The sequence below is a fragment of the Erigeron canadensis genome, chromosome 1, assembly GCF_010389155.1.
Source record: "Erigeron canadensis isolate Cc75 chromosome 1, C_canadensis_v1, whole genome shotgun sequence".
Classification (NCBI taxonomy): Eukaryota; Viridiplantae; Streptophyta; class Magnoliopsida; order Asterales; family Asteraceae; genus Erigeron; species Erigeron canadensis.
In genome coordinates this window covers 403,484-475,572 of record NC_057761.1, presented here as the reverse complement: position 1 = coordinate 475,572, position 72,089 = coordinate 403,484, and the positions used below count along the sequence as shown (strand labels likewise).

At 33.1% G+C, this 72,089-nt stretch overlaps 6 protein-coding genes and 1 pseudogene across 11 annotated transcripts; 3 read left to right on the top strand and 4 right to left on the bottom strand.

Moving 5' to 3' along the window:
- Positions 1–6,854: 6,854 nt before the first annotated feature.
- On the top strand, positions 6,855–7,797 carry LOC122600806. 3 transcript variants are annotated; one of them, XM_043773589.1, is made up of 3 exons: positions 6,855–7,023; positions 7,185–7,309; positions 7,427–7,797. In XM_043773589.1, the coding sequence occupies exons 1-3, from the start codon at positions 6,855–6,857 to the stop codon at positions 7,544–7,546; spliced, it is 414 nt and encodes a 137-aa protein (XP_043629524.1). In that variant the 3' UTR covers positions 7,547–7,797. The 3 variants fall into 3 exon arrangements, with proteins under 3 accessions (XP_043629524.1, XP_043629516.1, XP_043629510.1); XM_043773581.1 differs by having other exon boundaries at positions 6,855–7,047; XM_043773575.1 differs by having other exon boundaries at positions 6,855–7,113.
- LOC122600784 (zinc finger transcription factor YY1) lies at positions 7,665–11,985 on the bottom strand. 3 transcript variants are annotated; one of them, XM_043773555.1, is made up of 7 exons: positions 11,564–11,985; positions 10,271–10,329; positions 9,946–10,148; positions 9,698–9,787; positions 9,445–9,588; positions 8,761–9,352; positions 7,665–7,880 (listed from the first exon to the last, which is right to left on the bottom strand). In XM_043773555.1, the coding sequence occupies exons 1-6, from the start codon at positions 11,719–11,721 to the stop codon at positions 8,783–8,785; spliced, it is 1,224 nt and encodes a 407-aa protein (XP_043629490.1). In that variant the 5' UTR covers positions 11,722–11,985; the 3' UTR covers positions 7,665–7,880; positions 8,761–8,782. The 3 variants fall into 3 exon arrangements, with proteins under 3 accessions (XP_043629490.1, XP_043629482.1, XP_043629498.1); XM_043773547.1 differs by lacking the exon at positions 7,665–7,880 and having other exon boundaries at positions 8,630–9,352; positions 11,564–11,984; XM_043773563.1 differs by lacking the exon at positions 7,665–7,880 and having other exon boundaries at positions 8,630–9,349; positions 11,564–11,983.
- Positions 11,986–13,493: 1,508 nt separating this feature from the next.
- LOC122584855 lies at positions 13,494–16,071 on the top strand. 2 transcript variants are annotated; one of them, XM_043756925.1, is made up of 8 exons: positions 13,494–13,988; positions 14,417–14,575; positions 14,671–14,736; positions 14,871–14,963; positions 15,036–15,179; positions 15,302–15,409; positions 15,558–15,609; positions 15,834–16,071. In XM_043756925.1, exons 1-8 carry the CDS (start codon positions 13,566–13,568, stop codon positions 15,911–15,913), a joined length of 1,125 nt encoding a protein of 374 aa, XP_043612860.1. In that variant the 5' UTR covers positions 13,494–13,565; the 3' UTR covers positions 15,914–16,071. The 2 variants fall into 2 exon arrangements, with proteins under 2 accessions (XP_043612860.1, XP_043612861.1); XM_043756926.1 differs by lacking the exon at positions 15,558–15,609.
- A 3,043-nt stretch (positions 16,072–19,114) lies between these two features.
- On the top strand, positions 19,115–21,295 carry LOC122579401 (annotated as a pseudogene).
- A 13,551-nt stretch (positions 21,296–34,846) lies between these two features.
- LOC122610289 (IAA-amino acid hydrolase ILR1-like 4) lies at positions 34,847–38,647 on the bottom strand. Its single transcript, XM_043783287.1, has 5 exons — positions 38,152–38,647; positions 36,449–36,574; positions 36,051–36,365; positions 35,669–35,797; positions 34,847–35,346 (listed from the first exon to the last, which is right to left on the bottom strand). The coding sequence occupies exons 1-5, from the start codon at positions 38,545–38,547 to the stop codon at positions 34,957–34,959; spliced, it is 1,356 nt and encodes a 451-aa protein (XP_043639222.1). The 5' UTR covers positions 38,548–38,647; the 3' UTR covers positions 34,847–34,956.
- Positions 38,648–47,485: 8,838 nt separating this feature from the next.
- LOC122605585 (chaperone protein dnaJ 16-like) lies at positions 47,486–51,374 on the bottom strand. The gene is made up of 11 exons (XM_043778548.1): positions 50,881–51,374; positions 50,046–50,169; positions 49,866–49,948; positions 49,652–49,763; positions 49,456–49,560; positions 49,091–49,141; positions 48,835–48,924; positions 48,635–48,740; positions 48,373–48,521; positions 48,229–48,282; positions 47,486–48,069 (listed from the first exon to the last, which is right to left on the bottom strand). Exons 1-11 carry the CDS (start codon positions 51,066–51,068, stop codon positions 47,875–47,877), a joined length of 1,257 nt encoding a protein of 418 aa, XP_043634483.1. The 5' UTR covers positions 51,069–51,374; the 3' UTR covers positions 47,486–47,874.
- Positions 51,375–56,002: 4,628 nt separating this feature from the next.
- Positions 56,003–56,963, bottom strand: LOC122585941. Its single transcript, XM_043758055.1, has one exon. The coding sequence runs from the start codon at positions 56,874–56,876 to the stop codon at positions 56,124–56,126; it is 753 nt and encodes a 250-aa protein (XP_043613990.1). The 5' UTR covers positions 56,877–56,963; the 3' UTR covers positions 56,003–56,123.
- Positions 56,964–72,089: the final 15,126 nt, after the last annotated feature.

Sequence of the window (72,089 nt, the reverse complement as noted above, 5' to 3'; positions counted from 1 at the left end):
GACCAAGTTTGAGGTTTTTTCTATTATTAATTCATTTAAAGGCAATAACTGAAAACCAACTTAAAAGATCAAAAATATAATCTGATAATGGAAAAGGTTATGAAGTTGACTTCTTTGCCTTCTTGAAGGTGGTTGGGCATAATGTAATTTTCTCTAAAGACAAATATAAGTCAGATTTTGTAGCTTGTAGAACATAAACACACAATCTTTCAATTTGATTGGCCTTGGGGGGAAAATGTGGAGATGGCAACAAAGTCTTCTTTTATTGATGTACAAATTTATGGTCATTTTAAAAAGAATATGTTGTTACATGCCTGGTCCTATCACTCTACAAGCATGTTAAATTATTAAAATTGGTCGTAGCCTAGAGCTTTTAAAGGTTGGAACTTTTATACATTGTCACATTAACAATACTAGACGGGTATTCCCGCAATACGATAGTGATAGTAGCGAAAGGTGACAGTAGCGGTAACGGTGTGGTTGTAAGCAATTTTATTAAAGCTATTATATATATATAATATATATATAGGGTAAAAGTATTTTGAGAACCTTTTTTTGCGAGAACCTTTGAGAACTTTTCAAATCAAGCCCAACTGATGATTGTTCTTTACATAAATTTGTTTTTTGATTGTTTTCTGAATAACTTATGTGTAATCTTAAAGTTTATAATTGTGTGAAGCATGAATTATCATCCGTTATACAATTATGTGGAGATTTTGATTTTTGATCACATGTGCACGAATATTGGTATGATCACATGTATACAAGTTGATCACATGTAATCATAGCAATATTCGTGCACATGTGATCAAGAATCCAAATCTCCACATAATTGTATAATGGATGATAATCCATGCCTCCATACAATTATAAACTTCAAAATCACACATAAGTTATTCAGAAAACAATCAAAAAACAATTTTCATGTAAAGAATAATCATCAATTGTGCTTTATTTGAAAAGTTCTCAAAGGTTCTCGGAAAAAAAAAAGTTCTCAAAATTAAATAACTTTTCACTATATATATATATATATATACAATCAAATAAGAACAGTTTTAAAATAAGAACGGTGAGAACACCTTAAAATAATTATTTTGATGCATTAAAAATCCATAAAACTGACATAATGCATAACTAATTATCATTATTTAAGTGTTTAACAACACATTGATTTATATTGATTTATCAAAATCAAAAAATTTACGTTTTTTGTTGGATGCATCATTTTGATGAATATGCATCCAAGATGGATGCACAAAACAAAAAACATGATTATTTCGATTTTGACGGATGGATGTGTTGTTAATCACTTAAATATATATATATATATATATATAACAAAGTCCGGTGAGAACACTCTTAAAACTAACATAGTGCATAAAATAAGAACGGTGAGAACACCTTAAAAACATCATTGTGATGCATTAAAAGTCCATAAAACTAACATAGTGCATAACTAATTAAGTGTTTAACAACACATTCATCCGTCAAAATTGAAATAATCATGTTTTTTGTTTTGTGCATCCATCTTGGTTGCATATTCATCAAAATTATGCATCTAACAAAAACGTGATTTTTTCGATTTTGATAAATCAATGTGTTGTTAAACACTTAAATAATTATAATTAATTATGCACTGTGCCAGTTTTATGGACTTTTAATGCATCAAAATGATGATTTTAAAGTGTTCGCATCGTTCTTATTTTAAAACGGTTCTTATTTGATTGCCCTATGTATATATATATATATATATATTATATATATATATAACAAATGACATCCAATATCGTATTCGTTGGGTTATAAGTCCCAATACCGTCTTGTAAAGTGTTAACCATCTAATCTAAGCCTTATTTAAACAATTTTTTTTCTAATTAATGAGGTAGTTAGCGATCGGGTATCCACATTAACATCCAAACGGATATTATGTAATTTTCGTTTCACAATACACGTAATCACGTTCCTTCGTTACCACTTCAAAGAAAGTAAGAAACCCTTAGGAATGCCACTATAAAGGGACTACTACCCTTTAAGAAAAATTCGAACTCGTGAACTCTCCAAGAGAAACACCCATACACCGTAACACATAGATAACCAAAAGCAATATTTAAGTACATGTTTCATAATAAACAAAAACATGTACAAACACGTAAACAAAATCCCATATGAGAAATCAAAACGTTCATTTTGAGATAAGGATCCAACTTTAAAAGTCTAAGTTTAACGATCTTTTACTTTTTGATTCAAATCAAAAGTTAAAATTTAATTTAATTTTTAAATTTTGATCCTTTATTCAATCAAAATGTTAAGAATGCTCCAACCTTAGAATATTCTATCCTTCATTTTGGTAGATTTCTTATTCGAAAACTCAAACTGTGTTGAATATTATGTATAAAGTTTAATCTTTTGAAATTAAACCATTTCAAAATAAAAAATGTTATGTTTTCATATCACGAGTATATTCTATTGATTAGAGTTTTGTAAACTAGTTTTTTTTAAAAAAAATTCGGTATGTTTCCAAGCTTTGGCAAAAAAATTATAGTTTACGATTTAAGAGTTTATATTTTTCTCAAACTATTAATCAATTAAGAGCTTCTTACTTGATTAATCCATTTTGATTCTTGTCCCTACAGCACAATTGAAGTCCCCTAAAGAGGTTCTCTTTGAACGACAATGGGTCCTTTTCCAAAATCAATATGTGAACCCAACATGGCACATGGGCTTTATAACACTTTACTTAAATCAACAAACTTCTAGGTAACAATTTGAGTTCATATAGCTAGCGTGAAGCTGATCAGAGTCTCATTTACTAAGCTTTGGTTATGACTTTATGATGTGTCAAATTGTATATATTCCCACATCATTTTAAAGTAATTTTATACTTAATCTTGAGAAAACTGCATGTATATTTGATGCTTTTATGGTTTTTCTATCGATTCAAGGTTTATGACATGCAAACCAGATGGAAATGGCTTTAAACAACTCAATGATGGTTCAAGCAAGCTTATCGATGAGTACGTGAAGTGATTAGATGAAAAAAACGTGAGAATTCGGCAAAAAGAAGAAAGTTGTGACGCACCACCTTAAAGTTGCGCCAGAACCATCTGATCAGAAAAATGGGACAAATTCATTGTTGCGACGCAACTTTATGTCGGCTCAGTGAGACCTTTTGGAAATTCTATATCAAACCTCACCTTTTGAATATCTTTCAATGCTAGTCGGATTTAGGGTTCTTAGGAGGCTTTTCAAGCATTTTCAATCTTTTAAGATCATAGGATTGCTTGGGAGATTCAAGGCATTCATATATATATATATATATATATATAGTAAAAAGATAAAATGAGAACTAAAAAAATGTCGAGAACTACGAGAACCATTTTTGTCCTTTAGATTAGTTAAATCAAGGGTTGAGATTATTAATGGTATTTATGTAATTATTTTAAACAATAGTTAATCTATAATTAATAAAAGGGCATAAAAGGAATAAATAAAGATTAAAAATTTACGGAACGTAACAATATGCTTGAATCGTGGAAAGCTAAATTTCATATCACTAGTGGAATCTTATTTTCTTTTTTAACCTCAAAACACTTATATATGAAGTTTGGATAATTTATTTATTTACCAAACTATAAGATAATATGTGGATAATATGTGTGCACACATGTAAACACATCTAATTTTCTTCGCCTAGTTTTTCACAATCTTTAACATGTATTATCAATTTTATACACATATAAACTCTTATGATTTAATGATGTACACATGTGATGACACTATTAAATTTTATGTACACATATGTGTACCTCAAAAATGTAATAAAGTCGTCACATGTGTACATGATAAAGTTATAAATTTATATGTGAACAAAAACAATTGATAATTACCTATTCAAAAAAACATGTATGCATGTAAAATGATTGAATAGTAAAAATGAAAATAAAAAACAGATTAAAAATGTAATATAAAGGGAACATTCAATTTGATGTGATAAAATAATAAAATAATAAATAAAGTAAAATTATTATTAGAACTAAATATAAGATACAATATAAAAGGACGGTAAGTACGACTAATGAGCAAGTAATAAAGGAATGATATGGTTGTGTCAATCTTTGATCCGTATTATTTTTCTCTTTAATATTATGATATTGAACGGTTATGCATGTGATTGATGATATTTTTATGGGATTTTACTAATTAATTAGATTTAATTTGAATTACAAATACCAATATTACAACACTACCCTCATATAAAAAAGTTCTCATAGTTCTCGACATTTTGCTGGTTCTCACAATAACTCAACTCTATATAGTAGCTTTTTAGTTGATTGCTACACATTGGTACATTATGTTTCTACGTACCTTTACTCTTTGCAATGGCGGAACCAGAACCGGAAGTGACCGGTAGCACAATTTTTTTTCCACTAGCATTGTATCGGCATAAAGTAACGATAACATCTAAATTGTTACGATTTTTAGCATTTTTTAACAGATTTTTGGCTATTTTTAATGAATTTTTTAGAATTTTTGGCATTTTTAGTAGTTTTTCTTTATTATTTAGTTGTACAGATACATCATTATAAGTGTTATTGATAAAAAAATGTTTCAAAAGTTTAAAGTTGGTTACAAGAACGGTATCCCATATTTATTTGACCCGTAACACTAATAAAAAATATATCATTTTTTGAAAAAATTTAACTACATGAATTTAGCGGATCCGTAGCCCGGGCTACCCCTTGTGTCAATGTAGTTCCGCCGCTGAATCTTTGTGTTTTGTTTATAGTTATGAGTAGCTAACTACTTCATAATCTACTGAAATGAAGTGATACGATGTATATTGGTTGCATGATTTTATGACATAAGTTGATTTGTTTAACGTTTTGTCGTAATTTTAGAATATTTATTCTTTATCACTTATGTTTGATTAGTTAGTAATATATACATGATATTAGTGGTAGCCAAATTTGTGTGTATGTTATTTCAACTAGTTTGGTAGAATTAATTGGCTCTATGTTATGGTAGTGAATAGAGAACAATAAGTATAAAAGGAGAATAAACATATTAAACAGATTGATAGAATCAATAGGCATAATTGTTAAACACGACCAAACAAATTAATTAGTTAATGATATTGTAATAGATGTGACATGGTGCCCACCTTTATAATTGAAAGAATTGATTAAGAAATTTAATTGGGGTGTAAGCTTTCTGCAACAAGTGAGTTCTTTGTTTAGCTCCAGTTAAATCAACATAATTGGACTAAGTTTTCGCTTATATGCAATCGAAATTTGTTGTCATAAATTTGAAGTGGATAACTTTTTAAATTACCATTTACAAAATTTCTCAACTCGATTTTTCGGAATCCTTGCTATTTATACAGTCAATTAGTATTTAGTTTACTCCCAAATATAAAAGTGATGCCAGGTCCTTAAACCAAAACCTTTAAAATTACATAAAAGTCACTTACTTATTGCTAAACAGTCTTTGTGGATTTGATATGGAATTACCTTTAAGCTATAGTTCAAATGAACGGGTATACTGCCCGATAGTGTATAATAATCAGTTAATTGATATTTCTTGTTAGTGTATAATAGTCGGTTAATCGATAATTCTTGTTTTTAATTTTAAACTCGATTTTACACATCAATTTACATTTATATATATATAGATTAAAAAAAAAAAAAAAAACTCAACATTTCTGTTAATTCATATAGTACTTGCATAATGCGATTGAATATTAAGTCCTCGGCAATTTATCAATTTTAACTCCATCCGTTGCTTATTTTCACTGAATGATTTAGTAAATACTCTAATATCACGCATAGTGCAAAAAGTACGATTGTATTGTACTTAAAAAGAAAACCTCAACTCTAAAAAACCTTTAAATAGCTAAGTGGAATGTCAAACCAAAATCCATGTTCTATTTTTAACCGAGCCCCAACCTATGTCGAATAGTAGTATATTTTTTAAAGACCGTGTTGCATTTCATTTCATGGCTAAATAGAAATCGAAATTCTATATATGTTTTCCAATTTCATTCCAATTTTGTAGAAAGGAAAACACAAAATTTAAGAACACGGCTTAATCTAATTAAATCTAAATATTTCTGCAAATTCTAAGTTTTTATCTAAAATAATTTATTTACTAATTATATGTCCCTGTATTATTAAGCAAAGATTTAGAGTTAGTAGAATCCTGTTTGTCATTTGTAGAACATAGTAAACTCATTTAAAATTTATCCGAAGCTAAGAGCCACTCCGAAGATGCATAAGTCTTTCAAATGATGAGTTATAATCCCTCCAATAAGCTAAATCTGGTTATAAAATACTACTGTAGTATGCTAACCAATAAATAACGTATAAGAGGGAATGAGTAATAATGTTTATACAATTATCCATTCCGGCCAATGGTTTAATACATTAATTAACATCTGACTTATTAACATCAAATTTGGCAAATTAAATCTATATTTGGGGTATTGGCATTATTTTATGTTATTAGCACATATCATAAATTCATAAAGTATATATATAATTTACGCACGTTTCTGATATTTGATATGAATTACAAAACACATAAATGGATTAGATCATATGATTAATAAGTTATATGTTTTCCAACTTACAAACTAAGGCAGTATGAATTGTATTTGACATGAGTGTAAAATATGGAAGTATAGATAAGGGAGGGGTGGTGAAGAGCACTATAGAGAGAATATACCATTGCTTACTTCATCTTAAAACTTTCCACTTCCCTCCTATAGTTTCTATCTATCATATATCTATATCTATTTGGAAGAAACACAAAATTAAGTTTTATAGAGAGAGAAATAAGAAAAAAGAAAAATAAAAATGGGAAACTGTCAAGCAGTGGATGCAGCAGCATTAGTGATACAACATCCAAGTGGAAAGATAGAAAGAATGTATTGGTCAATAAGTGCTAGTGAGGTGATGAAGATGAATCCTGGACACTATGTCTCCATCATTATCCCCTTGCCTCCTACGGACGGTGAAGAAGATGGTAAAACCGTTCGGTTTACACGAGTTAAGCTTCTTCGGCCTACTGACACCCTTGTCCTTGGCCGAGCTTATCGTCTTGTTACTTCTCATGGTTAGTTTGCATTCATTACTTGTTCAATTTCATTCTAAATGTTGATTATTTTGGTGGTCTTCTTTCTGCAGAGGTTATGAAGGTTGTGAGAGCAAAAAGACATGCAAAGACAAAGACCAACAACCTGCAGGCCGAACCAACCGAAACTTCATCCAGTGGCGCTGATCAAGAGACACTGGTGGATAATACAAACCAGGTAAATTAATAAAATCCCTTTCAAGATCAAACAAAAGCAAAAGAAAGATATAATCATTACTATATATAAGTAAAAGATTATAAGATGTTCCTGCAATTGTACATGTCTCATATTTAGGTGGAAGGACATGAAAGAATGTTCAGGCAAAGGTCTGGATCATCATCATCGATAATGGCTGCTTCTCGATCAAAATCATGGCGGCCTGCTTTGCAAAGCATCTCAGAAGCTACAAGTTGAAGGACGGCAGGTTTTATGTTGATACATCGAGTAATATATATATACTTTTAAGAAACTCAGTTTTTTTGGTCTCTGGGTGGAAGAAAGAGAAGAACGGAAGAAGAGTGGATCATCGATATCAAATAAATAATTATGTGTATATATTCAAAACAAGAAAAGAAACAATAGCACTAACACTTTGATGATCCATGACATGTATATATTCATCTTGACAGAGCAAGTTAATATTGAGTTCAAAGTTGCCTTTGTTTTGTGTGTGTCCTCAACTTTGATTATTGCCTTTGTAAATTGGCCAGAATTCTTGTGAAATTGCAAGGTTAATAACCATTTTCGCCTGGGAAAAAAAAAAGGCAAGAAACTCGGTTATTTCTGCATTAGTGTATCTTAATCTGCTAAAAGGTTGCTAGCATCTACTGTCTCTTAGTATAGTTAAAGCAACACCATAGCTAGAAACTATTGTACTTAGTGAACTGGTCATGTACGAGTGTAACAGGGTAGGCAGATTGCAAAGTTGGAATACACTACAATACTAATAGGTACAAGAAGTAAAATTAGGGGTATATACAGAGACAGAGACAGCTTCCTCCAAGCTGTCTCAAAAGACATTGATTAATTATGCTGATTGTGAGGGGTGGGGTGGTGGATGGGTCATATTTCAGTGTCAATTATTGATCTACAAAACAATCAGGTAAGGGACAAATCAGGTACTTATTAACTACAAGAAATTAGTGTTTCAACAACATTAAATGTAACCACCAAACTGGCATGTCATCCCAGCTCCCACCACCAATAATTCACTTCGACTCCAACTTCAAATTAGATCGACTCTGTTCGACGCAAACCAGTCCCCACATGTAAGAAACTTGTGCCAAATGCATAAGCTTCCTCCACTACCAATCGATTTTAAGCGATTCCTAATCTAGCGAGGGACTTGTGATGGGTGTTCTAACAGACCCTTGCTTTAAACGAAAGTGACCCGCTGTTATAACCTATAATCATAGATAACAAGAAGCAGACTGGCATAGTTCTTAGCCCAACTCTTGTAACACTATATATATATATATATATATATCTTTTAAAAAGTTTTACAAATCAAATTAAAGTCTTCTGGTGGAATTATTACCTTTTCTTTAGGTTAATGATACTTATTTAGCATTTACATAATAGCACCAAAAAAAAATTAAAATAAATAAACAAATCTAACAGTATTGTACCCAAAATCACTTTTACTCGAGATCAGTCCTCATCTTCGGTCTCTTCATCATCATCATCATCGTTATCATCACGGTCACCATCGCCGTACCTCCATCCATCCTCGCGATCTTCTTCAGTCTCTTCACTGTCGTCTTCCTCATGCACTGGTTGACCAGCCACCGGCCATGGTTGCTTCTTGGTGGCACCTGCAGCGGAAGGTGGTGCCTTGCGCTTCACAGCTTTTGCGGGAGGCAGTTTTATGTTGGGTTTTGGGTGGCTCTGTTTCTGGGATTTGGTGTTACCACGTTTCACAGCATATCCGTCGTGGTCACTGCCAGCATCCATGTCCGCATCGTTGTTTTTGGTACGAGGGGTATTTTTGGGATTGTCTTCGGGATGACCGTGCTCTCTTCTTAAATGAAGGTTGAGCTTGTATTCATGGATGTAAGCCTTTCCACATCCTTCATAAGGGCAGGCGTAAGGGCGGTGAGGTGATGCAGTGGCGTAAGTGGTAGGTGAAGCTGCCACCTTTGGTGGCTTCGGAGGTGGTTTTTCCACGGGTTGGACCTGGACGTACTTTTGTGGTAACTCAACTAAGTTATTCATATTCTGCTGAAATTCGAATACAAAAAGGCCGATTAAATAAATGATCATATTTTTTAGTAATTTGCCGACAAAAGATAAAAGATCAAGTCTGATAAAACCTTTTCATGATGAGACATAATGTGATTCTTTAGCTTGTATTCATGAGCATATCTCTTGCCACATTCTTGGAATGGGCAGATATGATAGTTCTCTTGAGAATGAGTCTTCATGTGTGACCTCAAGTTGAAATCCAATGAGAATGCCTGCATTAACAGATTAAATCATTTTCCACCCAATACAAATTTCTGAGCATAAATCTGAAGCAAATGGGGTTTTATGGAACGTATTGCAAAGGAGTGATGGAGTAATTACCTTGCCACAACCTTCATGGGGGCATATGAAATCTCTCTCACCCGTATGGATAAGAAAATGTCTCTTTAACTTTGAGCTATCCAAAAATTTCTGTATAAAATACAGAGTTACAGTGATTTAATCGATTAACTAACGACAAACTATATATTTAGTCCCACAAACTTTCGAGTAAGATTAACAGTTGACCAAAAAGTCTACAATGGTTAATCAAGATTATGATAGCAAGAGACTATAGAAAGAAGATTCACCTTTCCACAATTCTCATAGTGGCAAACATATTGTCTCTCTCCATGAATGTGAGAATGCTTCCTTAGAGCACCGGCATCAATAAATGTTTTCCCACAACCATCATAGCTACAGAGAAAAAGAACTTCTGTAGTTGGTTCAGGTTCAGGTTCTACAACAGCTACGGGAGTTTCCATCTTCTCTTTGATGGCCTTCATTTGAGCCTCTGGTAACACAACCAAAGAAAAGTAACTTTTTTAATCTCGTTGAAACAACATTTTATACTAGTCGTTATATTCTTTACAAATATATTTAGATGTATTATTTGTTTGATTGGTAACTACTAACCTGTGACCCATTTCATAACCAAGCATTTCCCACCCGTTGCTACCACATCTTGGGGTACCCTAGATGAATATCAATCAGAATTAATTGAAGATCAGCAACAAAAGCAATATCTAAGAAACTGAAAGGAAAATTAATTGTAATTGATCTAACATATATTCAGAACATAAAAATTCCGAACCATCAAAGCATGTCATGTGATATATGTCTCGGGCAGTAACTAGTCACACAAACAATAACATTGCAGGAAAATGAAAATCAAACAGACAGAAGAATTTACAAGGTTCGGGTAATCATCAATATCCAGAGCTGCAGCTAGCAGTCCTATAAGATATTAGATGATATTTGCGGTTCTTACATACGGATAGCAAGAATGCTTTATTATAACAAAAGTGTGAAGACAAGACTGGCAGTTAAACAACCCATATTCAACAAAGCTGGATTCTCAGATTAATAGTTCTACAGAAATTCAGTTCAGGATTTGAATCCAACATCATCCTCTGCAATAACTTTAATTCAATTTCATTTACATAAACATATATATATATATATATATTATAGGGTAACACTCCAGTAAGAACACTCTTAAAATAAGAATGGTGGGAACAATTAAAAAAAATCATTTTGATGCATTAAAAGTCCATAAAACTAACATAGTGCATAACTAATTATCATTATTTAAGCGTTTAACAACACATTGATCCGTCAAAATCGAAAAAATCATGTTTTTTGTTGGAAATAAAAAAGAATGTTGCAGGTAACATGTTTAGCTGCATTTGTAATAGGGAATGTAACGACTACATTCGGTTGGCAAAACATTTAAGGCAGAAAAAAAAAGAAACAAATAGCAAACTTAAGTTTTCAAGAAATATGAAGAAATCGAGTAACAGAATTCAACGCCAAACCGCCAAAACTGTCAGCTAATTCAATCACAATGCATATTAAATTTGCATAGAAAAACTGCAGAACAATTTGAAAGTAATAATAAGGTTGTTTTCTCACTATCATGTAGTCTTATTTATTATACACCCTGGGACACTCACTAATTCATATCCAACTAATAATAATATAAATAAAATAGTGTTACATAGTAAAAAAAAAAAAAGAGAGAGAGAGAGAGAGAGAGAGAGAAAGAAACAGATAAGAATTTAATGATATGCAGTGAGTAATGAAAAAAGATGGAATCTTGAAATAAAATACATTGATCAAAATATTGCATTATATGAGCTAAAGTGAACGTAAACTAATGATAAAAATAATATAATAAAAGAAAGAAGAAGAAAAGTAGTTGGTTACCATTGTTTGAACCACTTAACAGCAGGGGTTTTGGACTTGAGAATCAATGGCCGGCGTTCGAATAGATTGTAGAATGCCGCCTGATTATTATTATTATTATTCTGAATATGAATTTGGTTTTGGTTTTGATTCAGATGTTGATGTTGTTGTAGTTCCATCGCCCCCTTCCTTCCACCTTATCAATCAATCGATATTTTATTATGATGGTATACAGTTGTTCAGTACGATTGATTTTTTTGTTTTTTATTTGTGTGTGTGGGGGGGTGTTCTTAATATTAGGGTTTTCAATTTGGGGGAAGAAAGATAAATATTACTTTACTACTCCGTATTTATTTACTAGGGGGAAGGGAGGAGAAGACAGACAACATAACATATGGCTCAGGCTAAAGCTTAAGTCATAAACATACATACATACATACAACATTGGTCTTGTTTACCTTGGATTGGATTTTCATGAATTTCTGATTCTTATTATAAATGGTTCGGGTCAACCTCTGCTATTCGGACTATTTTTAGAGACGAGTCAAGTTTCCATCCGTTTTGTCGAGCTGGTTTGTTCAAAGTCAATACATCTACCAATTTGTGTCTAAGCACATACATCTTCAATTGGACTTCTTAGTGAGCTCCTTCGAATCTTGTCTAGTACATATGTTATTAAAAAAAAGACAAACATTTTTTTTTAAAACTTTATCTTTACCTTTATATCATATATATAACATGAGAAAAGGTCATATATGGCTGTTTATTACTTTTTTTTATATAATAAATACTAGGTCTTTTACCCCTTGTGATGCGCAGACATTTATAAATGCCAGTAAAAGTATTATGAAGTGTTGACTTATTATTATACATAGACATTACTTAATATTTATTGTTAGCTTTCTATATAGTTTATAGCATCGTTGATAAATAAAACGATTATGAAACTTTTCAAGTTATCAAGCCAAACTTAAGTCTAAGATATGTATTTATATGTATTTAACCATTATCAAGCCTAATTTTTATTTTAAATTTTTAACCATTATCATTATTATATGTATTTAAAAATACATTTTAAGCTATTTTATCTACTTATGAAAAATCTTGTTTGAGTCGAGTTCAATATTCGATCATGAAACTTATCAAGTTATCAAGCCAAACTTAAGCCTAAGATACAATTTTTGAGTTCGATTTGGCTAGCAATGAAAAGATCGATGTCATGTTTAATTTGAGTGTCCCCATCATCTCTTCCACTGATAAAGTGACTATTCTCTATGGCTAGAAAACAACTTCATCCGAACACGTACCTACAAGTCTATGAAAACAGACACCTTCATATTTATGTTGGACTTTTTAAGAGGTTTTAGAATGAGTTTTTAATATAGCTTATTTACTTATGATGAAAACCTATAAGCTAACAACTAGCTTGAGTTAATTTTGAGAAGCATGTAAGTAATAACCTAAATAAATAAATAATACGAGTAGTTCAAAAAGCTACTCGTACATTAAAAAGCATATCTTGAAAATCTAAAAGACATAGGATTGTTGTATGGAGTAAATTACCAAGTCTAATTTAAGCTGCAAATTGATATTTGAAAAAACAACTATCAAGTTTTAAAATATCATATTTACCGTTGTCAACAACATTACACCTCCCACTATTATTATATAAATGACAATCTGTTACAAACAGTCTATGTAGTTGTTCATATTAGTATTTTGACCCCTATGTTTTTTTCGATGCTAACCGTCCCTTGGTTTTCCAAGTTCGTTGTCAGCAGTTCCTACCACTAACAATTATTATAGTATAAGGGACGGTTAGTAACGAAAAAAACACGGGACACAAAATGATAATATTGTAAACCACAAGGACCATTTGTAGCATTTTCTCTAATTAAATAAGAAGACCAGGGGAGCAAAAATTAAATGAAATATGGGTAATTTGGCATATCTTACTCTGGAGGAAGGTGATGAAAATTAGGGCTTTGATATATAATACGAGTAACATAAAGAGACAGAAAGAATGCAGTCGTTAATTGGTCGTGGAAGCCAATATTATATGTCGTTTTTGCTGACTTGGTCTGCTTCTTCTTCTTCATCAATAATAACAACAACAAGAGGGAGTAGAAGATTTGCTGCTGCTGTTGGTCTATTCAATGTGAAGACAAGACAACAACTAGTCCTAACAAATACTACTCGTAGTAATTATATTCGGCGGCATTGTTGTTGCTGTTATTCTACTACTACTAGTACTAGTAAAACCAGGAAATCATTGCTTAAAAAGGTAGTAGCAATTCATGATGATGAACCACCCGCGGAAGACAACAACGACAAGAAAAAGAAGACGAAGAAGAAGAATAGTTTTTACTACGTGGTACAAAAAGGGGATATTGTTGGTGTCTACAACAACAAGTTACATATTCTTGATGATTCTCCGCTGTCTCAAGTTTGTGTTTTTTTTTTTTTTCTTCAGCTCATTTTCATTCTTGCTTTTGTTTACACTTTTCGAATGTCTGTCTGCCTGTCTCTGTTGATGTTGTATCTATCTTACAAATACATACAAATGTTGGTGTTTCTTTCTATGGATTAGGCTTTATAACACCAATATAGTTGTGATTATTATTTTATTTTTTCTGCTTGTTTTGCTGCCTACATTTATTTATGTTGAGGCATCCGACCCTAAAAACAAATTGTACAATCATCACAAAACTTTCTTGAGGTCTTTTCAATGTAGCCATTTTATGCCTAAACACTAGAAGCTGATTCGAAACACGACAATCAGATTTATCGTTCTAGAAACACACCTTGTTAACTGCTTAGTGCCCCCATTGGTCATCGATACCTGCTGTTTGACTTTCTGTTTATTCCTGATAGGTATGTGATCGTCCTGTTAGTGTCTATAAAGGTTACAACATGTCCAAGGAAGCTGAGGCATATTTGGTATCTCGTGGCCTTAAAGACGCCCTTTATACCATCAGAGCCGTAGATTTTAGAAAAGACCTATTTGGAACCCTCATGCCATGTCCTTTCCAGGTAACATAAACCATTATCTTCATATATATTCAACACTTGATTGATGACATAGTAGAACAGAAGATCATTACTTCAACTTTTCTTTGGTTATGCAGCATCCACATGATTCCCTAGGCGAACCACAAAATATTTTTCAGCAACTTTTGGGGTCTCAAACCGAGGTAAGTTATTGTGACGTGTATTAGGATTTTTAAAATCGATTTCCATGTGACTTCCTTTATATCAAAAATTAGAAAAGACACTGTAATGTTCATGCTATTTGTATTCTTATCATCTTTTGCTAATTAATTGACAGCGTGCTTGTATTCTTGAGTTTGATGGCGCATGTAAAGGAAATCCTGGAATATCTGGGGCAGGAGCAGTGTTACGAACTCCTGATGGAACATTGGTATATATCTAACCCACAAAGTTTGGTTTCTGTCTTCTTTCAGTGATTGTCAATACTTTATTTTTTTTGTAGTTTTGTAGATTGCGTGAAGGTCTGGGTACCGCAACTAATAATGTCGCTGAATATCGAGCTATGATTTTAGGCTTGAGATATGCTCTTAGCAAAGGGTTCACAAGTATATATGTTGTAGGCGACTCCAAACTTGTTTGTATGCAGGTATTTCTGTAGTTTCATTGTTTTTTTTTACTACATACATTGCAACTAAATGTAGCTTGCTGAAAACCATTTGTTTACTCTCTTATTAGTTACCACACTAAAATAAAGGTCGATGGGTGCAGATTCAAGGTTTATGGAGGGCAAGACATCCGAATATGATCAAGTGGTATGAAGAAGCGAAGAAGTTAAAGGATGAGTTTCAGTTTTTCCAGGTTCATCATGTCCTAAGGGTATGATCATTTGAGTCTATTTGATTAGTTTTTCTTCGATATGTATCTTATATGCCGATAATCCTTTCTTTTTAAACTATTTATGGCAATCTTCTTCGATTTCCAGTTCATAATATCGGCAATGTTCTTTGTTTATACATTTCCGTAGGCCAAAAACTCAGCTGCTGATGTTCAGGCAAACTTGGCTGTTGTTCTTGCAGGTGATCTCATTTACAATTTATCTAATTGTTCATTAACACCATTACAAACACCATTACAAACAAATCAATGATATAGGTCTATATGCCTATAAGTTTTTAATTCTAGTCGGTGGATGAAATTTTAGATATTTGACAGATAGACATATAATTGCTTATACTTCGGGGGGTCGTTATAAAAGTTTTTGTAGATACCCATGCTTACAAATTGCACCTGTGTTTTACAGATGGTGAGGTACAGGAGGAGGATGTTGACACAATGAAGACAGACAGCCAAAGTCAACAATCAATGGTGTTATTGAGCTAATATCAATCATGAACAACCCCTCTTTAGTAACTTCCTTCATTTCTAGTATCATGCTAAAATGCTTTGGCAATTATGTAGGTGTTTTAGCTTTTTGAGCAAAATTTGGTGTAATTTTTGACGCTAGATTGAAATTGCAAGCAGTTTACCTTTTATTTTAAGCATTGCACCCCAAGACCCTCTTCTTGAAATCGGGTATTTATGCAATTGTTTAACCACTTGACTTATACACAATGATTATTTTGATGAAAACTAAAATGAGTACAACAAAAATGTAATAGTATGGAAAGCCCATGACCAAGCGCATGGATTTCCATCTTGTTATTTTTTTCCAAATACTAAAAAATGTTTACTTTTATAAATTGTTTGTAATCTGATACCTGACTTGGAGTTTTGACGGAGATCGATTCAAGTTTTCTAGCTAAAGTGGAATTGGATGAAACCGGGCGAGTTGGGTCGGACTGGACAACTTGGAAATCTGATCAAATGGTCAAATAGGGTTTGGGTTGTTTGGGATATAACTGCAATGGGGTTTGGGATGTGAGGGAAGAATGGTTAGTGTGTATATAGGAAAGGTGCAAAAATGGGTTTGTGTGGGGGGTGTGGCTTGTTAGTGTGTAGTCTGTAATGTTTGATTGTTTGTAGGCATTTAGGACTTGCTAAAAAAGTGATTGAACTGCGGAAAATCAGAGTAAGTGAGTGAACACTTCACCGGTAGGTTAGGTAATCTTGAAAGATTTAGAGAACACAAAGTAGCAACAACAACTAATCATATCATCATCATTCAGATTGACCACCACCCTTATAGTGGTGGTAGTGAGTAGTGACTCACTACTAGTGAGTGAGAGAGATTATTATGATTGTTGTTCAGGTGTTCTTGATTTCCAATATTTCTTTTTTTTCATAATTATATTCTCTCTAACTTGTAAACATCATCATCATTTCCTTTTTCTACTTCTTCTCTCCGATTCCACGGTTACCGTGGTTGAATTAGGACTTTTGCCACAACCAATGAAAATAAGGATACCTTCTATTCCGGTGAAGTGGTGAGTTCCCAAGGGATTGTTCACTATTTATCTCAATCTCTTTCCACCGTTCCTCTCAATTGCCTTTCTCTTATTCAGGTTTTTTATTATTATTATTATTATTATTATTATTATTATTATTATTATTATTTAATATTATTATTTATTTATTTATTTTTTATTATTATCTTATCTTAATCTTAATATACACTAAAAGACAACTAATCTAATCTCTATTGACCAATAACAACTCTTGATTTCTTAAAATTAAGTTATTAAACATGTGACTAAATTATATTATTATAAAAATAAATATCACAATTAAATTATGTTTTTTGTTTAACATACACACGAATAAAGTGTAAATTACTAACGGTTATTAATAGTTATCTTAATTTAAAGGATAATTACATTTGCTTAAAGACGATTTCCGTTTATCTATTATTAATTTTATTAACTAATAATAATAGAATAATAGTTATATGATATTTATCCATAAATCCAAGAGTCCATATAATTATACGTATATCCATTTAATCATATCGTCTATTTGCTAATAATTTTTCATGTTATAGATTGTTCACAGTAACAATGTTGTGTCTAAAAAAAAATACTAAATCACGTGTAGTTCTATTAAGATTTGTGAAAAAAAAAGTGTTATAAAAATTGGTAAGGTTGTTACATTTTTAAATCTTTACTTTTAATTTATTAGTTTGTTTTTTAGTATATTTATATATATGAGTTATTTATGGTCAAAGTTAGTCAACATGACAACTAAAATGGGACGGAGGGAGTATAAATTCAGTATTCAGTAAGGGTAAAAAGTGTAAATTAATTTGGTAAAATCGAGAGTTATAATTAGTTTATAACCTATTGGGTGAGTTGTCCTTTATTATATATAAAGATTGTAGTATTATTTTTTAAAATTGGTAGAGGAACAGGTATTTATCATAACCATTAAATATTATCCACTTCCAATAATATATTATTCATAACATGTATTTATCTTAAAACTTGACTGTAAATTTATTTATTAACAATGACAAAAAGATATACTGCACGATCCATTATTCATTATTCCCGAACTTTGGACATCTACTTGAAGAAGGAGCGTTGCGATTAATCTCAAACTTTCAAGTAAGATCCACTTACTCAATGTTTCTGCTAGCTAAACATGCATGTAAGTTCAACTTTTTTAATGAAACATCTATCTTTATTTTTAATTACGTTCGTAACATCTTTCAGGATTATTTTTTGGCTATTTTTCTTTTGAGTTAATAAGACTTTTAAGCTTGCATATAGTTATACTTTGATAATAATTTAATTTTCATAAAAATGTAAACCCGTGTATTTGATACGGGTCTAAAATCTAATTATTATTGTTATTATTATTATTATTTTTATTAAGTTTTTATTATAAACATCACTTCTATTAGAAATTAATAAGATTTATAAGAAATTAGTAGGCACTCGAGATACTATTTGGGCCTCCACTCTAGCTATGGCAAAACAGCCGAACGTACTCCAATGTCTTGAGCAACAGAGAACTTCCGGATTTGCTTGAGCAAGGTCATTGCATCCTTCTCAAGTTATCCAAAGGAAGAGAATGAGAAGGGGATAAACCCATATCGAATATCTGCACACTTAGCCTTATACTTATCCCGTATACGTTGTGAAACTTCAATCACCTTACAACCATGCGTCAAGGGCGATGACCCTGTTAAATTGATGCATACAGCCCAGCCCTCCATCCCACGAGTAAATTAATATATTAGCGGTATGTAAGGGGTTGTCTCTTTCTCCGGTAAGCCCAATATCAACTTCTTTATGAGATGAAACCCCAACCTGAGAACAAATGTTAGCCAAGGTGTCACGCACCACATTATGCCGGTGTTTAATACCAATAATACCAGGATACACATGGTCCCCATAAATATTCCCCGGAAATATTCTGGAACAAGCTTAGCACGATATTCGGACAGAAAATAAGGAGACACCTAGGAGATAGCATAAAACACACTCGTAGGTCCTAGCATTCTTAGTTTGTCCCAACCTAGAGATCGGAACCACCCTAAGCCAGTTCGAAGTGTAGTCTTCCATTTGGAATTTCCATAATGCCATCTGCCAAGAAGATAAAGAAAAAGTGGATTCAACCATTTGGGTAACACGAGTGAAATATATGTGTCAGTTTCTTCCCGAGTTTGGTAAATGTATGTATGAAAATGATTTGAATAATAATAAGGGAAAAACTTAAGTGCTCCTAATACTTGCTAGTAGTAATTGTAGTAATTTTGCGGGCAGCTTCAATTCCTGCCATACTTGATGAAAGTACTAATGATGTCATCATTGCTGCCAAACCCGGTAGTGCCAAGACACATTCTTACCTTGTTCCCTCTATTTCACAAGCACCTCTCTTATTACATCCTCATCCTATCATCATGTCTCGTGTTCATTGCCCTAATGTTGTGTCATCAAGTTGTGTAAATGGCTAATTCTATCTGCAACAAGCACTTCTTCGAGCTGCTGCCGTCTGTGGACGTCACACGTGGCCGCTTGATAATAAATCCAACATATTAGTCTCCACTCCTGCAGCTCTTTTGTACTACCTTGCTATCGATCCTGAAACGCATGGTCATGCTGAGTTTATTTCCCGTGTTAAACATGTGGTAACGTAACGTTTTTGTTATCTGCTACTCATGATACTTTTACATGTTTATAACCAACCTATTCGCCTTATAAACATGTTCCGTTTTGTTGAAAAGTGTTGTCAAGGACCAAAAATGCTCCAACTGACACGTCACTGCATAGTCTGAACCCGTCATGCAGTTCGACTTAGAGGGCAGTCAAGAGAACCCCATGCCTGAAGATGTTGAACATAATGTGGATGACAATGAAGATGGGCACTTTACAAGTAACTGAACCAGTTATTACAAGACTGGAGAAGGAGGGTGGAAGGAACACCCTCTTCCCATCTCTCATCTCTCACTTTTTCTCTCTTCCATATCATTCATCTCTCTCCCATCTCATTTTACTAGGAATGGTAGGAATTGTCATCTCTCTCCATCTTTCATCTCACCCTTTTTTAATTTAAAAAATAAAAAATGATGAAAGTGAGAGGGAGAGGGAGAGAGCAAGATGAAAACTAGGAAGGTCATCCCAATTTCCATCCCATTTTCTCTATCTTTTGCCATCTTATTTTGGGAGAGAGAGAGCACTACATCTTTGTCTCAGCAACGCTTCCTGCAAATGGAAATAGTACTGTTGTGGTGAACTGAAACTTGTTTCCGGATGCCACATGGGTTAGCAGGCTTTATATTGTCACGATCCAAGGCTAGAGCAGAAATGGAATAAAGTCTCGGTTGACTCACAAGTAGATGTACTTATAGATGCTGTCAATCACACAAATATTTCAACTTCTGATAATGGGTTGAGGCAAACAATGGTTTTTTCAAACACAGTTGAGGCTGTTGAAGCTATTGCCCAAGTCCTAGATGGAGCAGGTATTGAGTGTTACTGTTATCATAGTGAAAGCTCTTTAAAAGAACGTACAAGAAATTTGATTGATTTTTAACAAAAAGTGCTCGTGGCAGTAAAACTAATTTTTATTTCTGTATTTTTTTTTCCAAAGGAGATTTTAGGGATCTGTTTGTTGATGCTCTGCTACATTTGCTGTAGATTTCTTGCACAGGGTGGGTCGTACTGCCAGAGCTGGTCAGCCGGGCCTTGTTACAAGTATGTACAATGAGTGAAACCGCAATTTGCTGCAGTTCATTCACTGGAAATCTATGTGAGCCTGTGGTATTTATGCTTTTCTTGTATCAGATGTCTTGAAATTCCTTTAACCTGCACAAACATGTGTTATCATTATATGCTTCTTTTGTCCCTGCATGAATGGAACCTCCTCTGCAGGAAAAAGGCATTTAGCAGGAAGCCAAGCTTCAGGAAGAAACTGATAGAAGAGGTATATAAACTTCTCTAATCTCTCTGATAGTGCTAGATCAATTAAATGAAGCGATTACATATGTATAATGTGCTTTCAGAAGCAGGCAGGGCTGGAACCAACAAATTACATGATCAAGATCGTATAGCACTTAAAACCAAGGGTCAGAAGTACCAGCTGATCACTTGACTCTGACATATAAAGTTTGTCAGTTAAAGGATTATAGATCTATGATGCACAAAAATGAAAACTTTGGATTTGAACCATTTATCCTGGTACGCTGCTAGAAAACCATCTCATTATGTGTAAATTTGTTTACACAGCTTGAGTCATCTTATATTTACATGCCCATCCTTTTGTGTAAGAGCCAGTAATCGGGATACGGAATGACTTGAATGGCATGAGTATTTAGTATTAGTATATTATGAGTCATGTGCATAATAAGTTGGTCTTTTAATATGTTTAATTGTTTATTGGAACCGTGACATTGTTGGTTAGCTTACTTTGGGACAATGTCTCATGGGTTTATTTAGGCTCATCCCTAGTTGAACATATAGGCAATATGTAGGTTAATGATCTCCTTTTGGTCCCTTTATATTCCCACGAAGTGAAACTCAATTGTGTGTCTCTTATCAAAGCTAAAAGGCCCTGTAGTTTATAATGAAAAATGCATAATAAGTGACTTTACTTTGTAATTGTAGTAATTGTATATGTTTAGAATAGGTAGTTTTGGTATAGAATTGGATTTGAAGGGAGATATAATAGATTTATAATAGTAATATGTACAATATGGGTATGTCCATCATGGATGTGGTGATACTTGTATAATCAGTTTTGGTATTAATATTTAATAGAATACGAATTTTGGACAAATTATCCAAACTGCAGTCGGGCCACTAGTATTTTTGTACCCTCAATTCATATTTGTATTGAAACACTTGAGGTGAATCCTACATCAATTGTGGACTTTGTTGGTCTATGGGTTTATTAATAAGAATCCTTCCTACCGACTACATGAATTTGTGGGCATCAACGCAACAAATCCTTGATAGTTATGTAGTAAGGCAAGTAGAGGTGAAAGTAGTAGCGACAAGGGTGGCCTCTTAAAAAGTCCTCAAAGTTGTACACCTGCGGGCAAATCATCTCTTCTACATAATGAAGCATTCGGGTTGGAGTCTTAAATCTGATTTTTTTTAAGTGCAAAGATGTTAATATAGTACCCTAACTAAGAAATGAAAATAATTTTGATCAATGATTACATCTTTATATATTTTCACTGTTCTCCTTCCAATACAGGTTGCATTTTGTTATTGTTGACCTATTATGGGAGGTTGACAAAATATTTAGACCTGATTCATTTTTCTTTAGACTTGGTGTATTTTAGATAATCCATATTTTTTTAAATGAATTTATATTACTCGGGGAATAAGTCATGTGCACCCCCAGGCATCTCCTTGGGTCGGTCCCTGCCGCTAGTCTTTGTTAAAGTCTGCTTCTACTATTTGAAACTTCAGTTTTCTTGTCAAAATTGCATATTAAGCTTTAGTTTCCTTTCAAGTTCAACAATCCTTGCTCTTTTTGTGCAAGGTTTTGCACGTTTCTTTCGATGCATAAACTCAACTTTGTTGATTTACTATTTGCCTTGATATATTGATATGCATGTTATCAGCCATATAACTTGACACAGACTTGTTTCAACCTCCTGATAATCCAGTTTAGCATAGATGGTCTAGTTAGTGGTAGATGTAGTATGCAAACACTTGCTGAAACCGCCCCCAATGACCCAAAAATTTATGTATATTATCATATGCTTTTGTTTCATGACGCCTACAAAGTTTTAAGCCAATTTTTTTGCCCTGACAACCCAACTTCCAAGATCCACCTCTCTTGGTTTCTAAGAATCGCACTTAGAGTGCTTTTAAGGGCTAGGTGGCGATAGAAGCGAACCTCAACGCCTTAGGTGACTATAGGCGGGTCCCTGTTCGTGAAGAGCACACTTTAACCAATTTTCTCGAAATCGCCAAGTCCAAAGCGCTCGCTTTTGGTAAGAAGATGATGAAACTGGAGGAAGATGGTACATCAAGCTTTTTATGTTGTACATAAGAATTATACATTAAACATATATGTATTGACAGTCTATCAATAAACTTTTGTATATATATTGCTTGTAAAGTGGTAATTTACATTCTGCTATGCTTCTGATGCTTCTGCTTTCATTTTGCTCGGCTCGCCTAGAAGTCCAGCTCCAACACTTAATTTTTCAGTAAGCCCAGGTAAACTAAGCCCAACATACTATTTAAGCCCAGCATAGCAACCCACCAGGCCACCACTTTTTTGCAAAAAAGAAATAAACTCCGGGACTATATTGTAAGACCGAGACCGATCCGGTTTAGACGGGACCGGACAAAAGTTACCAATTTAGAGGAAAATTCAATGTTTATGGTAAAACTCTCTTGTGAGATTGACAAGAGATTGAAACATAGGACCTTATGAAATCACTAAAAGCCTTATTCTACCACCAATGCCACCTTATATATGATTAAAGACGATATGCCATTATATGTAGTAGAGGCCTGTCATTTTTCCACCTTTATAAAAGTTCTATCCCCTTCTAAAAAAATTGAAAGAAAAGTTTAAGTATTATATAATTGCCTATAATGAACCTTTTTTATGGAAAAAGTTATACTAAGTAACAAATTATTCAACTTAATGAACTAATTTATACATTAAACATTTATCTATATTTATGTAAATTTTTCTTGTCTAAATTTTAAGTTTTAACATTTTACCTAAAATAACTATAATACTCTTTATCTTTCTTTAAATCTCAACCAATCATTTTTTTCTCTCCTCCATAACCATTTATTCCTTCAATTCATTCAAAATCTTTTATCTCAAAAATCATACATCAATAAATTATAAAAATTATATGGGTGTTCTTAAAATTTCGCGCTATTTCATTAGAGATGTCATTCGTTATACTCTCGAAGAATTTTAAAATCCGAGGTCGGAACCCGTACAGTTAAGGCATTTAGCTATCGCACTCTATAACATATTACACTTTATGATCTATCACCCCATCATCTCACTGCCGCAATACGCAGGTACTTACTCTCGTCTTATTAAATTATACATTTATATTCCTTGCCTTTATCTTTTAAAATATTTCCATCACTACCTTTACATTAATTATATTTATACCAATATACACTACTTGAAACCGTCACCACCACCATCATCGGTAGTCGCAGCCACCGGCCATCGCTGCCACAAGAGACAGGTACACGTTTCGAAATTAGAAGTGTAGGAAAAAGTTCTGGAAAGAGTTACACAATACACCAATTATCACACGTATATCTGAGTCAAATGTTCCTCTTTTCTCAAATAACCAGTACTCCTCCAGCAAGGCAACAAGTGACACAACTTTACCCGTAGTACTCTTATATAACGAGTGACAAGTACTCATTATACGTATCTCGACACAGATAATAAAACAAAATGAAATAAAATATGAAAAGGCATCAAATCAAATGTAACGATCTCATTAGTAGGACAAGGTTTGCATGTTGACAAACAAATATATAACAACAATAATAAATAAATACAATATATAGGTAACCATCACTCATATTCATATTGGCTCAATGGCTCCTACATTTGATATGTTCGCAATTATTAACCCCACGACCCGTGGGTTGCTGCATATTTTTCTTATACTGTGTTTTTATTTTATTCCTGTATACTTGCGTGATGCGACAATAATGGCGATGGTAACGACGGGTAGCGCCGGTGGCAGTAGTGGGCTAGAGATTTGTTAGTAATGCAAAGGTAATTGATATAATAGGGGTAATGTAGTTATATTAAGAGTTGAGGGGTGTACGTTGTATATGATTTTTCATCAAGGGTAGTATAAATATTTTAGAAGTATATCAATCTAATTAAGTATGTGGTATATAGAAGCTGTAAAAAGGGGATAAGTAACACAGTCTTTTTAGATTCTTAATTGATTAAAGTTGGGGTCTAATTTGCAATCTAATTAAGTATATGGTCTTACAAACTTATTTTGTTTACTAGCATGATACCCGCGTAATGTAGCAATGATGACGGTCTGGTGGCGGTGATGACTGGTGTTAATGGCAATGACTATTGGTGATGATATCAGTGTTTAGTGGTATATGTTGATGTAAATATAGATTTAAATATTATATAAAAGATAATGACGCCAAATATATTGTTTTGCCAATTAGAATATAGGGATAGTGCAAGACCCACAATTCACATGGTAAGTACTAAAAATATTATGAGATTGTGAATATAATATGACAACCGCAATCCATGGTACGTAGATCGACCCTTCCAACTTTATCCATTCATCACGCATTTTTATAACACGAATAAAATATGGGGTACGTGCACCGGGTCACTTCCACTTTTCATTTCTATATTATCAAAATATCATCTGTTTGTACACCGAACCTTGGTCCTAGAACAGGGAGGATGAGGGGTTCTTAGTTGTATGTTGGCGATTCCCTTTTGGTAGGAGTCTTCCTCCCTTGTACGCCAACTATGTGTAGTATGTGTATTGTGAATGTAGAGAGAATGCTCTATGTTGTATATCGTATCCCTACTTATAGGGTGGATGTATCTTGTCCTCCAAGTAGGGTTTCCATGGGCCGTGTATATCTCTTCCGGGAATAGGGGATTTGTTCTGATCTTCTTTCCTAATATATAGGATTCTTGATAGATATAAATCCTTTCCTTGTTTACCGAAAGTAGAACGTACCCTTTAAGCGTACCCTATTGGAATAGATTTGTCACCTTCTTTTGAGGAGATTCGTAGTTATCCGTGTAACTAACTATACTGGAGATAAATGCAGATCTTCATATTTGAGAGAATGTATATCCTTTCCATAATTATCGGATTGAGGTAGTCTGCGTGTAGGCTCCGTAATGAGGTTGCGTGTAGGCTCCGTAGTGAGGCTGGGTGGGTAACACCAACAAGCCCCCCAGTTTAATATAAGGAGTTGCGAAGATCGTTGTATTAAACTCGAAGAACCTCTATAGCTCTTGCTCGCCAGAGTATCGCCTTGTCTTGATAATTCTTAACCCTGCTCTCCTACACCTCAACAACTTCGTATATTAAGCCTTTCACGAAGATTGATCAAGTCTTGTCATTTAAGCCATTACAAGGTTTGATCAGCTGTCGAAATGCAAGGGAACAAAGGTTTCAGAAGTTATATTGTTGGTATTTGAAATACTGGGAAAAGCTCGAGGGCTATCTTTGTAAATGTATCAATAGGTTGTAGTGAAATAGTCATTTTCCTGAAGTGGAGGGTGAAGTTTGTAAATGTGTGGTAGGTTTGTAATTAGTGGTTGCATGTCTCGAGAGTTCAAGATTTAAGCCACCGATCATGATTACTCCCTCACACTTCTTTGTTGTTTCCAGAGATATCTTTTTTCGCATCTTTCTTTGATTGTAACGACGGTGCCCCAAAGTTCGAGAAGATCTTGCTTCTACATTTCTTCTTTGAGGTAATAATCTTTTCTCTTCCATATTTTGATTTTTCATCAAGAATGTCAAAGAGAGGTATCCGCAATACTCATTCCTTAGTAGATGATGATGTGTTGAATGAGTTTGTTGCTAAGTATTCTCCCGGCTGCCGTCAGTCATTTCGATTGCCTAATCGGAATCAGACTATGATGGATCCTCCTGCCGGTTATGTAGGTGTGTATGTTAAAATGTTCACTCATGGGAGTGTTAGATACCCTTTTTCGAAATTTTTCTTTGACGTTTTGAAATACTATGGTTGTCATATATCTATGATGCATCCACTTGGGTGTTGTAACATCCCAGTATTTTAAGGTAATAGAAAATTAACCTTTTTTGTAGTTTTGACATTAAATTAATTTCCTAGTATTTTGTTTTGAGTTAAGGGATTAATTTAGTTGGAACTTTAGTGGCTAGCGGGTATTTTACCCACAAAATACAATATGGGACGTGGCTAGCAGAGAAAAAAGCCAGCCACTAAGTTGATGATTCATGTTTTCCCACTCAAGCTCTTTTCTCTTCTAACTACTCCATTTTCTCAAAATCCTTCCATGGTTCATGCAATAGAAACTCAAATTGAAGAAGTTTAATCTTAAAAGCTATAACAATAATCATCTCCTATTGTGTTAGAATTGAAATTTGGGGCTTCCTTGGAGGTGGTGGTGACCGATTCTTTAAAGAAGAAAAAGAGGAAGAATTCCAATTTGAAAACCTTAATTCTTTGTTTCCCATTCTTGAGGTGTTGAAGATTAAATTGTCGATCTTGTAGCCTTGTTGTGTCAAATAGCCAAGTTTATGGTGAGTGTATATGCATATAATCATGTTCTTGTTACTAGAGGTCATAGGTGGGTAAATTCCTATGACCCATTAGATAGTTGTTTGTTAGAACTAGTAGGTGGGTAAATTCCTACTAGTCAATTTGTTTATAAGAGCTAGTAGGTGGGTAAATTCCTACTAGCCAAATTATCCATGGCCATGTTGAAAATGAATGTATGTTGTTTGAAATGTATGAAAAGGCTAGCTTGCTAGGCTTATATGGTGCTTGATGCACAAAGTTGAAATGACATGATTATGATTATATGTGTATGCATTCACTAAGCGTTGCTTATGTTTTAGTTGTTTAACTCTTTTATAGGAGTTGGTAGTAGCAAAGGTAAAGAAGTGATCGAGTGAAGTTAGAATTTGGAAGCTCTTGCCATTTGGAAGGTTGGCACTTGGATAATTTGGGTAGACGGTCCCCTTTGATACCCATTGGCTTTTGATACATGTTCTTTGGTCAAATTATTTTTGGATGAACTCCTGAAAGGTTGTAGTTGCGTTGGAAACTTTAGTAATGGTAGAATTTGTAACTAACTTGACAATTACCTAAGTAGGGTTATTGACCCGCTTGTGAAATTTTGTAGTCAAAAGTCTTGTTAAAAGGAATGATTTCAATGTATGGGTGACTTATGCTCTAAAGGTCATGTTTTGGTATTCGGAAATGTTGAAGTTGAAATGGTGTTTTGGTTTAACATTTAGAGTTAAGTGCGGGAAAACCTGATTTTGAACAAGTGGTTTGCTGCAGGTAGCCCCCACTGCGCCGCAGTGGGAGCCTGCTTTAGCTCACTGCGCCGCAGTGGGCTTTTGGTTAATGTTAGCCGAGATATATCACTGCGCCGCAGTGAGTGTGTCCTACCTCACTGCGCCGCAGTGAGCTTTCTTTCACTTTTGGCAGAGAATTTCCACTGCGCCGCAGTGGAGGTGGTCTCGCCTCACTGCGCCGCAGTGGACACCAAAAAAAAAAAAAAAAAAAAAATTTATTCGATTTTGTTTAAAAAGGTTTGGGTCCTTACAGGTGTGCCCGTATTATGGGTTTTGAAATTGTATGTCGGGTCCATGGTTGTAATCCTACGGTATCCTTGTTTCGAAAGCTATGTAATGTTGCGCTGCTGGCGACTGGATAACGATAGCAAATAGGCCAAAAGTGGATTTTATTGTAAAGGGTGGGGTTGATATCCGTGATTGGAAGGATGAGTTTTTATATATGCAAAGTAGTTTGATTCTGATGACTACCATGCATTGGTTGAGCGGGAAAACCTTGTGGTTCGTAAAAATGGATGGTTCACTGATAGTATTCCCCGTAAGGATGTAGGGAAATATTCTATATTGCTTAGGAGGGGATGACTGTATATTTGTATCCTGAAGGAATTTTATTAAGGGTTGGGGTTGTAAACAATATTGCAGAAGATGAAGAAAAGTTTGATGGTAGGTGTTTATTTATCTAGGATATTGTTGCTTTTTGTTTTGTAGCGAGACTAAAAATATGTTGATATGCAGATATGTCTTACTTGCAATTTGTAAAGAAAGGTACCAAGGAGGTATCTGGAGCTCCTCGCGCTGAACCCTCTGCTGCTGCGGGAAAGAATGATACTATTGCTGATAGCGGGGAAGTTGCATGTCGACTTCTTGCCCCGGTGAATACTATTGATATCAAGGCTGTGCCTGGGAACGTTTCTAAAAGGAAAGATGATGTCCCATCTGATACGACAATTGCTGGTCGTCTAAAAAGGGCAAATATTGTTGCTGCTACTGCTGGAAAGCTAGGTAAGAGTCCGTCTGGGGGTGACGTGTATGCTGCTTCACGAGGGGGAAGAATTATGGGCAAGCCAATTCGCAAGAACCTGCGTACCACTGCTGATGGCTCCTCAGATGGTAGATACTTTCTTGAGTGCCATCTTCTTCTTTCCATCTTTTTTTTTATGATGATGTTTTCCATTGTTTTTATTTGTAGCTCACGAATACTATGAGTTAGAGTGGGTTTTTCGTTCTTCACTTCCCAAAAAATCAGTTGAGGATGCTCGTGCTCAAAATCCGCTGGAATTCTTGAAATCTATGAGTGAAGACAGTGACGCTCATAATTTGATGGTGCAACAACTGATCTTAAGGTATGGGGATACTCTAAAAGATCTTGCTTTTGAGAAAGAGAGGAGTGAAGGTCTTCAAAAAATGGCTCAGATGTTGGAGGCCAAACTGAATTCTTCTGATCAAAAGGTTGTAACTGATTTAAAGCGAAAATTGAGCGAAGCTGAGACTGCATTGGGATTGCGGGGTAGTAACTTGTCTTCCAAAGTTGAGGAGAATGCCAAATTGAAGGCCAAAGTTGCTGAATATGCTGAGCGGTTGTCTTCTTTGACCACCCAGGTAGAGTCATTGAGGCTGGATCGTAAGAGATTGATCACCGAATTTGTTCCATATGCTTGTAAAACACTGTTGGGTAGTCGTGAAGTGTGCCAGTCCATTGGTGGTGGTATCTCAGCCAATCGTGAGGAGAAGAGGGCTAGATTTTTGGAAGAGTTTGATGTGGAAGGTCATGTTGATTTAAGCAGGTGTGCAGATTATAAGCCTGGTGCATTTGAGGAGGTGGCTGCAGCTGCTATGGAGTGGGAGCGGGCTGCGTTTCCTTTTATTGATGTGTTGAGTTCCAAGCCTGACGCTTCCACTAATGAGCTTTTACAACTTTGTCCTTAGGTATACTTGCTTTGTGCTTTGTTTGGACATGTGTAGGTGTATGTATGTTTTAAACAATATTTTGTTATGTATGTGTATGGAACTCCTAACCCTTTCTACCCCCACCAACAACTTCGTATGTTAAGCCTATCACGAAGTTTGTCCAAACCTTGTAGTTAAGCCATTACAAGATATGGGCAACTGCTGGGTGTAGGTAAGCCGGGGTTTCAGAATCCTTTTGTGTCACCATGTTTGTTCATTGGTGATGTTTATAACCCTTATGTAACTGCAGTTTGTATGCATGTTTGTTGGGCGTCTCATAATGTAATTGCTTTGTATGTGTGAGGTTGCGATCCTCTTCACTTACCAAATGGTGCTCGAGGGCGACCTTTTATATATGTGTGAGGTTATGATCCTCTTCACTTTAGTAAATGGTGCTCGAGGGCGACCTTTTGTATATGTGTGAGGTTATGATCCTCTTCACTTTAGTAAATGGTGCTCGAGGGCGACCTTTTATATATGTGTGAGGTTATGATCCTCTTCACTTTAGTAAATGGTGCTCGAGGGCGACCTTTTATATATGTGTGAGGTTATTATCCTCTTCACTTAAGAAAAAACTATGTAAGCAAAATGAAATTATAAATGAAGCTGGAGAGAGTTACATGGATCAATATTGTGAGTGATAGGTTGTCTTCCCTCAACTTATTTTGTAAAAGGATGCTTCCCTAGGTAGCTTTGAATGCTTTGTCTTTGTTGGGTGCAGGATCCTCTTTCTTTGTTTGACGAATTCCTTTGACTATATGTGCTAGCTTTCCAATCTTTGTTGCTTCATCTATTGCTTTCTTGAGTTGGTGACATGAATTTGTATCATGTCCTATATCTTTGTGGAATTCATAGTACTTGGTTTTATTTCTACGCCCTGTGTCAGGTGGTGCTGGAAATGTCTTTCCTATTGCTTCTGTTAGCAGTATCTCCCGTGATGTTTTGGGAGTGTCGCTGGATTATATTCTTTTTATCCTTTCTATTATAGAGAGTTTAATGGGCTTGGTTGTCTTTCCCTTTATTCCATTTGCCTCTTTCGTTTCTTGATGTGCCTGTTGTTTGCTATGTTCAAACGTTCGACAAGTTCCATGTATTAAACCAGAGATTCTTTGGGATTCTAGCATCCCTGGAATTCCCTGGGTTTTACTCGTGTATCGCTAGATGAAGTCTCTTGTTGTTTCATGTGTTGGCTGAAGTGATATTGAAATTTCTGATTTAAGATCATCAAAACTGTTTATAGATACTTCTTGGAGGTTTGATAGCCATTCTCTTGCATCGCTCATGAGTCCCATTCTGAATTCCTTACATGCCACTGGTTCAATCCAATTTTGCATTTCTGCTGCCCCTTCAAAAGCTTAAAGAAAATCGTCGGGATCGTTCTTCCCGGTATATGTCCCTAGGTGGGAGGGGTATTTCGTGTTTGCTGTTAATGGGTAGCTTTTTATTCATTCTGTAAATGTGGATTTTCGTAAAGTTTTGCTCAAGGTAAATGGTCTTGGCATGATAAATTGTTCTGGGTACAAATTGTGACTCCAGGGGTATGCTGTGTGAATATTGGGTTGTTGTATAGACCCATATTGATAACCTGGGTGATATGGAACCCTAGGTATTTGATTGGCCTTTGTTGTGCGCTTCCTCTTGATTTGATCTGACACCCTGGGTTGTGGTACATCCTGGGTTTTGTGTGCCCAGGGTATTGGTTTGAGATCCTGGGGTTTCTGCTTCCAGGTATTGTGTTGGGATCTTGGGGTTTCCGCTTCCAGGTATTGGTTTAAGGTCATGGGGTTTCTTCCTCCAGGAATTGGTTTTAGATCTTGGGGTTTCTGCCTCCAGGTATTGGTTTGGGATCCTGGGGTTTCTACCTCCAGCTATTGGTTTGAGATCCTGGGGTTTCTGCCTCCAGGTATTGGGTTGAGATCCTGGGTTTTCTGCCTCCAGGTATTGGGTTCAGATCGTGGGGTTTCTGCCTCCAGGTATTGGGTTGAGATCTTGGGGTTTCTGCCTCCAGGTATTGGGTTGAGATCCTGGGGTTTCTGCCTCCAGGTATTGGTTTGAGATCCTGGGGTTTCTGCCTCCAGGTATTGGGTTGAGATCCTGGGGTTTATGCCTCTAGGTATTGGGTTAAGATCCTGGGGTTTCTGCCTCCAGGTATTGGGTTGAGATCCTGGGGTTTCAGCCTCCAGGTATTGGGTTAAGATCCTGGGGTTTCTGCCTCCAGGTATTGGTTTACCATGGCTATTGAAAGTTGTATTGGAATTTATCATTCTTCCGGTTATCACCCCGATCGTGTGAAGGTGATTTAGGGTATTGATGATGTTGTCATGATTTTCAAGTATATATGCCTCATCAAACAATAGTGTTAAAGTGGAGGTAATGATTGTTGTTCCCAATGGAGATTTTATGGCCACCTTGGTTATTTGAGCCTAGGTTGGTTTGTCCCTGGGTGTTGGACCTGGGGTTACTTTGTTCCTGGGTGTTTGACCCAGGGTTGACTTGTCCCTAGGTGTTTGACCCAGGGTTGACTTGTCCCTGGGTGTTTGACCCCAGGTTATTTGGGTGTTGAGTATTATATTGTGATCCCGCTGCATTGTTTGGCTGATTATTGGGCCTTTGCACTCTTGATCGAGGATCATGTGGTTGCCTACGCCTTCCGCTTAGTGATGTATCACCATCATACTCATCGTATTCTTCATCGAAGTTGATTGCCCTGCCTGCTAATTCTCTTGCGTCCTGGAGACGTCTTAGAGTGCTCAGGATACTGACATAGTTTTGCCGTGTGTATGCATCGTCGAGCTGGGGTTGAGCTGATGTAGGGGCTTGCGTCGCCCCTACTGATGAAGGTGTTATTTGTGTGCCGCCTTAATTTTGGTTCAGATCTATGCTTTCTCCACTGAAACCAGGTGGCGGCTTATTTTCCTCACTCATTCTTCTAGGTTTTAGGGCTTGGGAAAACAAAATTTTTTGCAGGTTTTGCTGTTCGGAGAATGTCCCGCGGATGGCGCCAATTGTTTGTACACCGAACCTTGGTCCTAGAACGGGGAGGATGAGGGGTTTTTGGCTGTATGTTGGCGATTCCCTTCCGGTAGGAGTCTTCCTCCCTTGTACGCCAACTATGTGTAGTATGTGTATTGTGAATGTAGAGAGAATTCTCTCTATTGTATATCGTATCCCTATTTATAGGGTGGATGTATCTTGTCCTCCAACTAGGGTTTCCATGGGCCGTGTATATCTCTTCCGGGAATAGGGGATTTGTTCTGATCTTCTTTCCTAATATATAGGATTCTTGATAGATATAAATCCTTTCCTTGTTTACCGAAAGTAGAACATACCCTTTAAGCGTACCCTATTGGAATAGATTTGTTACCTTCTTTTGAGGAGATTCGTAGTTATCCATGTAACTAACTATACTGGAGATAAATGCAGATCTTCATATTTGAGAGAATGTATATCCTTTCCATAATTATCGGATTGAGGTAGTCTACGTGTAGGCTCCGTAATGAGGCTGCGTGTAGGCTCCATAGTGAGGTTGGATGGGTAACACCAACATCATCTGTCTTAATTAATTATCTTACATACAGTATGCTAATTATTAGAAATCACATTTTTATTTGATTTTTCAAAATGTTATTTTGAGTTTATAAAGTTGATTTATCTTCTATTCAATGATAGGTATTGCTTAAAACTGAGTAATTTTGACAATTAGGTTGTTTAATTTAAGTTGTTAAATTTGACTATCAGATTTCTTTTTGTCCTCGATCTTTAGACTATGACTGAAGATTTGAAACGTTTTTTTTAAGTCATAAGATCTTTAAAATGTATCATTTATTTTAGAAACATTTTATTTTACCTAAACAACATTGTTTTGTTAGAAAATGACCCATTAAGACATATTTTATGGTAATTAAGTATGTAAGAATGCAAGTTGGAGATATTAATGTAGAAGAAAAGTACTTAAATTCACTCTGTTCGATAATGTTTAAAGCTATATATATCCTCGATGAAACTTGGTTGACAACCAACTTTGAATGGCTTTATTAGAGTTTAATTAGAAGATGAAGATTCATGATCAGCTTTGAAAAAGAAGCAAGGGAGACAATCAAAGGTATCGTTTTTGTCACATGTTGTTTATGGAAAACCCGAAACGATAAAAGATTATTTGCTAATGGCATCATTAGTATTGAGTTGATTTTTCAAAATATTAGATCGATGGGTTTTTTTGGTATAAAAATAGTAAAAAACATTGTTCTATACAGAGTGGAATAATTGGTGTAATTTTGAATTGACGTGATCTTGATTGGTGGTGTCCGCTATTCAACTATTTTAATTTAATCCGTCCACAATATATGTATCCTTTGGATGCCACCCAGTTATCCGTTGAATTCAAATTGCTGGGAATGTAATGTAGCATTGTAGCCTTGTTTTCTTTTTTATTTTCCAAGTAAATTACATCTGGCTGCCGGCCAATCCGCATGGGAGTCTTGCAATGAAGGTTTTGGTTTGAGAAGACCCTAGTTCATATCAACAAGCATCGGGTTTTAATTATCATTAATTTGTTGTCATGCCTACATGTTGGCGCGCGGGTTGATGGGGTCTCCCCTGATCGTGAGACTAACGAGCGTTGATTCCGTCTTGTTGGGGTAGGCAGGCAGCCTTAATTTACTAGGACAAAATTTGCAGCGTGAAGTGTTTAGTTAATAAGTTTTAAGAAAAAAAAGAAAAAAAAACACATTCTGGCTATAGATATAAGACTAATTATTTTGAGATATTCAATCTCTTAATTAAGAATAAAAAAATTCTGAGAGTAACTTGTTTTTTTTTCTTTTTCGCCTGTAATCCATTCCATAACTAGCTAGCTATATATATAGTTATAGTTACATGTAAAAAGGCACTTAAGCTAAGATTGTAAATCGATCATATATATGCTATATATATCAAGTTAATATATATATTCAACGTGCAAGTATGTATATACACGGCACACATACAATAATTAACGATTGATGATTTATGATGATGATGATGTACGATGAGTAGCATTTAGGAGGAGGTATGTGTAGGCGAAGGCAGCATGGCATGCAGATCCAGTAGAAAGCACGTCTTCATCAACCTCATAGTAAGGACTGTGTGGTGAATGGATGATTCCTGCCTTTTCATTTCTCATTCCAAGAAAAGCCATTGTCCCCGGTACCTTTTCCAAGTAGAATGCGAAGTCTTCACTCCCCATGAAAGGAGGGGTCCTTTCTACCTTTTGTTTTCCAACAATCATGCTCGCCACTTTTAACACATGCTCATATATCCTCTCATCATTGATGGTTGGGGGGACCGTTGGATGTTCCATTCCTTCAAAATCAACCACTGATGAGCACCGATATACCGACGCTTGTCCTTGTATCACCTTAATTTTACATACACACACAAAAAGAAACGTATGACTTATATATGGTCCCAAATTAAGTGCCCACCAGATATATGAGACAAATGTGTAGGCCGGGTACGTGTGCGCGTGTGGTCGTCTTTTGCCCCTTGAAAAATAAAATTCTCTAATTGATTATGGCTTTCACCATTTTCAAGTTCCATAACCCAACACATTTCGATATCCATATATAATCCAACATAAGTATATATGTACTCAGGACGGTCATTATTGTCAAACGAGTAATCTGATTAAGTAAATAAATATCTTACCCCCAAGATTTAAAACACAAAATACTAGTTACCTCCTGTATTCTTTCTCCAAGTGCATAGAAACTCTTTTTGCTAAAGGCTCTATAAGTGCCAGCAATAGAAACCGAGTCAGGAATTACATTAAGCTCGTTTCCGCCTTCTACCATTGCTACCGAAATCACCTGCAAATTAAGCACGTATGTTGACTTGATAACTAGTCATATGTACTACCATATGCATGAAGGTTGAAGGACAGTGACAGGAGCCAGGGTTAATTAATTAGCAGGTGAACTGGACTGCTATAATAGGGGTTTGTAAATTTTGATACCCCCGAATAATTAACCATATTCAATTTATAAGTTATGGCCATGGCCTCAGGTATGTCTGGCTTGATAATTATGCATGGGTTTGTAATTTTCAATATGTTTTTCGTACAGAAGCATCTAAGGGATCAGCCTCTCGAGAAATAATATGTTGTAAGCTAATAACAGAAGCCGAAACAGCCAAGATGGGATCAACAGAATCTTGAGGGATAGCGGCATGACCTCCTTTGCCATGTATCACTGCCTTGAAACACCCACATCCTGCTAGAAATTCGCCCGGCCTGGATGCAACAACACCAGAATCGGAGCTGACGACCAAATGTAGACCAAAGATGGCCTCCACATTCTCAAGAACACCTTCTTTGATCATGGCTTTTGCTCCTTCCCCTTGTTCTTCGGCTGGTTGAAATATTAACACCACTGTTCCCTAAGCAAACAACCAATTGAAGTGTTAATTATAATTAAAAGAAAGCCTAATATATATAGCTTTTATAGATAAAAATCAGTTACCTGTAATTCATTTTCCAGTTGTTTTAAGATTTTAGCAGCACCAAGAAGCATTGCTACATGAGCATCATGTCCGCAAGCATGCATTTTGCCATCTATCTTGCTTTTGTGCTCCCATTCAACAAGTTCCTACACACCGCCTCGATCACTCACAATATTAGTTTATATATAGTTATTTAGCTGTGATCTAATTAAGCTAACTTCAATTTTAATTTACATTCTCACAAAAACTACTTATTAAGAAACCCTATTTAAAATTGGTAACACATCAACTACAATTAGGAAGCTAATTAATTGAAGTGGTCCTTTCAAACATCAAGAGTACCCATTAAAAAAAAGGACGAAGGTGGTGATGAATCATATCAAAAAGTGGCAAGGTCATATCTTCAGTAGGGCCTGACGGGGCCTCGTTCTCTTATTTTTTCGCTCACTAGTTCTGTTTTATTTGCATTTCGTTAGAATTTTTCTAGGACCTTTCCAATTAAATTTCTCAAAAGTTTTTAACCCCCCTTATATTTTTTAATCTAAAAATTTCAGACTATTTGATAAATTAATAAGTTTAAAAGCCTATTAAGAATGACCTATGTTAATTCTTATAGTCCATAACTCACGGCGAGTGTATAAAACTTAGACTTTTGGTGTTATTAAATATAGGGATTTGGAAAAACTTCAAAATCCTCTGGTGAATAGTAGCACATCATATATGCCTGAAAACTTACATAGGTGGAACTACATTGAGAGTAGAGGTAACTTGAGCTATACGTTCGCTAAATTAATGCAGTGTAGTTTTTTTTTCTGAAAAATGATGTATTTTGTATTGGTGCTACGGGCCAAAGTAATATGATATACTAGTCAATGTAACTATCTCTAAACTTTTAAAAGATTTACCTAACAATAAAACTTATTAAAGACGTACTCGTGCAACTTAATAAGGGGAAACTATCTAATTGTCGAAAAACTCCTAAAAACTGCTAAAATAGCCACACACAAAAAAAAATCTTAAAAAATACTAAAAATCATAACAATCAAACCATTATCGTTACTTCACATCGACACAAAGCTAGTGATAAAAAAAATTGTGCTAAAGGTGAGTTTAAATCTTGGTTCCGGTACTGAAAATTTATATCATGTATAGGATATGAAATCCTAAAATAATATTGATTAATTTAATTTGCAAGATTGATAATAATAATTAAAGAATTGAACAAGAAAATGCTATAAGAGTATAAGACCCCCGGCCCCTACATGTCTGCCATTAATTAATTCTGGTTTACTTTTATTAATTTATAAATTAATTAAAGGGATTTTGCTAAATACAACATTTTTAAAGTGCATAAATTGTTTGTATATTTAACATGAAAATCAGGGACAGACTTTTAATATAGAAGGTACAATTTTTTTTTGGACGTTAAATGCAGCCCTATCTTAGGGCTGTATTTAGCATATCTCTTAATTAAAATACAACACTAAGCTAACAGAAAGGAGCTGAGGTATTGATTGATGAATTGAATTATGTAACGGTTTACATTAAATAAAAATTAAGTAATACGTAACGAGATGAAATTTATTCGTATGTAAATAGCGAGCTAGGAGAACATATATACATAAACATTAATGGTAGAAAAAGAAGAGAAATTACACTAGTACTAGTATATCCCAAAATTTATTTAAAAAAAAATGATATTGATGGATGGATGGATGGAAACCTGAATGGGTAGAGCATCCATATCTGCTCGAAGAGCAACAAAGGGTGGCAAACCAGAGCCAAGCATGGCCACCACACCCGTGTGGGCCACCGGCCATCGGTACCCGATACTCATCTTGTCAAGTTCTCGGCGAATAATAGAACTGGTCCGTACTTCTTGGAAAGCAAGTTCTGGATATTCATGTATCTCCCTCCTGATCTTCTTTATCCAATCTGCCGTCTCCGCATCATTAATTACTGCCAGCTTATTTACAAATATTTCTTCTGATGAATCTTGATCATCATCATAAGCGACCAAGTTGTTTTCTAAACATTGATGATCATGAATTGTTTCTAGTGATAAACAGGGGACAAGGACAACCAAAAGACTGACTGTTATTATGCGTGAAAGATGCATCTTTTTTAACTTGCTTTTTCCTTTCAAGAAAAGGATCGAACAGGCCGGTGATATTTTATGACACCCAAATAGAAAAGAAGAAATTCGGTGCGGTGACAATGTCATTTATGATGTTATTCTATTCTATGTTTGCTAGCTTCCATATATATCCACACGTGGTATTCCTACACCAGGATATTTTGACCATGGAATGTTACAGTTATTATATTTAGAGTAAAAAATCTCAAAGTTTATAATTTTTAAGGATCAAATTCTAGACTAGGAGTTATTCTGAGCAATTAGACGGGACATCGTTACCTTATTGATAAAATGGTTGAATTGATAAATATCACCGTATAATGGTGAAACTTTATATGTATTATAAACAACGAGATCATGGGCCGTTACAAATATTCGAAAGGAAAACTTCAAGACTTGTCATCCATGAAGATCGAACTCAAATATTTAGATAAAATCGGAAATACCACTCACCAACTAATATTTTTAGTTTTTAGATATTAGCATATTAGAGCATTGGCATCATATGGGTCGTTGGTGCGGTGTAGGTGGTCACCACGCGTAGAACACCACCTCCGATGGGTGACCATGTATGGGTGGTTGAATTTGGGTGGAGATACCACGCGGGTGGTGAATGAGTGGAAGCCGACCGTTGACTTACAACGGCTACTTCTCTCTCGCTTTTTTAATCATCCTTTTTTTATTTAAACATTCCCACAATACACATTCATCCATACAATATCATCCATATCTATACTATCTTATAAAACATTTTGTCCTTTTGAAAAAACTCAATTCATGATTTGAACTATCTAAAATACCCCTATTCTTTATTAACTACTTTAAATATCTCTACCTAATATACCTATAATAACTTTAAATCTCAACCACTCATTTTTTTCTCTCTCCTCAAATCTCAACCACTAATTATTTTTTCTCTTCTCCATAAATCATTTTATTCTTCTAATTCATTCAAAATATTTTATCTCAAAAAATGTATATTAATAAATTATAAAAATTGTAAGGGTGTTCTTAAATTTTCATGCTCTTTCATTAGAGATGTCATTCGATATACTTTCGACGAATTTTTAAATGTGAGGGCAGAGCCCGTACGGATAAAACATTTGGCTATCACACTCTATGACTTATCACCTCTTATGACCTATCACCCCTATCATCTCACCGTAGCAATGCGCAGACACTTGCCCTCATATTTACAAACAGTCATCCATACTTTTTACTTCAAATTTACATACCTTTCCTTTCATACTTCAAATCATGGCAAACAAGAGGTCAATGATAAAGCATTTGGCTATCACACTCTATGACTTATTACCTCTTATGACCTATCACCCCTATCATCTCACCGCTGCAATGCGCAAACACTTTCCCTCATATTTACAAACAGTCATCCATACTTTTTACTTCAAATTTACATACCTTTCCTTTCATACTTCAAATCATGGCAAACAACAGGTCAATGATCGTTTCGGATGCTAAAATGGTGATTACCATACTGACCCGGGGGAGGAGTACGCATCTCCTTAACCTGGCGACGCTACCGAGTTTCCTGAACCGTATCGGTACATTCATCGCAACAACAACAATAATGTGAACTCGGACTATTCCAAGTGTTAGTATTATATAATGCTTTTATTATGTTTTTTAGTATTATGTAATGTTTGTTTTTTTAGTATTATGTAATGTTTTTTATGGTATTAGTAATGTAATGTTTTTATATATGTTTGACAAAATTTAGTTTTAAAAACAAAAATAAAATTGTAGTGAGCGGTTGGTGAGTGGTAGCAATGCTAACAAAATTTGAGTGAGTGGTGAGTGAGTGATAGATTTGAGGTGACATAACGTGATTGGCTGAAAGTGAGTGGTGAGTGATTGGTGGTGGAGGTCAATGTTTTAAATACCGGTATTTTGGTCGTACCGGTCGGGTACCTGGTACCGGTATTACCAGTATAACGGCCGGTACGTACCGACACGGTAATTTAAATTTTGTATTTTTATTTTTATACAAATCCTACAAAACTTGTTACAATTTAACGAAAATAGTCAAAATACAAGTACAATCGTTTCAAAAATAATACTAAATAGGTATTTCATAACAAAATATAAGTTTTAAAGTTTACAAATAACAAACATAACATTAAAGTATCAAAAAATAGTTTTAAAAAAATTTTAAAAAAATCAAAATACCGGTAAATATCGGAAATATCGGCCGATATTGAATAGTGAAAATATCGGACAAAATACCGGGATGGTTGTACCAGGGTACCACTCGGTATCCGGTATTCCGGATAATACCGGCCGGTACGTACCAGTATTTAAAATCACTAGTGGAGGTGATGCCAACCCTCTTACTCTTACTAGTGTATAAACCCATCAATTAACCTATATACCGAAAACCAACCCTTTTTCTTTTTAAAAAGTTAGTTTCAATTCAGACGTGCTGGAGACAATTTTAACCAGCAATTTGCTGGACCTCCAACCCCCTTTTCATGTAAAATACCTTGAGATGAGAAACTCAAAATAGAACCCGAGATCTTAAGAAAAACTCACCTTCAGCGGCCACATAATAGATTTGGAAGATACCTCATTACCCCTTGCCAACCCACCTAAGTGGAGTTGGTTAACCAACCCTTTTTTCTACAAAAGCTTAAGCCTTCTATACTACGTATTACTTCTCTTGCCTGTGTTACAACTCTTTGGTAATATAAGAAATTAAGAAGTATCCGGGGTTTAATCACTAGATACACAATGTACTTTTCTTCTTGTACACGGTTGCATAATATCAAATTTTATTGAAGTGGAACACCCTTATACTTTCAATTTTTGTACATGGTTGCATAATGTGACCGACTTTAGCCTGTAAATTCTAATTTTTGCACCAGACCCAGTTGACTTTTAAGTCAACATAATATGTTTCAAACTAGCAACTTCGAGATAGAATAACTTATAACCGCAACACGATCTAACCAAACGGCTTTCACACATGTATTCTCTAGACCCCAATCTATATATATATCAACTAAGTAACAACCTTAAAACTTGTACAATCAACCCGAAAACCTTGTGAGAGCACAAAAACTAACTTTCATGTGAACGATCAGATGGTAACGAAACTTCACCAAACTTTATGCATAACTTAATGAAACATAAACGAACTCATAGAAACTTTCGTTTCTAGTTGTGTAGTTTTTATTTTGTAAGTTACAACGTGACCCAGTTAAACTTTCGTTTCAATTTCAGTTCAAATTTCCGATCATTATTGCTTAAATTCAGTGTGTTTCTCTTAGTTAATGTTATTAAAATCATTTGCAAGTTACGGTTTGTGATTTGGTTGAGTATAACTCTCGTTACCATTTTAGTGTTCTTAAACTTTAGATATGTGTTGCGCAAAAGTTACACGTTAGAATTTCATTCTGAAAGTTTCTATGAGTTTGTTTATGTTTCATTAAGTTATGTGTAAAATTTGGTGAAGTTTCGTTACCATCTGATCGTTCGCATGAAAGTTAGTTTTTGTGCTCTCGTAAAGTTTTCGGGTTGATTGTGCAAGTTTTAAGGTTTTTACTTAGTTGATATATATAGATTGGGGTCTAGAGAATACATGTGTGAAAGCCATTTGGTTGGATCGTGTTTCGGTTACAAGTTATTCGATCTCGAAGTTGCTAGTTTGAAACATATTATGTTGACTTAAAAGTCACTGGGTCTAGTGAAAAAATAGAATTTACAGGCTAAAGCCGGTTACGTTATGCAACCATGTACAAAAAAGTATAAGGATGTTCCGCTTCAATAAAATTTGATATTATGCAACCGTGTACAAGAAAGAAAGTACATGATGTATCCAGTGATTAAACCCGAAGTATCCAGATAATGTTCCTCTTTACTGCCATTTTCCTATACTGATAAAACATTAGCATCTTATTATTGTACTCACAATCACTTTAATTTTATTCAGGCGATTAAGCACTACATAGTACATATATATCATCTACTCAATTTTTAAGGTAATTAGTAGCTGTTATTTTGTCTTTGTTTCTTCGTATCTATGTACGTTTTTTGGAAAAAGGATGAGGATGCTTTATAACATGGATGAAATTTTGATTATAATTCAGAATTGATACATGGGTAAATATTTTAACTAATTTACTTTTTCCATTTATCTTCATAAAATTGGTGATTTTAAGATTTCATTAAAGTAAAATTTCTTTTTATGATTTCACCAAGGTAAAATTTGTTTTGAAAGACTTCACATTTATTTTGCACACCAGATGTTTGTATTAATGTCTTTGTTTAATTTTGTGTACAATTTACATGTATCCATATTGTTGATTTACTAATCAATACTTACCTTAGTACTCAGGACACGTTGTTCCCCTTTCGCTTTTTAACTTTGACGTTTTGATCCGTTGAAAGGTTTTTTTCTTCTTCATATATCTTCCACTACGTTTGTCTTTTTTCTCTGTTATATGCTCATTTGCATTAGTTGTTAATATTTGTAGCTACTTTAAAATTGCGAACAATGTACTACTGCCATATATAACTTCATTGTTAATTGTCATAACTTACAAAATGTCATCTTTATGTAAACGTGAACGTAACTCAAATTGTCCATTACAACCTCTCGATACATCTTTCTATACATAGATTGGGTTACATGGAATTTTTTTTCTTTCAAATCAGCTTCCAATTGCTTGACAAGTTATTTCTTGGATCTCATTCATGCCACTTTGAACATAATGTAGAGATAAACCATTGCATTACCTGCAATACGGTCTTTGATATTCTGATCTAGAAGTTCAGTTCATGCAAACAACGTGTTTGATAAAATGCCCCAATGATATCTTTTTTACGAGATTTATGATTTTTTTGGCTGCCAAGGTTTAACAATGTAAATTTGGAAGATTCTCCACAAAAGACGTTTCAGTTCACCCAGCCTCAACCAAAATTAGCCTCTTTGATTCTATTAGCTTACCCACCCATTTGTCACCTTTACCATTGGTTAAAGAAATTTTGTGCCTCTTAAAATGACACTCATAGACTTCCGCCTTTTTTTCCCCCTTATTTGTCGTTTTGATTCTGGTAATTCTTTTACTTACTACGTATCATTGGGCTATTTAGTGAAGGCGACACTAATTACTACGTATCATTGGCCGGGCTACTTCTGTTGACACAGTCAAGGCGACACGAGCTTAATTATTAAAATAAGTTAAACGCTTTGGAACTAGAGTGCAGTGAGCTACGTGAAGCAAGAAGAGTGGTTACAAGTTTGACAAGTAATACTATCGTACAATCACAATTAGTATTTAACTAGCTTTTTGACTCCGAGCGTTGTCCCGGGAGGGCGTTGCCCAAGGTCGACGTTGCAACATGCAAACATATATACATACAACATTACCTAAAAGTTTTGAAACTAAAAGTTTGATGGTAAAGTTAGAAGCCTTAAACTAAGAGATAGAAAGTAAAAAAAAAAAAAAAAAAAAAAGATTTGATGATAAAAGTTAAAAACCTAAATTTAATTGGTAAAAATTAAAAACTTTAAAAGTAAGTTATAATTAGGTTTGTATATAAAATGTTAGAGTAAAGTTAAAAAAAACCAAAAAGTTGAGTGGTAAATATAAGTTAGAATTTAAAAGTAAATTATATTTGTATATAAAAAGTTATACTAAAATTAAACCCAAAAGTTAAGTGAGAAAAATAAGAAATTCTAAAAATATACAATCTTATACTTGTATACAAAAAGTAATACTAAAGTTAAAAAAACACAAAAAGTAATACTAAAGTTAAAAAAACACAAAAGTTATGTGGTAAAAATAAGAAACTTTAAAAGTATACAATTTTTTTTTAAAAAAGAAAAAGTTAAAATAGAAGAAAACGAAATAGCTGATCATCGTGATTAAAAGAATAAAAAACCACGACACGTAAACCCGTATCTTTAGTTTTAATATATATAGTAATATATGCACTATAGTTTATTGAGATATTTAAATCACATTGATGCTATTCTATATGAATTTTCAGTTCATACTAGCATTTTTACTTGCGCGTTGCTACTGAACATGTATTTTATACGACCTAAAATTATTGACAACGGAACTACAAAATACATGAACGATATCTAATTTTTGTTTTAAGACATTAACATATAAAGTACATATTGGATGCAAATTGCCGGTTGTAGTGTGAAAAGAGCATGTTGTCGCACCATAAAAGATCTTTATATTAAATAAAAGATGATTGTTGTGACATCATCATTTCATAAATATTGCTTATTTGTCACATTCAAATTATTTCTTAATATTAAGTTTCTTTTTTTTAATTTACTTGTAATAAACACTTTTATTCTTAAATTTTATTGCATTTTTGTTTTTGTTATTTTATAAAAAAAATTTAGAGATATATATTTTTTAATTTTTTTAGAAAAAAACTCTAATAAATTATACATTGTTTTATAAGTTTCATCGTCTAAATATTTTTATAATAACATATTTTTAATTATTCACATATTATGCGAGTAAATAAACTAATTATAACTTATAAGATATACTATTTTGAGGAGACGAGTACTCTTAGACTATCGCAACTTCGGTAACGAAAATGCAATTTTATAAAACTTTAATTGATATGCCCGGGTTAAACCCGGGTTAATTAGCTAGATTAATAATGTAATATCTTTATATTAAATAAAAAATAATTGTTGTGACATCATCATTCCATAAATATTACTTATTTGTCACATCCAAATTATTTCTTAATATTAATTTTGTTTTTTTTAATTTACTTATGATGTCATAAACACTCTTATTCTTAAATTTTATTGCATTTTTGTTTTTGTTATTTTATAAAAAAAATTTAGAGATATATATTTTTTAGATTTTTTAGAAAAAAATTCTATTAAATTATACATTGTTTTATAACTTTCATCGTCTAAATAACTTTATCATAACATATTTTTAATTATTCACATATTATGCGAGTTAATAAACTAATTATAACTTATAAGATATAATATTTTGAGAAGACGTGTGCTCTTAGACTATCGCAACTTCGGTGGCGAAAATGCGATTTTATAAAACTTTGATTGATATGTCCGGGTTAAACCCGGGTTAATTAGCTAGTAAGATTAGTGAATTAGTATTCGTGCATAAGAACTTGTAATTTTAATTAAGAAAGTATTGTATCTGCTAATTAAGTTGTACTCTATGCATTATTTTGCTGTAATATGTATATTGCTTTTTAGTATATTACGAGTATAAATTTATGGCAGGAAAATGCAAAACGACCTTAGCAACTTTTGGGTGGTAAAAAGCCATCAACGTAACTTGTTGGTGTTTGCTCTGTACTCTTGCCATACACTCTTGAAAAGGTTGTGAATATATCTTATAATTTAAAGGTTGGCAATACTAAAACATGTAGCAGATTGTTCCATATGCCAGACGTATCTCCGGAATATCTTTTTCTGTGTGTAAACATATCCCTTACCCGCCAGGGCCGGTTTAACGTTTTTCTTTTTTTCTCAAAGCGGGACTAATAATTTTGGAGGCCTTTTCATAAAGCTTTAATCAAATCTTCAAATTTTCATACTTAATTTCATAAAATAAATATTCTTCAATCGATAAATAGCCAACTCATTTAATCTTTGTTATGACATTGTAGACCGTCAATACTACATTGGTTTAATTTTTAGTATTTTAAGTCCAAAACTAACTTTAAGAACAAAAGGCAATAATATTTTTAGTCTAGTAGCAATGAAATTGTGGGCCTTAACTATTTGGGGGCCTTAACTTTAAGAACAAAAGGCAATCCACCACAACTATAGAACCGACTATGCCCCTTACATAGTTTTACGTCATTCCATCCTTCCATGCATCTTACAATGTATTTAATGCAACAATCATCATGCATTAAACTTAGTTTCAAATATGTACATATTTGGTATCACGTATGTGCAGATTGTCGTTGTTTTGTTCTCATTTAAACTTATTTTTATGTTGTTATTATATGTTACAGATTGTCGTTGGCAAAAACTAAGCAATATGAAAGCGCAAAAGCTATTTTTGCAAAGTTATTAGACCTGCAGCCTCATTGGAAGAAGCACTAGAAGCTGTTACTGGATGATGCTAAATCTAATTTGAAAAGCTTGGCTTGAATCATTAGCACAAGACACTACCAAAGTTTCAGTTCCCAGCTTTCATGCTCTCAAACTTATGTTTTAGCATATTAGTCCATTTTATAACGTCCCATGATGTTCCTACTCCTATTGTATATATCTCAAACTCTTAGAAAAACACATTTTATCCGGCCCCGTCTAGCTAGTTTAATTCTATAATTCAAAACTTTTCATAGTATGATTTAAAAATTAAATATATTTTGATGGGGCATGTTTTAGTTTCATTTCTTTTTAGATAAAAGTCAATCATACGATTCGCTACTAAGGAAATTACAGATTATGAACAAAATAAGATTCTTTGACTTTTAGATTAAATCAATTTGATGGGTCACCTAGCTAGTTGTTTGATTGGATACACTTTAGAAAGATTTCAGGACCAAGATGTGTGTTATTTGAGAGGAATAGGAACCACAAAATTGACCAAAACTACAGAATGGTTTTTTTCAGGTTTTTGGGTCTGTAAACTGCTCTAGACAGTTTTCAACTTCCAGTTTTGTTAAACTTGTCCCTAGCTTTGAGAATTCCGGAAATTAAATTCCGATATGGATTTTCAATACATAAAAGAATCTATGTTTGGAAATAAGAGAATCTATATAAAATTACATTCAAAATATAAGAATCTGTATTTTAAGGAAACGAAACCTAAAGTTAATTAAATAAATAAATTTGAATGTCTTTTTTCACTTAACAAAAGGTTAAAAAAATGTGGCTAGCTAGTTCGGAAATAAATTAAAGTAAGGTGCGGAGAGGTTCAGAATATGTTACAGTTTGAAAGTTTAATTAGTTAATACTCCGATATAGAGATATAGGTATGGATATTGTTTTGAAATACCCAAAACATAGAGTACAAAAATACATGACGGACAAATTAAGGAGCTGAGAAAGAATCTTACAGCTACTTAGCTTTACATCCAACCCGAGTACGTACGTGGATATATTTTCAATCAACCGGGCGCTTGTCATTTGTACAAATTATATAGCCAACCTGCTTGATTGATCGATTGTATGTACTTCAACTAGCGATGATATGCACATATAACCAGCCTAGGTCGATGAGTTTTGTCTTTGTGTATGTGGATCGGTACTGCTGCCAACACAAGACTAGACAGATCTAGCTAGCCTGCCTTTTCAGAGATTCATCATACATATCAAGGCTTTTTCTTGTCCATCTTCACATGGATATTATACCACTTCTTCTTTGTTGATCCGTCCTGTATGGATGCCTTCTTATCTTCTTCTTTTAACATTACCCGTTTATTGCTACTACTACCACGCTTTATTGTTTGTGGGGTGGTTGTGTATGCCGCTTGTATTTCGTTTCTTCTCTTAAGAAGCTCATCTATCTACAAATACATTATAATCATTCACTCATATCATCAATCTATCGTTGATCCATTGGTGCATATTAATTTGTCCCACCCAGGATCACATAGTAATAGTTGGCTTGTGCTTTCGAATTTTAATCGATTGAAAAGATAAAACAAGAAATCATTTCAACATACCGCTTGCATTTCTTTCTTGTATCTGCCAGTCATCTCTGTAAACTGTGCAAGAACCTGAGGAAACACGTACGTACAATATTACTTACTTAATCACATAACAGATAAAAAAATGATTAGGTTTAGAGGATGAGTTTATAAACAAACCTGTCTGTATTCTGTTTCAAATTTACAGATCTCTGTCCGTTTTGTAGTTATGTGAGCATCAATTGCACGGAGATTCTCCTTCTCATTAACAAAAGAAGCTGTAGAAAGGACTTCAATTGTGTAGCTAGCACTTTTATAGAAATTATCACCTGTCCATATAAAAATGCAGGGTAGCCCGTGTTACACATATTAATTTGAGCATAAAAACTACAACCACATAAGGCTTTCAAAATATAAGCCGGTCTGATCTCATAAATCTAACCATAAACAGCAAATGTATGAACACCGGCTCTTAGTTCTGTAATTTCACATGGCTGAAATCCTTCGAGCTTTTTGAAGAAAGCAGTATCTGGATCCTTCTTAGCCATCTGGAGCAAACTCATTATAGGGATCACAGTTAATTCGAAAGAAGTACAACAAGCTCAAGTGTGGATGCACATCATACTGTAATCATGTACTCACTGTGATCGATTGTTGATCCAATCTATAGACTGGGAAACCAAGGAAATACATCCCAGCAGCCATCGTCTTGCCCTTTTTTGTGCTATCTTCCTGAAACAGGAATTGAGAAACTTGGTACTTTGTAGCATCAATTTTTAGAGAGGATAACTAAAATGATGCTGGTAAAACTCTATAACAATGCAAGGAATTTCAATCTTCAGCTTTAGGGTTAGAAGAATAATTGGAATAAATTAGTTTTGTAGAGGAACATTCTTACCTGCAGAGCGAGATTCAGTCCTCCATTTTCGTCCCGATCAAAATACAAAAGCTGCAAAAGCCAAAATTCTCCAACTTATATTTAATTATTGGTTGACACTAAAATTAATAAAATAATAAATCCCATCAGTTCTTGAAGTTAATTTCAAATTTCGTAAACATTTAAAAGCATTCATGGGACTCATACATGTTCATGAGTTTTAATACGCAACAGCAGAAAACTATTTGGTTTGTACAGGGCTATCACGGTCACATCACAACTTTTTTATATATCATGTACACAAAAACTTGAAAGAAAAAGTTTGAGCGCGGCAGAAAAATATACAGATGTAGTATTAGAAAACAAAAGTAAAAGAAATTATAAACCTTAAATTTGCTCTTTTCTACAGAATGTACTCGACAAACTATTCCAGCCCGTGCTTCCTTCTCTGTTATCCTAATAGAATAGAAATGAGCACATTGCTTTTCCACCTGTTCAGAAATGCAAGACTCTATATACGTACATGAACAAACACAATTATAATAATACAAGAATAATAAGGGATCTCAGTACGTAGCATACCTTTCTAGAAACAGGTTTGCCCAAAGCAAGTGGAAGGGTAGGGACTGTACCATTTATTGCCTCTTCCAATACGGCCGCTGATACAAGAGTTTTTATTGGCACTCCAAGTTTGCTGAGACAGTAATAAACATATGAATCTCGAATTCAGATAATTAAACTAATTCAACATGATCAATGATAGATTAAGTGGATGTAATCAAGCAAACATAGTGACCTGAAAATCGCAGCAACCATGGTAGTCATAGCACCCAAACTTGAAAGATCTAACTCCAAATCTTGACTTTCAGATTCAATAGCCTACATTCCAAGACGATAGCGTCATTACACATCCATGATTATTATTGTTAATTGTATTCGGTGAATGAGAAAAGACAGAGTTTGTAATGAAACCCACTTCAAAACCGGCGCTGTCATATTGTTGGCGTTTATTTCGATCAGAAAGTATGTTATAAGAATAAGTAATTTCGTTAAACATATCAGCTGCTTTAGGGTCGTTTCCATTTTTGTCAGGATGGTACCTAGATGAAGAATAAACATATAGCTCAATAGTTAGTACATAGTTTGAGTTTCAAAAGTCATACTTTTTTTTTTTTTTGGAACATCAAGTTAGTGGTTAGTGGTTAGTAGTTAGCATTCGAGACATCACAGTGACATCCAATTGGGCAGTATGCGGATCTTGAACCACGCATGCCTGAACCCAGGACTCTTGAAAACCTCCCCAATAATCCACTCCTACAAATGTAGGAAGTGAGATTCGAACCCTGGTGGATTTCTCAAGGTCTAAGACCTGACCAATGGGTTACCAACCCATTGGCTTCAAAAGTCATACTACTTACAGGCAGCTAAATCAGGTATCATGCCCTGAATTAGTTGAAGAAAAAAACTAATAACTAAAGAACATGAATCTAAAACAAATGAAAGAAGGTTATAAAGAAGGCGACAACAATACAACATCTCATCTCATGATAATAATAGCCAACCAAAAAACAAGCATCACATGACTTTCTTGCATACCTATTTCTAACATTGTTATATACATGCTGAAATAATAATGATCGATATATATAATCATTATCTTCAATTTTGGCTAATATAAGGGAAAAAAAAAAAGAAAAAAAGTTCGTGTATTTCACATAGACTATTTGCAAGATTTGTTAATTGGTGGGCATATACATATCTAAATAATATAGGATAGAATGTTGTACAGGAATTATATGCGAGGGACGTACTTTAAGGCCAGCTTACGGTAAGCAGTTTTGATTTGTTGATCCGAGGAGGTCGGAGAAACGCCAAGGACCTCATATGGGTCTCTCTTATTATTCCTTGTTGTTGATGATTCTTCATCTTCAGCAGCGTTTTTATTATTATTTCCTTGATCACGGCGGCGGCCTTGTGATCTCTGACCACTACCCCTCATTGTTTCACGGCCAACCAGCTAGCTAGCTTTTTCTTAATTCCCAGTTTGTTGATAGATATAATAAATATCTAGTCACAAAATCAAGAGGATATACAAACCAGCTGATTGATTCAAGATAACATCGATCGAGAAACTTACCCCCAAAATGGGAACATCATCCATTTTGGTTTGCTTCTCATTTGTCATATGAAAATAATCTACCTTCAATCGCTTGTGGTAGATTTTATGGGAAAAATCAAGATATCAAATTAATTAATTATATACTATAATTAAAGATACATGAAAAATGGAGGGGAAATTAGTTAGATGCAGCAGCAACTCAATGTTATTATTACTTTCCTGTTAATATACATACATATATATTATTTTATTAATTCATCTTAAACTCCTCATACACCGTCGAGGTATTGGGCCTACTGAGAAGTTACTTACTTACTTTTCTATTCTGTTGTTGTAATATGTTCCAGTTTACACCCTTACACTTCACATTACTATATTCCACTCCCTTTTTTATTACTTAGGTATTTTTTTTATAGCCATTATAAAATAAATTTTGCGCTTTCAAAATAAATAGTGTGTGTTTTGAAAAATCATGCATGTACATACTTCTCCAAAACTGCATTTTCATAACAAAGAGTTGCTTTTTCATACAAACATTTTTTTAGGATTATTTGTGTCTCACAAACGTAATAATCAGATAATCATTTCAAAATGTAATCTCAAACACCTTTTAGCTACATATATATTCAGGGAAGATTTACATATAATTTCTAACTTATGAGACATAACTATATAACTTTTTAATAATTATCTATTTTTATTTGAGTTAAAAGATCAAAATTATCGATTTTGTTCGCGGATGAATTTTTTATGTAAGACAAATGGAATTAAAAGTGGCAATACCCCTAAAATTATATTTTCAGGATAACCCAATATCTTCAAATTTAGATCGTTATACATCACGGGAACATTTTTCTTATAAAGTTGCTTGTAACTAAGATTTCTACATGTAAAAAGGTATTCAACTTTCTACATTGTTTATTTTATATCTCAACAAAACGAACAATTACTAATGTTTATTCATAATTTGTAAGATATAAAAGATATAAAGTGAAAAAATTGCCATTTTAGGCTAATTTATTGGTAAACTTGAACTTTTAAAAAATGATAGCAAATTTGCTATAAATAACGATTTCCATATGGTTCCGGTGACAACCCTTTCGAACGGATAAGGGCAACGTCCGTACCGTACCCACCGGAAAACGAAACTGATTTTCAACGGAAATGTCGCCAGAAATGTCTCCGGATTCTAGAAAACAGGATTTAATATTAGAGAAGAGAGAAAAAATGAATGGTTGTGATTTGGTTTTAATGGCGCTAATTCTAAATTAACCCACCCATATATATATATATATATGGGGAAGTGAGTATGGGGTTGTCCCCCATCTAAGTTTAGATGGAGAACCCCTCACATTTGGTTTTTATAATCATGAAAATCATGAGGGCCATGTATTTGTTTTAAAATCAAACAAATAATAAAATATTTGTATGTGATGGGTTTCTCATCTAAGCTTAAATGATGAACAACTTCATACTCACTTTTTCCTATATATATATATATATATATATGGAAAGTGAGTATGAGGTTGTCCCTCATCTTAGCTTAGATGGAGAACAACCTCATACTCACTTGATGAGTAGTTTAGTTCTGTTCAACTTAAACAAAACAATAAAATAAATTCATTCAAAATTAAAACAACGAAAAACTAAAAATCAAATCAATCAAAATGTGAATTTAGAATTAAAGACCGGTTGATAATAATTTTTAGAAGGATTATATCGGAAGAGTTATTGTTTTGGAGGTAAATACGAAGCTTCAATCAAGTGAGTATCTCTAATCTCTAATATATAATCAAAAATAAGAAACATTAAATCACTAGTAAAAGAATTTGAAAATAAGTAATTTTAATTAGAAGTAATTAGTTTTATTCCAAGGTACACTATACGGACTAGTTTTCAGGAGAACTAATCTTTATCAGCGTCACATCAATATTATACCGGACTCTGGACTAATCTTAAAACAAGCTCAATACATGACTAGCCTAGAACCAGCTATGTATATCACTAATCTCTTAAATACCCACACACACTTAGAAAATACTAGTCCATAAAAAAAGACGAACCATCAAAATCGTGTCAAACACCACTAGTTCATAGTACCCTCTTATAGCCCATGGTTTCATTAACATACAAAAAAGTCAATATTACGTACGTATGTTTAAAATTAAATTATTAACCACCAAAATTACAATATTTTTTTTAGAGATCAACCGCCAATAAATCTCTATATTATACTACCAATGTCGATTATAGTCCCAAGCTGGTGTCGGCGAAGTTGAACGCTACCAATATTACTCTAACCTCTTATCTTGTTTGAGAATATTTTGAAATCTATTGTTAAAATAAAGTTTTAATTTAAACAGTTAAACTTAAATTTATATATTTTGAAATTATACCCTGATCTACCTTTGCTTTGGTAGTATTCTAGTTCTAGTAGAATATATAACCCTCTTAAATTTTACATAATCTCTCCTAAATTTTACATAATCTTCTCTTATTTTATCTAAGATAGTAACTGCATGTTTTACCTAAGATAGGTATATATATATACACACACACACTAGCCAAATCCCTGTATAGTGCGATGGTGAGATGATGGGGGTAATAGGTCATAGGAGGTGATCGATTATAGAGGGTAATATATAAGGTCATAGGGGTGATCGGTGATGGGATGATCTACCTGGACGGGATCCGCCCTTAGCCGTACAGGTTCCGTTATCGGATTTAAAAATTCGTCAAAAGTATATTGAATGACATATATAATAAAGGAACATGAAATTTTAAGAACACTGATATAAATTTCATAAATTTATCGATGTACAGTTTGTGAGATCAAAGATTTTGAATGAATTAAAGGAATAAAACGATTTATGCAGGAGAGAGAGAAAAAAATGAGTGGTTGAGTTTTGGGGAGAGATGGGAAAATGAGAAGTTGAGATTTAAGATTATTATAAGTATATTGTTTGATGATATTCAAACTAGTGGATAAAAAAGATGAGTAATTTGGGTAGAGCAAATTCTTTTTTAAGAAAATGAGAGGAGATAAATGCTTTATAAGGTAGTTTAGATATGTGTGTGTGTGTGTGTGTGTGTTTTTTTTTTTTCTTATTAAAGGAAGTAGTGGATAAATGACTAACACCTCTTATGGGTTCGCCCATGCCGGTTCAACTCTTGACAACATCTTAAAAAATTTTCAACGACGTCGCTGCTGATAGTTTGGTCAAATAGTTAACGGCGTGTGGGTGTACAGGAGCATGCATGTCAGACGTACGTAGCAGTCACTTGTCGCTGTTGAAAGTGCCTGGTAGGAAACCCACATATTCCTTGGCCGGGATACAAGAGGCATAAATTAAGGTTGCGTTTGGTTCGCAGATTCTGATAGAATTTGATGGAATTGGAATTGAATTTCATTCTTTAGTGCGTTTGGTTGCTCAATGATGAAGGAATATCATTCCGTTGGAATGTCAACATTCTCTCATTTGATGGAATCTCCATTCCATGGGGATGAGGGAAGGAATCTCATTCCGTCTTTCCCTTAAATCTTCAATAAATGAAAAACATTCCATCGAATTCCATTCCATCAGATTCCAATTCCTTCAATAGATTTCATTCCATCAAAAAACATTCCGTGAACCAAACACGCCCTAAGTGTTTACTGAGTCGGTAGATTTTATTAACGTAGCACCATGCGTGTAGCCATCCACGTCTACATATATGCTTTAATTCTGCAAAAACGGACTCATCGTCAAACACTGAAATTTCTGTAAGGAATTTTGTCAAACATGTCAAATTTTGTAAAAAATATAAGTTCGGGAAAGAAAATTAGCCTATCAAAAAAGTAATTATTAAGAAGATATTGACATGTTAGTTTACATGCATGGAATGTCATATATAAAAACAAAACAAAACAAAGAAACTGTTGACTCGTAAGTCATTTCTTAATTGAACATGATCAATATAATAACTTTTTTGTTTGAAGAGAACTATTTTATATTCACGCTAAAAAAAGTTTGATAAACTAATTGGCCTTCTTGACAACTTGTCTTTATATTACGTAATATTTATACTTTGAGTAGATCTTTTCTATATTTGCTGAAACAGAAAATATTAATGTAATTAGTTCAAAGTTATATATCTAGAAGGAGGTGATTATCGACAAAAATAAAGTATATATGGCTCTTTCGTGTATGCTGTGTGACAAAATTAAATACTCCGTAATAGCACAAGTGTGTGTAGATAAAATACAGCAAATAATAAACAAAATTTGAAGAAGAGGTGTTCCCTAATCTTTGGTTCTCTTTTAATAGAAACCCTTCAACACACGCACACATACATATGTATATTAATTTGATAAATTATATGTTTCTTGTCTTCCCAGCTAGTAGCCTAGTACTAAATAATTAACATAGTAGAGTCATAAGATAAGATTTATTTGAGAACCATTCACACATGAACATAGTGAATATTAGGTATAACTTGATCTGTTCACATAGAGCATTCACATATAAACATCAAGTTATAATATAAAGATTCTCATGGTTTTTTCAATTCAAATAATTCTCACATGAACTTTTTCCTAAAATCATATATATATATATATATATATATATATATTTAAGGAAGTGAATATGGGGTTGTCTTCCATATTCACTTTTCCCATATATATATATATACCTTAAAATAATAGATAATAATATTAAAAAAATGCTCGATCTATAATTAAAACGTACATCCGAGTAACTAAGATCATCTTCATCGATGATCATGATATATAAATATGATCAATAGATGATACAAATCAAATGTTTGAAGACTAGCTAACGAATAAAATTACATACATATAGTAATATATACCTATACCTATAGAGTAGAGTACACCGTACGTACGTTAGCTGGCTAGCTAGTATATCATGGTGAAGCTAGCTACTATATATACTACGTTGGAGTTGAGCTTAAACTTAATTGAAGATCTAAATTATTATTTTTATAACCAGCTGCCGATGTAGCATAGTAGTTATGATCAACTACGACTGCATCAGCAGCAGCTGGTCTAATTTGTTGTTGTTTCATGACAACAACTTTTTTCCCTCCTGCTGCCGAAGATCTTGAGCTATCTACATGCGTAAGAGTAAAATTGTTTGGGTGATTATTATACGTGGTCAATATATCATCATAATCGTATGGACTAAAACTAATATTAGACGACTCCAACATTTCTGCATCAGGACCGTAATGAAAATCGAAATTATAATTATTCATGCCAAGTTTTCTATTATTATTTTGAGGATTATGGGTGGTATATGGTTGGAGGTAATAGTTGATTCTTGCCCTTCTTGCTTGTAGTTGCAACCTTTTTTTCTTCAATCTTTCTTTCTTGTGTGCATTTTGATGACCTCCTAATGCTTGCGAATTTACAAACTCTTTGAAACAATATTCACACTCGAATTTCTTCACCAACGACGACTCTCTATTTAGATTCTGCTTTTCCATTGTTGTCGTTGTTGATGATGAATTTATGCTTTCGTCCCCTTCGGCGGCTGACTTCAAATGGCCGCTGGCGGCCGTGTTTTCGTCCCCACAAGGACGACGTAGCTCAAACCCGAATAGTTTGAGTGTTTTCTCAGTCGAATGTTGATGATCATCTGCTTCCCATGTTGATGAAAGAAGGTCGGATACCTTTTTTTCCATTTTCTTGACAAACAAATATCTATATATCTTGTAAATTTGGTTTGATATACCAAAATGGGGTATTGCCTCTTCCTTTTATAGCACATCACTAACTTGTGTCTTTGTTTTTTCATAAATGTGTACATCATGCATAATTATTTAAAAACATCATGGAGGTAGAGAACAAAAGTTATAAAATAAAGAAAGAGATGGGAAATAGTCAAGATAGGAAGAGGAAGGTTGTGTAAAAGCAATATTTGCTCAAGATCTCTTCCACCTAAAGTAGGAGACATACCTTAAATTAAGAGTTTAATTATACCACTTTATGAAAAGTCCATTTTTATTTTGAAATATCAATTATTAAATCTAATTAGTATATGTTTTATTCGTTTAGTTATTAAATTATTTAGTTCAACAATCTAACTTGTTAAAACATAAAGAAGTCTTTAGTTGTGTTTGATGGTTTTGAACTTTTTCGCCAAGTTCTTAGGCCGAGTTGTACATATAGACATTTCCCAAAAAATATTCATGATTTTGAAGATATGTAGCATTTGAAAATATAAAATTGTATGAATATTTGAAATAATGTCGCGGCAACGGGTGGTGATGGTGGCGGTGATGGTGGCGGTGGTGGTAATGATGTACGTGGTTCTTAATTTAGAAGTAATTGATGTAAATGGTAGTGTACTTATTTTATGGTTAAGAGATGTATCTTTTGTAAATAATTTTATTGAAAGTATTATAGAAATATTAAGTGGAAATATTTAAATTAATGAATAAAAGAGATAGATAGTTTGGATAAATATAGTTGGAAAATATTTTAAGTGTATATATATATATATATATATATATATATTGAGTAGATTTTGTGTGTGTCAGTTAGGAATATAATGTGTTGAAAATTAAGGATATTTTGAGTATTTGAAAAGTAGATAGTTAAAAACAGGAGATGGTAGTTTATTTTATGATATAGTATAGATATCTTACATGACAACTCCAAAATCTTTTTTTAAAGTTATTTACTTCTCAATTAAATAAATTTTTGACATCATTATACATTAAACTACAATACTTAATTTATTGTATTTTTTAAAATGTTACCATATTATCTGATAAATATTTTTATGCATAATTTTAAATCATATATCCTTTTTATTAACATTACAAATTAAACAGATTCAATTAATTTATATTCCATGGATTTCATGAATAGATTATGATTTTGCTTATTTTTATTTTCTTTACCTTCATTGTTATGTGTATATATACATATGTGTAAGATCCATTTAACTAAAAGAACATATACATAATAACTTGATCTTCATATGTGAATGATATATGTAAACAGATTCGTTCACATATGAACATATCAAGTTATACTTAGCATTCTCTATGTTCATCTGTGGATCATTTTTACATTAACCTTACTCTATAGATATATATATACATGGGTGAACTTTATATATATATATATCTTCGATTATCCGAGTACCACCAGGGTTTGATAAGCTAGTTATATATAAGTTAGATTTAGTCATATGCCAAAAGTTATCTATGTAACAATTGTAGATAAACCACAAGTGTCATCCGTGTAAATTACCTTAAAATTTAGGGAAAAATACATAAAAAGGTAATCTATTTTCTCAAAATTCCTAATAAAGGGAACCTATTTAGTTTTCATCTATTAAAAGGATTTCATTTCCAAAAATTTATCAATAAAGGTAATGTCGTTAGTTTTCATCGTTAGTCAGTAGTTAAGTGCCACGTCATCATGACATCTCATCAAAAATTCCATGTGAATTGCTAAGTCATCTGGTCAAGCAAGTTATTCTTTTTGTTTCTTTCGATATACATAGATACATATATAATATATCTGTTATGATTATACACTATACATCCTAGCTTATATATGATTGATGATTGATGGTTGATGATGATGATGATATATAGCATTGCACCACCGTATGAATTTCACCACTACTGACGTCACTTTCCGACCACCACTAGCTACCACAACAAAATTCCCAACACCCTAATTCTAATACCATCCAATTCAAACCAAATCTATACTAAAATCTCATCAAAATCAATTCGTGAATATGTATTTTCCATCCAATATTTCCTTTTCCAAGTTCATTAAAAAACAACCCACAAACCAAAAATTCAAAAAACTACATCTTTTTATTGATCATAAATTGCCAAAAAGAATTCACAGAGGAATCAATCAATCATACCATGAAACAGGGCCAAGTTCCCTTTGTAAATTAACAAAAGACCAAGGAAATATTGGTTAAAATCGAGATTTCCGACCTTAAATCGTCTTTAGATTGTCAATGGAATCTATAGTTGGGTTCATGGGTTTAGTCGCACCACCTGTCACTTCCCCGAAGTCGGGTTCCGTCACCACAGTGGGTCATCGTGGTCGTTCGACGGTAGTAGCAGACTTGGTAGATCTAAGGTTTATTAACGTTGGTATCCATCGACATGATAAACGGGCTGACCATGGGATCTGAGATTATATCTTGAGTTATCACTTTGATTAGCAAATTGGTCACTAGAACCATGGATTAGAAAAGTAGTGATTCTGTTGGAGTTAGACATGGTAAAAAGAAAAGATTGATAGAATTGTTATTATCTGTATATATATATACACGTATATTGTGTATATATTTTCTCATTTTTAGTCAAAGTCCACATTAACAAAATCTGATGACGTGGCAGTGGGATGTGGCACTTAACAGAGGATTGATGTTAAAAACTAACGACATTCCCTTTATTGCGAAATTTTTAGAAATATGATCCTTTTAATAGACGAAAACTAAATAGGTTCCCCTTATTAAGATATTTGAGAAAATAGGTTACCTTTTTATGGATTTTTCCCTAAAATTTACTATTATTATTATTATTATTATTGTTATTATTATTATTACTATTATTAATCAAGAGAATATTATTTTTAATGATTATTGTTTAGCAATAAATTACAACTTTATACAAATTTATTACTTTTTATAAAAACTTACTTTTATTATATAAAAAGATTATTTTTAAGTAATAAACTTTATTATTTTTTTAAACTATCAATACTTTATATTACTAATTTTATTTTGTAAAAAAATACTATCAAATGTCTGTTCAAGTTCCACGTTTTTGGATATTTTTTAATATAATAATAAGATCCCAAGTAATTTGCTCAGATAATTTTGGTTTGAACATTAAAAAAAAAAAGTAATTCTCAATGTCGTCTTTCACGGGTTTTGAGTCATAATAACGTCTTCGACGGTGTATGGAGAAGGTTGAGATTTAAGCGGTCTTACACCTATATATTAAAATGCAAACATAATCTATCTTCATTTAAGACAGTTTGTGAAATTACCAAAACATCCTCACATGCATGGCACATGTGGTGTTTTTTTAACTAACCGACCTTTAACAACCGTTAACTTTAAGTATGGCCCGGACGGAGTTTTGCCAACGTTGGATATGTTCTTAGTGGAATCAAACTTCGAGATATGGAACCAGTAATTTCGAACAAACTTCAGGTTCTATTTTAATAAACTACTCCATATATAAAGTTAAAGATTTTAATAGGTATTTTTCTTAAATGTAAACTTCATAGTAAAACTTGATGTTGAATGCAACAAATGTTATATCGAATAAGTCGAAATAATATACCAAAAAGTCAAGCTAAATTAGACTTCCTACCTCGATTATTGATGATAATAAATTAATAATAAAAAAGAGAGATAATTAAAAGCAACATTAAATAGTGTCTTCGAAAAGTTGCAAAAGGCTGGTCACTTCACAGTTGCGGTAAAGTTGTTATGTTCTTCTGGTGTTGCACCCTTAGATGACTCCACTTTAAAAGCTTTAATTGATAAACACCTGGTCATGCCCCTACCGGTTTTTCCTTCTGTTTTACTTACCCAACTACCTCTTGTCGTTAGCAAGGATTGTGTCGTCGGATGCATTAAATGGTTTTAGAAAGGGACTTTAGAAACAATATGAGGGTCCAACATCTTTTGGACGACTTTTGTGGGGAGGGTTCTACAATAGCCTCGGGTTTTTTAGTGGCCATTACCAATGTAGTTAACCTTTGGTTGGGAGGAAATTGCCCCAGAATACTCTCTGAGTTCATTGTCTCGGCTCCTCTAACTCCACTGCTCAAGCTGGATAATGGGATTAGACTTATTGTTGTTGGTGCTATTTGGAGGATATTGGTCTCGAAAGTAGCTATGAAGAAGGTTGGTAAAAAGATGACAAATTATCTGAAGGATTTCTAATTTGGGGTTAAGATTCCGAATGGGGAAGGGCGGTGCTTCAAAGTGCAAATAGGTTTCTTAGTTATTTCCATTCAGACGGGTCGTAGCTATGCTTAAGGTTGGTTTCTCTAATGCCTTTAACCTTGAGGATAAGACGACCCACTTACGCGAGTTTCGACTCTGTTTCCCATCTATTTCTTATTGGGTTCAGTTTCTCTATGTGCAAACCTACTAGATTATATGTTGGGAACATATACATTAGATTTACTACTAGGGTCCAACAAGGGGGTCCTCTTGGTCCACTCATTTTTTCCCTTCTTCTACACCCTCTCATTTTATGTGTGAGGGATATATGTCCCTTCCCTTTCCAGGCTTGGTGCCTGGATGATTGCAAGATCACAGGTAACGCAAAGGAGGTAGCTAAGGCTTTAACATTATTAGGGCAAAGGGTCTTTTTTGGGAATCAAGCTCAACATCAAGAAAACTGAGGTTTTACGTTCTTCTTGTACATGGTTGAAAGTGAAAGAAGGCCTTTTTCATATTGAAATCGGGAGGCTGGATAGAGGGGTGAAACTTCTCGGGGGAGCTGTATGTAGGGATGGAGTTTATATCAGCAGGTTGGCTTTGAAATGACCTCTTACGTTGTGGACCTTAAGAAGTTCCTCCCTTAATTACGGGTCCCTCTTCCTTATGCGCTCATGTATAGGTGTTACTAAGATGTTGTTCGGCTTGCGTACTTGTCAAACTTCGTTTGCTAAAGAGGCAGTTTCATTGTTTGACAAAGGACTTAAAAGTGTTATGGACGGTATTGTGGTATGTGTGGGCCCGCACTTTGGTGATTTATAGTGGAGGATAACTTCCCTCCTAATCCGTTTTGAAGGTTGGGGCTTCTTAAGGCTGGGAAAGTTTCTACCTACGCTTTCGTGGCTTCAAGGGTTCAATTATGGAACTTACAGGATCACATCCTACAGGTAAGTGGGGTCAATGGTATTGTCTCAGACTATGAACAGGCTTTGGGGTGTTTACATGTGTCTCTCCCAGATTTTGATCTAGGCAGTCTCTCTAATTATAATAAGGATACCCCCCCCAACCCAACCCCCAAGGTTCAAAAAACTTTGTCGAGTACCTTTTATAGTAAAACTGCCTAAAGTCTTGGGATTGATTTCTATATGGCCACGCACTAAAAAGCGGTGTTGGAATGTTTACAAGGACCTCATGCACAGGAATTCTTGTATGTTGTCCTTATGATGGGCTTGGGCAACACATGTCTACGATTGAATACAGGACGATCCTTATATACCCTTTAATGATTCTGTTGTTTCAAGTTGATGAGCCTTGTCTTGTGTGTCATAAGGCATGTTTAGATAAGTTTAGAGAACATGTGGTGCATTGCAAGGAGTTCCCATGTTTTAGTATCGATCTGATTTAGTTTGGGATGTGTTGTAAAATGTTTTAAGGAGAATGGGAATATCAACAAAAAAAAAGGTCTTGTTAACTTTCTAACAGATACGGCTGAAGGGAGGTCTACCTTGCACCATGTGGATGTTCAAGTTTTTGGATGGGATTGTGGGAAGTATGCGTATGTAGATCTCACTGGTTATCCCTCCGGAATAACGATTTTTGGTAGGGCAGACTGTGATGAAGGTTGAACAGAAATAGGTTGAGAAGCATGATAAAGCTTGCATTGAAAATCAACATGATTTGTCCCTTTGGCTTTTGATACCTTTGGCTTATTAGCCCCAGAAGTTGTTCGATTTCTTGATAAAGTACATAGGGTTGCTCATAGAAATGTCTCAACGCCAAGGGATCAAGGGTTTGTTTTCAACATAATAGGTTCTGCTCTTAAGAATAGGGTGGTGGTGCAGCTTGTAGCCCGGTAGCCTACCATCCTGTTGTAACTCTCATTTTAATATTAATCAAAACGAGTGAACCCCTTTATTAATATTTAAAACTAAGTCAGGTTCAATTAATCTACTTGAAAAAGGATTGTCAAACATATACACAGTTTGAGATATTTATGAGAACAATTACGTACTAAGAATATTGTTCTTGTTTGATTTTGGTATTGGACGAACGTCTATTATCTGAAAAAGCAAAAACTTATTCTATTTAACTAATTATCAGGGTTGGTTGGTGTATCCATCAAAGCACTTGATACTCACAAATTCATGTAACTGTACGTAACCAGAGAAATATATAACTTGGAAAATAAGACAACAGTATAGAACGCGGGTAGCAAATAAAGTATGTGTAATGAACTGCAAAAGTTAAATAATTTTAAAAAAGAAACAAATCACATGGATCTAATCTACTCCAAAATTTGGAAAAATATTATTTTAGTATATTAGTTAGAAAAACAAAAGTCAAAGAAAGAGGGGATGTATTCACCTGGAAAGAAAGAGGTCTTCAACTGCAGCAAATCTAGTGCTTTTAAATATTAATACTTAATTATTCTTTTAATATTATACTTTTCTTGACCAACTAATTAGTGGGTTAATTGTTGTTGATTAAATATTCTTTTCCATTATCTATAATATATTCCCCCACAATGCTAAATTAAGTCAAATGTAGTTTAACTCCTTAACTTTAAAGCCCCTCTCAACTCGAGACAATTTTATTTTTCTCTTATTCATTCATTAATAATAATAATCATCACATTACCTTATCAGTCATCTTCCTTAAAATTAACTACCTTAAGAACACTCGTTAAAAGCTTTAACTTTTTCTCTTTTTCTCCTCAAATAATAAATAAAACAAGAGCAAAAAGAAGCTTATCTTCAATTTTGATTAGTTGATAACTCAATGGTCACAATCTTACCTTACACCTCCCTTTGTACGTCTTACCTCTTCCTCCAAGATGGTACCAACCTTGTCCATCATAACGAGCTAGACCTATAATTACACACATATATTCATTATATATAGGTATTGTTATTATTATTATTATCATTATTATTAATTACTTAACATAATAAAAAGAGATAATGACATACGAATGTAACCTACTCAGGTGGCTATGTAATGTATGCACCTATGTTTTTTTGGCTATACTATGTAAGGACCTTTTTATTTGGGTCAATCAATGTAAGGACCTTTTTATTTGGGTCAATCAATGTAAGGACTTATGTATTTTTTTTTTTTGCTATACTATCTAAGGTCCGTATATATTTTGCATAGTATAGCCAAAAAAACATAGGTGGATACATTACATAGCCACCCGAGTAGATCACTACATTACATAACCATTTTGTCATAGGTGGTTACATTCGTATGTCATTAATTATTCCTAATAAAAAATGTTTACAAGTATTTAGTGGGAAGCTGATATCCAATTTAAGTATCCAACAAATCAGATTCAAGTGATTCGAATTGAATTTGAAGAGACAACATGACCTGATGAATTGGAAATCAACAACTCGTTGGAGAGACATAACGAGATACCAAGATCAGTTAGCAAGTGTTCGCAACTCACTCACTTACTGACTGACTCAAAAGCTGTTGATAAACCCCATCTTCATTATCCACCATCATCTATAAGCAGCACTTTCATACCTTCTGCATCATTTGAGCCGGACAAGTTAAAACATCGGACTGAATGATTAAAGGTATGTTTGACAAAAGTAGTTGTAGCGGTAAGTTGTGGCTTTTAGGCTATGTTTGGCAGTTGGCACAAGCTTTTCGAGAGCTATTCAGGAGCTTAAGCTTTCTATTTTAAATTAAATATGTTGCACGATTTTTTTTTATATGGAAAAGTTAAAATATATAATTTAGTGATTGATTAAAAAAAGTATAAATTAATTAGAAATTTTCTATAATTATTAATATAACTAATAATTAATTATATTTTTTGAGTCCATATTTTCTAATAAACTATTTTAATTATGACTCATAAAAAATTAAATATAAAAATTTATTAAGTTTTTTTATTGGTTAATAAGTAATTAGGTTAATAATATTGTAGTATATATAAAATGAAAAAACTAGATAAATAATGATATATATTATCAAGAGTTAATTGTTAAATTGGCCCACGTGGTTTGTTCATTTTATCAATGGAGGTCCTTTTTCGAGTTTACTAGCATTATGGGTCCCTTATGTGTTGTGTGAAATGACGATATTGCCCCTGCAAGTGATGGTCATGTGCAAACTTGACGACACCCGCTAATGGTACTATTAGAAAAGGATCAATCTTCCAAAAAAACATTTTTAAAATAAGAACCCTCAATGTAATGATACTTGAAAAGAGACCTTTATTACTAAAATGTACAAACCATAGGGACCAATTTTGTAATTAAATCTACTCTCTATTAACTAGAGAGTAATGCATGGTGAACTTACTATATTCTTGAGTTTTTATTAAAAGAAAAGAGATGAAAAGATTGGTTAGGTGAAAAAAGGATAAAAAGTAATATTATCAAAATGCATTCTTGAGTTTTATCATTTAAAGTAAAGGAAAGTGAATAAATGAATTTAAATGTATTCTTGAGTGAAAAGAAAAGGAAAATAAAGGATAAAAATATGTAATTTTATATTTATAGCCTTATAGTTATTAGTTAAATCAAAAGCCCCATCCCCAAAAAACTATTAAAATCTCCTGAAAGTTCTTTAAAATAAAAGCTGGTAGAAGAAGGCTTGAAATAGAAGCCCTAGCTTCTAGATCCAAATCTAAACTTCATCTCCAAGCCCCTGACCACAGCCCCAACTCCAAGATTTTGTGTCAAACATACCCTACATATTAATCGAAAATCTATTAAAAAAATTTTGAATTTAAAATTAGTAATTTAGCTTACCTTAATAAAGGCATCAAATTTGGAAATTTTAAATGTCATTTATATATATCGTATTATTTTCTATAAAATTATTTTATCTATATATATTTGCTAACTCCCATTTCCCTATTAATTCTTTCTTTGATCAATGGCAATTGACGTTATATAATTTGGCCTGCAAAGCAAATATATTTCATTTTCATTTGGAGTTTTTTTTTCATGATAATCTCTATATTCTTTTGCATATATATTATTAGTGCTCAGACTCATTCGTTGGACGGGTAGTTTCAAGATATATAATAAATCTTATAATAATTGTGAAACAAAAGGTGTATGACCAATATCACAACTTAATGAATACGAAAGCTAAAGAAGAAAAATATGAAAATTAACTCCATATAAATATTGATTCGAGTTTACTCATTTTTTTCCAATTTTAGTTAAATAAAAAGAGTAACAAAAAGTGTATGACCAATATCACAACTTAATCAATACGAAAGCTAAAGAAGAAAAATATGAAAATTAACTCCATATAAATATTGATTCGAGTTTATCCTTTTTTTTCCAATATTAGTTAAACAAAAAGAGAAAAAAAAAAGTGTATGACCAATATCACAACTTAATCAATACGAAAGCTAAAGAAAAAACATATGAAAATTAACTCCATGTAAGTATTGATTCTAGTTTACCCTTTTTTTTCAACTTTGGTTAAATAAAAAGGGAAACAAAAAGTGTATTACTAATATCACAACTTAATCAATATGAAAGTTAAAGAAGAAACATATGAAAATTAACTCCATATAAATATTAAAAGAGATAATAATAACAATAATATAAGAATTTAATATTAAATAATAATAATAATAATAATGAATAAATATGAACAAAGTATATAAATAAAAAAATATTTTTGGCAGTCGATCATAGTATTTTTTCTAGCCGTAGGTTTTTTCTTAGGGTTTAGAATATGTGAGGGTTGAGAATATATATATATATATATATAGAAAATAATAATAAAGATTTTTTTATAAGATTTTTTTATTAAAGATCGGTCATTTTTTATTAAATAAATATTAGAAAAAATAGAGAATTAATAAAGAGAGAATATTAGGCTAAAGTAGGGGATTAGGGGTGCCAAATGTACCCCCAATCTCCTCTTTTAGTTATATTATATATTTTGATTTTATTATCTATTCTATTTCATTTTTTATTTTGTATAGACTGTATTCCATTCTAAGTTTTAAGTTTAAGTTTGGTTTTATAATGAGTTTATTTACTTTGTTTCGAACTTTTTAATTTTTTTTTTATTGTTTCTGTTTTGTATTTATTGTATTTATGTTTTTATTGATAAAATAAAAAGTTGGTTTCAAATTCATTTTTCAATGTATGTTAATGATAATGGCAATTTACAATGTTAAAATTAGATATATATTTTATCATTTCATAAAAAACAATTAGAAGTAATTAGTAATTACTTTATATTTATGATGTTATCGTCCATCGGACGGGTAATCTAAATTTTATATAAAAAATCTTTCCATAATTTACTAAATTTAACTTTAATTTCGAAAAAAGAAAAGAGCTAAGTGGCTGAAAACCTCTAAAAATATAATTATATAACTAAAAAGTATTTCTAGATATTATTAAGCTTAATTAAATCTCAAATTACCTAAAATTCACTTTCCTACATAGAATGTTTATACAATTTATTTAATTCATTTATTATAATCCCTTATGAGACATATTAAACCTCTCAACTTGATATATTAAAATAGATTTATGATTTATTTACAAGATCTATCATTCAACTTATAAAGTAACTATATTACCTTTTTAAAATCAATAACCTACATTACTCATTATCACAACCACCATCACTAGTCGCCCCCGTCGCCGTCACATAGTCGTTGCCATGATCACCATCACCGCTATATTACATAGACATCTGTTTTATATAAATTAAAACATAAGTGAACATGTATGATATGGATATAGATAACTTTTGTTTGATAACTTATGTATATACATAAATACCTGGGAATATTGAATTAATAATATATCATTTTTTTAAGCTAACCTGCATTTAATATAAATTAGAATCTAATAATATATATATATATATATATATATATATATATATATATATATATATAACATGCACTAAAATAAATAGGTGGTGATGAGTCCCATCATCCACAGGATGATATATGAAGATTATGTTCATATACAATGTTTGAAGGGTCTAGATTCTTGATTAGTCATCACTCTAAAAATATTAAGTTATTTTGTAATTATCTTCACCATCTGCACATAATTATCTAAAAATGCCATAAATATAAACCTAAGTTTTCCATCTTTAGGTGATTCCTTTATTATATATATATATATATATATATATATAATATATATTTTATTATATTAATATATATATATATATATATATAAAAGAAAAGTGTGTGTGATGGAGTAGTTGTTGCCAAGTAGGAATAGTATGAAGTGAAGTAGATGCATGGTGATTAAAGCATTCCAATATACACTTGCTAAAGAAAATTCTTTTTTATTGTTATTATTATATTACATAAAATTTTTTGTTATCTCTATTGATATCATCTTATGAGTTAAAGAAAACACCTTTATTTGTTATTGACAAATTGTTTTTCCCCCTTATATGATACCGTATAATTTTAAGGGAAGTAATTAAGATGAATAAAATATTTATATTTATAATAAAATTTAGAGGTATGCTTTTTGAGCAGAAATTATAAATATTTATACATATTTATTACAGCCCCTAAAATGATATCTAACATTTTTTAATGTAATGAAAGTTATTGACTTCATTTTATAACATAATAATGTTTCTGTGTATGTCATTATAATTATGTAGATAGTTTATCTTTTATATTTTAAATATATTCAAATAAATTAAAACATAGGAAAGATAAAACTCAAAAATTGTGTTCCGTCAAACATTATTATCTTTTTTATTACAAGGGGAAAAGTTAGGTAAAACATACAGTACCTATCTTAGGTAAAGTAGCGGGTGATTATGTAAAATTCAGGGGGAGTTTATGTAAAATTCAGGGGGTTATGTATGTTTATTAAATTCAAAGGTTTAATATGTAACTTTTTTTAATGTGACAGTACCTAAGCTTAGGTAAAGTTTGCAGTACGGATCATTTTCCCATTATTATATATTAAAAGATAATTGATCCAACTTTTAACCAATTATATCTCTTTATTCCTCCAGATTAAATTTTGTTTATGACATGTAATTTTTTATTATGTTGTATTTATGGTTTGGATTTGGATTTGAACTAAAGAGAGAAACAAAGAATGAGGTTTGAAGAACAATGGAAAAGATAAACAACGGTGGCAAGTGGGTAAAAAAAAATGCCTCTCACTTGGGGACTTAATGACATAGACGAAAGATTTTTAATGAAAGTCAGACGACATGAATAATAAAAACTAAAAAATTAACGGAGAGATAAAAATTCTTTTGATAAACCACATGAAAGTTGTATTTAATCTTATATTCTAAAATCCCCTAGGTGAAATTGATTTTTTTTAGTTCAATAGACATACTTTTATCAAGTATATTTAATTATTATGGATATTACTTATCATTATTTTATTTTTCTTTAAGACAAAAAATTATATTAACAACAACTAAGGTTTACAAGTATAAATACATGATGAAATAAGATTACAAAATATCTTTGAGCTTTAGCTCAATGGTTGTATGACCATTCTTCCTTGCATGAGGTCTTAAGTTCAAACTTTGGGAAGAACATAAAAATTAAGTCCCTTTATGAGGGTTTGGCTTGGGTATAATGGGCATTTCCACTTTAAAGGAGCTCTCTAGCACGGACCCGGTTTAGAGAACGTATGTTAGACCTCCCGTTATCGAATCGCGACACGAAGATTACAAAATAGTACTGTATTAAATAGATTTCTTACAAATTATCGAGCAGCTATGATTGTAGGGGTTTTAAACTAAAAGGAAAAATTATTTTATTGGACTATCAGTTCCGGTCACTTTGAGCTTTTGCGCAATGGTTGTAACACCATCCTCTTTGCATGGAGTCTTGGGTTCAAGCCTTGGTAAGGTCATAGGAATTAACTCCCTTTATGAGGGCTTGGCTTGAGTATACTCAGGTTCAAGTCCGAGAGAGCAATGTTTACCCCTATTAATCGTCTTGCCTTCGGGCGGATTAGTAGGCGGTTTCCCCTCATCGGGTATTTGAAATAGACAGCTCTACTTCGAGGGAGCCATCTAGCGCGGACCCGATTAAGACAACGTATATTAGACCTCCCATTGTCAAATCGCGACACGAAATTTCAACAAAATTCACCTTTAAAAAAAATAATAAATTTGAATATGATATAATATGGTAGCAAGGGTCTTCATTGAGATCTAGGCATATCTTCTTGGACCAAGCAAACCACCTCTATCAATACTCTAAAAGCATAAATTTAAGGTGGATCAAAGTCATGACTTTGGTATATCTCAATAATAAAATAGACAAGCTAAAACTTGGATTAGACAAATGTTATAATACGGGACCTACAAAATTGATTTACGAGCTTTATGGACATGTTTTCATTATTATAAATTCCATTATTATATTATAACATTTTGTTTTTATTCCGTTGTCTCATACTAGAAAAATCTACAACTCAAATAGCCTCTCATTAGATCACTAAATTCAATTCCCACTTCTTAAAAAACAAATATAAACTTTGTTGATTGCTTAAAAGGAAAAATTCCAAAGTAGGTATAGTGTCATCATTCGTAGGCATATTTCATTATCCTTACAAGTGGGTTAACTAATAATCTGATATCTTAATTATCTTTTATTATTATTTAGATAAAACATTTTATATCATATTTTAGAACATCTCTAATTTCATTACGTGTCTTTTAAGAAAATTAACCGATGATCTTCTGATCACATGTGGGTGGGGTTAACTTGCTAACACTAATTATTACTGTGGTAAGAGTAAGTGATATTTCTCTATGTTTAGGATCGATGCTTGCTTTCAACAAAAAGGCCCAATAAACGAGTATTAATACGAAATGTGGAAAACGAAGAATTATAAGACCCAACCCAATATACATTGATCCCCTGTTATCTAATGGGTTAAGTATCTCGAAGTATAAGTAACTTTTATAGTTTTCTTATTATATGAATGTAACTTTCATGTGGTTCATTGTATGCAATTAACCCGTTAAATTTGAACGATTAATGTAAATATTTAACGTTGACCAATCAAAAACTTTTACGTGGCAGCTCATATGGTGTGCCACGTATACACTTTTACATTAATCGTTCAATTTAACGGGTTAGTTACATACAATGAACCAAATGAAAGTTACATTCACACAATAGAAAAAGTGTAAAAGTTACTTACACCCCTAGATACTAAACCCTTAAATTTAAGGTAAATAAATTAATAAAGTTATAATAAAAATACCTTTAAAATTTAAGGATTGTATAGGGTATAACATCAAATGAATCTATCCGCTGATCTAGCTTAATTTGCTTCCAATAATATAATAATTATAATTATAACTTAATAAGATAATCTTTTATATTGATATATACTAGAGATAGGGAGACTAGATATACTAACAGGGTTTAACATCTCTTATAAATTGTCAATTGTTTATTTAAAAAATGGTTCAAACCGAAATGCCAAACAAATCAGTTGCAAAACATGAATTCAACTCATGATCGATGTTTGATTATAAGATAAGTATCCAACATAAATTATGATAATTAATATCAAAGGTCACTTAAAAATAACTATTGAAGTTGTGTGTTGGAATAAACATGATTCAATTCGAGTGATAAAACATCTCCAATCATCCTGTGGAACCTGTAAGAGCATAAAGCATAATTGTTATTGATTTTGGGTTCCCATAACAAGATGATTGAGTAATAATAGGATGAGTAATTCGGCTGGAACATTATGCACGAAATTTAGAGGAATGCGTACACACACGAAATTTAGGGTTTAATATGTGTTGAGATTAACCTTAACTTATGGTTAATGACTCTCTATTTATAAGGAGAGTATTTACACATTCAACCCTTTTGGTGTTTAATGTGTGTAACATTAGTCCTCATAGTTCCAATCATCTAATGGGAAACCCTATACTACGTTTCTAAGAGTAAATAAGCCCATTATATATTTAC

Excerpts from the sequence above, each read along its gene's own strand:
- LOC122600784 (XM_043773555.1), bottom strand. The coding sequence starts at position 11,721 with ATGGAACTACAACAACATCAACATCTGAATCAAAACCAAAACCAAATT. Across the intron at positions 10,149-10,270 it reads GGTTATGAAATGGGTCACAG|AGGCTCAAATGAAGGCCATC; the intron begins GTTAGTAGTTAC and ends TTGTGTTACCAG. Across the intron at positions 9,788-9,945 it reads ACTATGAGAATTGTGGAAAG|AAATTTTTGGATAGCTCAAA; the intron begins GTGAATCTTCTT and ends TATTTTATACAG.
- LOC122585941 (XM_043758055.1), bottom strand. The coding sequence starts at position 56,876 with ATGGAAAAAAAGGTATCCGACCTTCTTTCATCAACATGGGAAGCAGAT.
- LOC122584855 (XM_043756925.1), top strand. The coding sequence starts at position 13,566 with ATGCAGTCGTTAATTGGTCGTGGAAGCCAATATTATATGTCGTTTTTG. Across the intron at positions 13,989-14,416 it reads ATGATTCTCCGCTGTCTCAA|GTATGTGATCGTCCTGTTAG; the intron begins GTTTGTGTTTTT and ends TATTCCTGATAG. Across the intron at positions 14,737-14,870 it reads TTTTGGGGTCTCAAACCGAG|CGTGCTTGTATTCTTGAGTT; the intron begins GTAAGTTATTGT and ends ATTAATTGACAG.
- LOC122605585 (XM_043778548.1), bottom strand. The coding sequence starts at position 51,068 with ATGAGGGGTAGTGGTCAGAGATCACAAGGCCGCCGCCGTGATCAAGGA. Across the intron at positions 49,764-49,865 it reads ATGGTTGCTGCGATTTTCAG|CAAACTTGGAGTGCCAATAA; the intron begins GTCACTATGTTT and ends TTACTGTCTCAG. Across the intron at positions 48,741-48,834 it reads TGGATCAACAATCGATCACA|ATGGCTAAGAAGGATCCAGA; the intron begins GTGAGTACATGA and ends AGTTTGCTCCAG.
- LOC122600806 (XM_043773575.1), top strand. The coding sequence starts at position 6,855 with ATGGGAAACTGTCAAGCAGTGGATGCAGCAGCATTAGTGATACAACAT. Across the intron at positions 7,114-7,184 it reads TCGTCTTGTTACTTCTCATG|AGGTTATGAAGGTTGTGAGA; the intron begins GTTAGTTTGCAT and ends TTCTTTCTGCAG. Across the intron at positions 7,310-7,426 it reads TGGTGGATAATACAAACCAG|GTGGAAGGACATGAAAGAAT; the intron begins GTAAATTAATAA and ends TCTCATATTTAG.
- LOC122610289 (XM_043783287.1), bottom strand. The coding sequence starts at position 38,547 with ATGCATCTTTCACGCATAATAACAGTCAGTCTTTTGGTTGTCCTTGTC. Across the intron at positions 36,366-36,448 it reads AACTGGAAAATGAATTACAG|GGAACAGTGGTGTTAATATT; the intron begins GTAACTGATTTT and ends TTGTTTGCTTAG. Across the intron at positions 35,798-36,050 it reads CTGATCCCTTAGATGCTTCT|GTGATTTCGGTAGCAATGGT; the intron begins GTACGAAAAACA and ends CTTAATTTGCAG.